Here is a 52,245-nt window from a genome sequence, read left to right as displayed (position 1 = left end):
GAACCTCTATAGGCTATCTACGCTTTAGCTCCGAGATGAGGTTCCGAGAAAAGCTATCCCTGCGCTGGTAAAAATTGAGTCTATAGTCGAGCCCGTCGATAAGTAGCAGATTAAACCCCTTTCGCAGTATTTATTTCAAAAAGTAAAGGTATCAGAATTCAGAACCAAGATACAGTATAAACTTAACATAGGCACCTAACATTTTAACTGAGGCATGAAACAGCCAGTACGATTTGTTTTCCCCGGTTTTCCCAATGCAATCTTACGGAAGCAGTACTGCGCATGCCAAAGGGGGTTGACTGGACTACATTTGTATTTAAGCCTGATTTAAGCGGTTGTTTGATGCCTCAGTTAACTTAGAATGTTAGGTGCCTATGTTATGTTTATCAACTGTATCTTGGTTCTGATACCTTTACTTTTTGAAATAAATACTGCAAAAGGGGTTTAATCCACTATACTTGTCGATGGGCTCGACCCAGCTAGAATCCATATACCAGCGCAGGGATAGCTTTCCTCGGAAACCTCATCTTGGAGCTAAAGCGTAGCACCGTAGATATAGAGGTTCCAAACGGGGCTACCACTCTATAGTGTATACAGTATGCATTGTTTCATAGATATTCCACTGTTAGGAGTATGAAAAAGTATAAAAAGGTTGAAAACATATTTTTTATTTCAGGTGATCTTAAATGTCTTAGTAAGCTAATTAATTTGTGAAAACCTTTTGATATTAGCTTAATAAATTGTGTATGAAAATGTATTAAATGTAGACCACAGTTGACATGACTCCACACGGACCACACCTAGCCTAACCCAACTAAATTTAGGAACAAAGGATGGTTTCTTTACTGTTCAAAGTTGGAACACCTGTGAGCATGCAGTTCACCACTCCCATCATTTGAGTCCGTTCAGCCGGGTGTCACAGTAGACCTGCAGCACAAAAGTTAAACATGAAGTCTCCTGCAAAGGCAGCACCACTCATCTTGGCAACATGCGCATGGTTTCTTTCTGCCACTGCAAACCTGGAAGGTAAGTAGGCTATAAGCAATAATAATTTTTGCTTTGATTTTCTTGTCATCTTGAAAATTATTAACTACTTAAACCCTATAGTAAACAGCACTTGGACAGCTTTTCCAGTCAACAGTAACACCAGTGTTATGATGTGTTATGATCTCTCATTTTCTTGCCCCTGAACTTTGTAATGGTGCCATTAATGAACTATGCATGGCGAGAGTAGAGACTGGGCTTATACAGTAGCATCACATGATGTGACCTGCTAATGTCCTCACTCTCACTTATGTGAACCCCAAGTACCTGAATCTGCTCTTTTTCTAGCCGCAATTTGCAACACTAGATTATTTTTTATAATGGCTCCTGAGTCTGAAGAGGTGGGTTTTCAGCCTACGGCGGAAGATTGGGAGTGAGTCTGCAGTTCTGATTGCAATGAGAAGTGCATTCCATAGTTTTGGAGCCAGAAGGGCGACGAGTTTGGGACGTGTGGAGCGTTGTAGGCTACCAGCGTTTTTAGTGAAGGTACTTCCAGCTTCCCTGTGTTGGCTGATCTAAGGGTATGGTTCGATCAGACTTGCAAAATGCAAGATATGGGGGTGCCAATGTGCCATAGTATGGCACATTGTAGAGTCTGTGGCCCACAGACTCTACGTCGTTGTGCCATACCTTTGGTTGCTTTGAATGCCAGCATCAAAGTTTTGTAACACTAGAGCTCAAACAGTTTTATGACAGTTTTTTATGAAAATGTGTATAATTATTTTGGCCACAGCATTAAACGGTGGGCCATGCTGACTGGCATAATTTCCACAGACATTCATCTCACCCAGGCATCACGTTGAAGCAATTATGAACTACCTCAAGCTTCACACTCCAATACAAATGAAACTATTTGAATAAAGGTTGTACACATGCATATAGGCTGCATTGCTAACAGGGCTTGGGCACTACCCTACCATCTCTCTATATCATTTGATAATGGCATATTAAAAACATGACTTGTACACCCAATCGGTTGAAGATTATCTGAATATCGCACAAGTAAAATCTCAACTTCTTTGCGGGCCATTGCGCTGAGCAGTGGCAGTGTTTTACCTATAGGCCTACTTGTGAGGACCTCTGCTTGGATTCATGGTGAGTGGGGCACCGACGATCTGCAAGCTCACAAAGCGCTGAATGTGTACGCAACACTTGGAGCTTGTAGATCCACGCCGTGTATATCTACGGATATCCCAAGCTGTGTATAGCCGTGTATATCCACGGCTTCCCAAGCCGTGGGGCGAGCCGTCTCGAGACAGAGATTTTTACCTGTAACTATACTTACAGCGTGCAAAAACACAAAAGAGTCTGTATCTCGGTGAATCTTGGGCAGAAATGGGAAAAAAATTGTCTGCGAGGCTTTAGGGGCTGTGGAATCGAATGACGTCGCCGGAAATACGCGACGAAAAAGTGTTGCATGGTATCCACTATCCACTATCCAGTCCGAGGTGAAACAGTCCTACCGCACCAACTGACCTGGCTCTCCCCTACTCGAGTTCGGGCAGCGACCGGGAGCCAATGGAGGGAGGGGAGAAGGGGGTATTCATGTGAAATTTCTGGCTGGTTGAAGACCAAGCGAGCGGTGGCATTTTGGATTAATTGGAGAGGCTTAAGTGCGCTTCCTGAGCCCCCACACGGCCGGCCTCCGGTCAACTTGTGTTGCTGTGTGCTAATAGAAGCTTAATTATTATTAACAAATAGCTGTTTACATGCACATCAGTCTGTCCTTACCTGCAGTAGGCAGTCTAATAGTGACTATAAGTAATGTATTTTAATGACTACAAATCAGATGGAAAATGCAAGAAGGGCTACAAAAACGTTCTGTTCTCACATTTATCTAAATCTGTGTCATTGTTCTAACAGCTGCAACAGCACCAGTGGTCCACACAAAACTAGGGAGCGTGAGAGGCACGTATGTGGGCGTTAAGGGGAAAGATACAGTCCATGCCTACCTGGGAGTGCCCTTTGCCAAGCCACCTGTTGGACCTCTAAGACTGACCCCACCCCAGCCTGCACAGAGATGGGAAGGAGTGAGGAATGCCACCAAACAACCATTCATGTAAGAAGCAAAACATTACTGTAAGTTACATTTTGACAATGTAAGCCGCGTGTAAACTAAGAAAAAGAGAATCAATGTGGCATAAGACCTCACACTTAATTTCATGCAACCAAAATGCATATTTTACAGGTGTGTTCAAGTGACTGATTTTTTAAAAATGATGGCGGCCAATCTATCCATGGAAGTCAAATTCCCGAACATATCGGAGGATTGCCTTTATCTCAACATTTACACCTCTTCCAAACCATCTGAGAATCAAAAAATGCCTGTAAGTATTGAACTCTCAACTCAGATGAAGAAACATTTATTTTTAAGCCTTAAAGCTATAATCTGTAATGCCCTATTCTACCCGGGGTCTGAACCAGGGTCCCCCATGCAGACGCAAAAATGTCTACTGCTGAGCTATAGAAATCCCATTTGGGCAGAGGATAATTCACGTTTTGACCTTCATGACTAATAGATAAAAATAAATTATATCTATTTTGTAATGATAATTAGAAAGGACTGTAAATATATTCCTTCAATAAACCCAGCAGGGAGACCCAAATACCGTGCTGTCTTTACCTTAAAAATGAGTGAGTAGCCCTTTAAATCTTGAATGACAGCCATAAACCTTAAAAAATGATTTGGAGGCAGATGAAAGTTGAGGCAGATGAAAGTTCTGAGAAAAGTTTCAGGTTTTAAGGTTTTTTAGTAGGTATAAAGTAAATTTACATGTGTACTACATGGTTCAGATAATAGTATAATTTACATCATATATAATTTAGAATAATCAATGGTTCCAAGATGGAATCCGAACTGAAGTCAACCGAACTGAACTACTCTTCACTCATGTCCCACAGGCATTAATAGTGCAGATCACGTCAGATTTGTTGATATAAAGTTCATTGGCTGGTAAATAGTTCATTTCCGTAATATCCCACGGTGGCGCTGGTTGTCGAGCACTCATTGGTCCAGCACATGGATGATGAGACGTGGAATTCATCTCCTCTGTTCCGCACATCGATGCCCATTAAAGCCTGGAGAGCGCCTAGGCAGGCGTTGCCAGGCAACTTGTTGATAACTTTCCCTGCACTGTGAACTTTCGGCAGAGAAAAACAGTCCCTGACTCCCAGTGAGCAGCTATCTCTTTTCTCACTAGGCCAAGGTCAAGTACATGTAGTAGACCTCTCATTGCAACCCTGTGTAAACAGGCAGTAGACTAAGGGTAAAATGATGATATGGGAGAATAAGGTGACACTATGAATGACCTATATGGCATGGGCCAAAGTTCAGGAGGATATGGGACATTGACCACTGGGCATTAGTTTGTAAACAGATAAGACATACATTATCTAACAATGACCCAACCACAGAATTCATTTCTCAATAGAAGAACAGGGAGACTGACTACTGCAGTGTACAATCACATTTTTGTTAGTTATATTGCCATTGCCTGACAAAACAAAGTTATTGATTGCAGCTTTAAAGGTATATTCAGTGATTTCACTCAAAAAACCTTAGGTTTCGTTTTTGGCTGTGGGACCCAGCCTTTCGTCCAATCAGGATAGAGAGTCAAAAACGAAACCTAAGGTTTTTTGACCCCCAGGGGTTAACTGGGGACAGGGAGGAACTCCTTATATGGTCAGCACACTCTATAGTAGAGAGGATTATCACAACAAAACAAAAAAATAAGTGATATTTGAATTAAGTGAAATCACTGAATATACCTTTAATGTGTATGCACTTGTAATATGAAATGTTATACATTTTACATTACTAGACGTTTTTTCCGTCATTAAGGTCATGGTGTGGATCCATGGAGGAGGATTTATCATGGGTTCTGCATCAGGATATGATGGATCTGCTCTGGCTGCCTACCAGGATATGGTTGTTGTTCTGATACAATATCGTGTTGGAATACTGGGATTCCTTAGGTAAGTAAGACTGGGTCCTCCCCTGAATCATGTAGCCTAATGATCATGTGCCATTGTGTCAAACTGTATGTATTTAACATCTGCAAACATCTATGTTCCTAAAGCACAGGAGACAAGCGTTTACCAGGAAACTTTGGATTACTGGACCAGGTGGAAGCCCTGCGATGGGTCCAAGAGCACATCCACAACTTTGGAGGAGATCCAGGTTCTGTCACCATATTTGGGGATTCTTCTGGTGGAGTGAGCGTATCTGCATTAGTAAGAACACATTATACACAGAACATGAACAAAATTATATCTAATTTATATACATTTATAAATCTACAAAAGTCTGTTCTCTGTTTTTCACCTGATAGTAACTAGCATACCATTTTAATTCATGTTTAACCCATAGCAAATAGTATGAATCCAATTGGTGTCAATATCTTGAATAATAATAATAATAATCTTGAATATGTTTTCCTCTCTTTATTGGCAGCTCCTTTCTCCATTGTCTGCTGGCTTGTTTCATGGTGCAATAGCACAGAGTGGTTCTGCAGCAAATTATCATCTCTATTCCTTCAACCCTTTGGTTGTAGCCCAGGTTAGTTTTGCAATTGCAAACAGTTAGATGAGAAGCAGGATATCATCACTGTTGGGTGGAAACCTCGTCCATAGTTAGATCAATGCTATTTGTTACACTTGATTTCTCTCTGTGGGTTTGACAAAAATATTCAACCAACGAAAAGCATTAGAGCTTGTGACTAAAATCTCATAACTCCATTTCATAAAAAGTGTTTTGGACATACAAGGTTACCACTTGACAACAATGATATACAAGTGGCTTGAATGTCCATAACGAGACCCATTGTTGTGCTTTGTAGACTGTAGCAAACATTTCGGGCTGTGACTTTTCTACATCAAAGAAGGTTGCTGAATGTGTGATGAAGCTGACCATAGATGACATAGTGAAGATTCAGAAAGAGGTGAGATTTCCTGGATCCTGGGGATAAAAAGAAAACTGAGAATACATAGAAAACAAACAGCATTTCTTCTCATTAGAGACATGAAATCATTATTGATAATATAACTGTAAATGGTATCTAAAAAGACATTACACGGATCATTGAATCTTGACATTTCATACGGTGTGTGTTGGGATGCCAATGCAATTCCCCCACCCCCCCACCCCCTTGCATTTTTAAACAGTAATTGCTATTCAATTTGTCTGTTACAGAATGAAATGCTACAATATGGAATAACTGTTGATGGACAGTTCCTTCTCAAGTTTGGAATGGAGGCTTTACAAAATCATGAGATGCACAAAGTACCTCTCTTGACTGGGTTCAATAATGATGAAGGCGGTTGGCTCATCGCAAACGTAAGTTAATTATCCATATTCAGACCACAGCCATCTTGCCAGCAAGGTGATACCTAGGTGACACTTCCCATAGATAGCCCATTCATCCAAAAAGAAAAGTCCTCTCTAATTATATTAATCAACGTCAAAATCACCAACATTGCAGCTGTAGGGAAAGTTTGAATTATCCTCTTTCAATCTGTAAAGTGTTTGTTTCATAAAAATACACCGTAGACATTTTATGAGCTACTTCCTGTCAAGTGCTGGAGTTTGGAAGTGCTCGTTGACTATCACTCAACGGCCCATGCATACCGCCTGTTTTGAATGCACAGGCAGCAGGAGGTTGCTTTACCGATAATGAGCGTTTCCATACTTAGAAAATAATCATCTGCAGGGAATTTCTTGACAGGAAGTAGCTCATAAAATGTCTATGGTGGATTTTTATTAAACACTGATTATTTCAAAATGTGATATACATTGATTATTAAATATTGCTCCATTTATAATCTATGATTCCACCATGTTGTGTATATATCTGTGTAATAGGTATTTTGTCATCACAGATAATGGCTCCTACAGGTTGGGTGTATGGAATGGACCGGCAAGTAGCTACATCCATAATGAGCATGTTTACATCCCCCGCTGTAAGTAATATCATGCCAAAATGTTCAGAAATTAAAACAATATTTGATTTCATAACTTACTACAAAACATCGTGATTCGTGAGTATGCCTTTCTATTCTTGCAGGCATTTCTGTTATTGTACAAAAATATTCAGAAAATTAAGAAATACCTGTGTGTGTGTGTGTGTGTGTGTGTGTGTGTGTGTGTGTGTGTGTGTGTGTGTGTGTGTGTGTGTGTGTGTGTGTGTGTGTGTGTGTGTGTGTGTGTGTGTGTGTGTGTGTGTGTGTGTGTGTGTGTGTGTGTGTGTGTGACTCGCTCTGTCTAAGTCTAAGTCTAAGTCATGAACATTTATCATTCAGATTTTTCATATTCTATTTGGATTGGCTGTAATTGCCTACCAAAATTTGCAGGAGGAGCCAATTTGACAAAAGATGCCAAAAACCATGAACACATTGTCCGATCAATCCCAAACACATTGAGGGGCCAACACAGAGCCAAAAGTGATTTTGCTTAAAACCATAGCACCAAATGCTACAATTGCCAGTTTGTTGCAGAAACATTTATTTCACCATATTATGATATTATGTACAAATGATGGGAGTCATCACAGGACAATGTTGGTCAAACTGGAGTTTATATTCCATACTGTTTGCCTGTAATTAGCTTTGGAGTGCTCGCTTTCTTCGAGTTCACCTCCCAAACAAAATGCCTCAAGTCATGAATGCAGCGTCCGATTGCCGTGAAACTTTCTAAATTTTTCTACTACATTTTTCTAATTCTACTGCCACATGGTGCTACTGTATAACAGACCAATTCACGTTTTGTCTTATATAACTCTTGAAACTTAAGTCAAACAATCAAAATTATATAAACATGTGCTGTGCAAGTATACCCAAATGCACACAGAATGTTCCATCATACAGGAAGGAGAATACTGGTAGGGATAGGGCATGTATAGTAGCACATTAAACAGAATTGTACAATAGATGGTTCTGATCAAGCGATCTATTTTGGTGAGAGCCCAATAATATAATGGCTGGTAATTGCTTGGAAGAACCTGCCATATAAAATATAATACTGTACTGTATGGATCAAAATAAAAGGGATAAAACCAGATGCCTGTTGGTACAAATAATTAGCTGAAATTAGTGTGTCGCACAGTGGATTAGTAGTATGAGGCTGGACGTTCACCAAACCAGCCATACTGTAGCTACAGTAGTGACCAGCATTGTCCAGGATGGAGCTCATTACACATCCTCCCCCCCATTCACCCATTCCAATGTGTGTCAAGGCCTTATACGTAAAGGCCTTGGCCTTATACTGTACGTGACTGTTCTGTCTATATGATCTAGCCTGAAGACCGGTGGATAACAGAGCTGTTGGCAGATGAATACATGGGAACGTCAGGGGATCGTGTGAAAGTTAGAGATGGGTTTACTGAGGTGATTGGAGATGTGATGTTTAACATTCCTGCCATTAAAACTGCAAATTTCCACAGAGGTAAGACTGAAGGTGATAATGTTGATCAACATAATTTAGCTGTAATCCTTGACCTCTATGTCCTACCTCTAAGTTTGAACCCCATATCCCTGTGTGAGTGGCATGCATGCCAACATTTCGTTGCTGTCGGGAGGAAACCACCTAACTCAATTTTTAAGGATGTTTGCATAAATCAGTGCTATTGGACAACCTTTAGATCTATCTGTGTGTTGATTCGAAAATATTGAACCAATGAAAAGTAGTAAAAAACACTTAACCTTAACTCCATTCCACTCCACTCAAACTCCACCACCTCGCTCCTTCTCATGCAAGTAATGACAATATATAAAGTCACAACATCAACTTTGAGGTCGTTCGTAAATAAGGCACACTAAACACACTCTGTGACGTCACCGCCCACCACACTCAATAAACTGACCACATTCCCGGTGCGCATTTCCGAACGCACCCAAAAACTGCCCGGGGTGTTCACATAAACCTGGGTAGATGATGAAAATTAATGACCAAACGTTTTTTTGAAAGTGAAATATCCCTTTAAGTGGTTTCTTCCCGACAGCAGAGATTTATTCTGCTGGCTAATACGGAAAGTCCATTTAACCCTAGAACACTAAACGTAACTTTTGTCAATCCATCACTAAACATGGGTATATTGTACCCAATGTAATATGGTCCAGAATGGTCCAGTAAAAAAAAAAAAAAAAACCATTGTGGGTTTATGGAACTTTTCTCTATCACTAAACACGAGTGAAATTCACCTCCCTGTAGAAAAAAATAGGGATGTGGGCAGGGAAACAAACCTATCTTCTCTGATGTCACTGAGCATCAAGAAGGTACTCAAAGACCCACCCAGACACAGCAACATGAACATTACAAAAATATAATTGTCCGGGTAAAAAGTTCTAGGACTGTTAAGCAAAGGAAGAACAGGGGTTTGAGCTCTATGCACCTGTTGACATTGTCAACCAGTAGTGGTCCTACCCAACCACATCCACATTAATAACAATGTCTCAATAAAATAACAGGTAGACCAAAGACAACCACCAGAATTCTAATAGTTATCTATCTATAAATGCACTGAAAAATATCTGTCTGTCAGTCAGTCATTCTGTCTGTCCTTCTGTCTGTAGCCTACACTTCCTTAACCTGACTCCTCCAGATGGGGCAGTAGAGAGTACTCTCTACTGCCCCATCTGACGAACATCATTTGCTGTTCATATATTCAGTACTGGTTTTGTATTAACACAATACAATTTGGTCAAAGTAACGTTTTATTCACAAACAAATGTCACAGATTGCATTATTTAAAATACAACATGTGGTTTGTACATGCTAATATACATTTGTGTGTGTGTGTGTGGGGGGGGGGGGGGGGGGGGCTTTATTTGTCCAGTGAAGTGTTGGGTGTTGCACACCTCCATTTCATGGGAAACCCAAGTTTCAGGGCAAATTATAAATCATAACAGAAAATCAGAAATAACCCAATATGGCAGCCCGCAGTTACACAATGGATCATAAAAAAGAAGACGACACCAAAGACGGTAAAGACCAGATGATGCATGACATGACATGAACAAACCTGCCATTTCTTTCACCTTCCAAACAGATGCAGGACTTCCAGTGTACTTCTATGAGTTAGAGGAGTCACCCAGCATGGTCAAGAAGAAGAGGCCCAGCTTCATTGGCTCTGATCATGGGGATGAAGTAATCTTCGTTTTGGGAATATGTTTCACACAAGATCAAGTCATAGTGCAAGGTAAAACAAGACCAAGTTTTGCAGCTCATGATGTCTATTAGACACTGTCTAGTGTCTAATCAAATTATTTCTCTCCCAGAATCATGTACAAAGGAAGATGAAAAGCTAAGCAGAATTATTATGAAATACTGGAGCAACTTTGCTCGTACAAGGTAAGAGATTCTACAATGTGCAGAAGTGGTTATTGATTCATTCTGTGTGGCTACCAACAGCCATAAAGCCTTGTGAATCCCTTGACTCCTTCAAAACTGGTCTCAAAGGGCACCTATGGGCGGCTACAATTAGAAACTGGCCACCATAAAGTCTGAGTCCCACCCTTTTCCCCCTACTGTATATGTTTATCCCTTTTTACTTCCTTCATATGATGATCTCCTGTTTTTTGTATAGAAGTGTAGATTTGTAGTCTCTAAATGTTCTAATGAATTGAAAATGGTGGACCCTGTTGTAAACAACTGTATGCTTATGGTGCCATCCACAGTAACAGTTTGTGCTTTCTTCTGCATACTGTTAATAAATAGGCCTACTTCAATCAATCAAACAATCAATCAATCAAGACCATGTGTTGCAATTGCACGTAAGCGCTATAGTCTATTTCATTATCTCTGAAGGTTATTTGCAGTAACAGTTTCATTTGGATGTCCATCTTCTCTCCCAGATACATTTAATTTGGATTATTTTAGCTGCCCAAAAAAATAGTTTTATTTTAATTGCCTTGCAACTGCTGTATGTTTTATTGAAAGTTCAGTCAGATTTAAACCTTCAAAAGAAATAAAGAACATTGCCACCAGAGGACAATTTTCAAGCTTCCCAGTCCAATTTGTTACACTGTTGTAATTATATCACAGCCCTTCGCCTCTGTACTGTGTTTGTGTGTGTTTGTAGATCACCTAATGGAGCTGGCCTGGTACACTGGCCACAGTATGGAGCAGAGGGAGACTACCTCTCAATTGGGATGGAGCAGGAACCTGGTCAGAACCTGAAGAAGGACCGTTACACCTTCATGACTGAAACCCTTCCTGAGATGGTCAGACAACATGTAGAAAAGATGAAGAATAGGTATGATCCTACTTATACACTATACATCTCTTGTTGTCTGGATAAATATCACTATACATGTTATATATAACTACTGTAGATAAAATGCCCCTCTGGGCACAAGTCTCCACCAGGGCAGGTCAGGTTGTGGCCTCCTGGTGGCGCTATAATAGGCCAATGTGAAAAGTGTGCCATTTCTTCTTATGGCTTGGATGGCAATGGATGATTTCTGACATTTTGTTCCAAAAATGTGTTTTGCAAAAATCCACTGTTGGTCACTGTTGGTGTCGCTATAACAGGCCAATGTGAAAATGGTGGGATATATTCCTCAGTCTAGTAGGAAAGTCTGTGAAAGATTCACGTAAATTGGATGCTGCATTCATGATTTGAGGCATTTTGTTCAAAAAATGTGTTTTGCAAAACTCCACCTGTTGGTGGCGCTATAACAGGCCAATGTGAAAAGGGTGGGATATATTCCTCAGCCTTCACGTAAATTGCATGCTGCATTCATGATTTGAGGCTTTTTGTTCAAAACGGGCCAATCCTGCAAACTTTGAAAGCATGTTAGCCAATTACGATGGAATATGAAATATCGGAGAGATCTGGCTTGAACACAAGACTATAGAGATAGTGTGTAACGATTTGCGGGATTTTTGGACAGAATCTGTAGGAGTAATATCAAATAATGTGTTTTTCAAAAGTCGGCCTCCAGGCCGTTCTGGAAAATTTGGGGCAGAGGTTCATCGTTGGCATCCAGGAAGTGTGTGTGCAAAATGTGCCTATCATACAGTTGCATCACTGTAGATACTTTTCTCACAGACCAAAGACGGGGCCTGTAGTCCACACAAAACTGGGAAGTCTGAGAGGAGAGCATTTGAGTGTAAAGGGGAAGGATACGGGGGTCCATGTCTACCTGGGAGTTCCGTTTGCAAAGCCTCCTGTAGGACCTCTGAGACTGGCCCCACCCCAGCCTGCAGAGGGATGGGAAGGAGTGAGAGATGCCACCCAACAACCATTCATGTAAGTCATTAATGCAGTCCAGTTTATTGGATAGAGTTTTACTGTGTGTGTGTGTGTGTGTGTGTGTGTGTGTGTGTGTGTGTGTGTGTGTGTGTGTGTGTGTGTGTGTGTGTGTGTGTGTGTGTGTGTGTGTGTGTGTGTGTGTGTGTGTGTGTGTGTGTGTGTGTGTGTGTGTGTGTGTGTGTGTGTGTGTGTGTGTGTGTGTGTGTGTGAATGTGCGCGCGTGTGCGCGTGCATGCAAAAAGCTGTATATCAGCTTTTTGTTTTGTTTTCACAGCTGCGTCCAACATAAACCGTTTCTTCTGCATGTGATGAGTATGTTATTTAAGATGACGGATATCTCTGATATCCCTGATATCTCAGAAGACTGTCTTTACCTCAACATTTACACTCCAGCAATAACGTCTCAACATGACAAACTCCCAGTAAGATTTATTCATATTTTGTATATTGTTTTAACTGGTGCAATTAGAAAGTAAAATACAAATATTTTCAAATATATGTGTTCCCTAGGTCATGGTCTGGATCCATGGTGGAGGGCTAGAACATGGCTCAGCCTCATTTTATGATGGTTCTGCCCTGGCTGCTTACCAGGATGTAGTTGTGGTTTTCATCCAGTATCGCTTAGGAGGACTGGGTTTTCTCAGGTGAGGATGCTGTAGTATGATGAGCATATGATGCTGTCCTGGAATGTTTGAGGAAGAACTATGGATTTTATTTAGCGATTCCTGATCGTGTGCTCTTTTCAGTACCGGAGATGAACAGATGTCAGGAAACTTTGGTTTACTGGACCAGGTGGCAGCTCTGCGATGGGTCCAGGAGCACATCCACAACTTTGGAGGAGATCCAGGTTCTGTCACCATATTTGGGGAGTCTGCTGGTGGAGTGAGCGTGTCTCTCCTGGTACAGTAGTCTACAATCCACAGACAAAGACAAAATGACTAAGAATAAATAAATACCGGTACATAGAGGAAGAATTCATATTGCATGTTTTGTGTTGCTTTTATTATCAGGCTCTGTCTCCATTATCTTATGGCCTGTTTCACCGTGGAATCGCTCAAAGTGGCACTGCAGCGATGGATTCACTATACTTGCCACAAGATCCTTTGCCCATCGCACAGGTTATTTCATATATTACATTGTTGTGTATTAGAAATGAGTAAATACACAATGTAATGTATTGTATTATAATTATGTAGTATAATGTATTATAATGTAAATTATAATGTATAATGTATTATAATGTATAGTAATGTATGCTAAAAATCTATTTTTCTACCAGCTTTTAGCCAAAGTATCAGGCTGTGACATCACAAGCACAAAAATGATTGCTGACTGCCTGAGATCCATGGACATTGATGCAATGCTGACTATTGAAAAGGTGTGTGTATAACTGATGAGTTAAATATCATCTGATGATATATGACATGCAAGTTGAAGATATATTATAACATCTTTGATTTAGATCTCAGAGAAATATTTTTGTTGTGCTGGATGTTTGACAATCATATTCATCGTATACATTTTTATACCTTTCTATCCAGGACAACAAGATAAGATACCCTGTCAATGTTGATGGACACTTCCTGACAAAACCTGTGAATGAACTGTACCAAAACCACAAACTTCTTAAAATACCATTCGTACCATTCATAACAGGCATTAATAATCATGAAGCGAGCTGGCTACTACCTTGGGTAAGTACCAATGTGACAGTGGCTCGGGAGATAGTGTGGCCACTTGGTGTCAGAAGGTTTCCGGTTCGACCTCCAGGCAGCAGCTCCCCCTGGGTTATTGTCAAAGTGTTCTTGAGCAATACACACTGATCCCCTAACTGCCCCTGATTAGCAGGATGATACTATGATGCATGGTTTCCTCCGCTGTCTGTGTGAATGTGTGCATGAATGGGTGAATGTAATGCACATTGTAAAGTGGTTTGGATAAAGGTGCTACACGGCTACAGTATATAAAAGCAGCATTCACGGTATCACTGATATTGTTGCATCAGAACATTGATTAACTTGTATTAATTTAATCCATCATTTAATTTTAGTTATCTTACTTTACTCATAATCATTTAAAATATAGTGTTTTGCTTATGTCCTCATTCTACAAACAAACTGATTGCTCTTCTCTCAATAGTTCTATGCTCCTCCAAACTGGGCAGAGGGAATGGACCGGGAACATGTCATGGATGTTCTAGCTATGTTCTATCCCCATGTAAGAGAAACGGCCTCACAATCATTTCATGGCCTGATTCTATGTTTTTGTTATGCTGCCGCCTTAACCACTTAAACCCTACTGTTTTGTTAGTATGACAAAAATAGTAGATCTACAAGATCATGATGCAACACATTGTGAGCTTGTAGATCTGCTATTTCTGAAACACATTGTGAGCTTGTAGATCTGCTATTTCTGTTGTTTTTATAATGAGTAATGACATGCCAAAAATAGGGACACCAGGTTGGAAATGGTTTATGTTGTTTCTTTCCTTTAAGCTGAAAGATGGCTCAGTGAAAGAGCTTGTGGCAGATGAATATCTTGGAACCTCTGGAGATCCACTGAAAATTAGAGATGGATTTACAGAGCTGCTTGGGGACATTCTTTTTACCATTCCAGCCATTAAGACTGCAAATTCCCATAGAGGTAACTGTAGAATAAATGCAATACGAACGGTAATTCTTATCCTGTTTGCCTCATACATTTGTGTTGAACCTTATAAATCAAATTGTGTCTACAACCAGATGCAGGTGCTCCTATATACCTGTATGAGTACCAGCATCCACCCAAATTCCTGCAGGAGAGAAGGCCAAGCTTTGTTAGAACTCACCATACTGATGAAATCGTCACTGTATTGGGATCCTGTTTCATCACTTCTCATGCCAAATTAGGGAGTAAGCGTTTACTAAAGAAATTATAAATGTAACATCAGATACCTGACCTGTATACCTTGAAAGTGTACGTCAGAAGCCTCACTAAACCATTTTTCTTAATCACTCTACAGTATTATGTACAGAAGAAGAGGAACAGCTTAGCAAAACCATGATGAGCTACTGGGGCAACTTTGCTCGGACGGGGTAGGATTACACTCACATATCTTATTATAATTAGATGTTGTGAGTGTAGTTTCCATACTCTCATTACTTTTCATATTAAGCATTTTAGTTTAAAAAATGAAAGTTTTTGCGTATGATGACATATCCAAAATTCAAAACATTTCGAACATTCTTTTCAACAACAATGTGTATGTACTGTAGGTCACCTAATGGAGCCGGCCTGGTACATTGGCAGCAGTACGGTGCTGATGAACACTACCTGTCCATTGGGTTGGAACAGATGTCTGCTCAGCACCTGAAGAATGACCGCTACACCTTGCTGACTCAAACTGTTCACCAGAGTCAAGAGAATGTAGAGCACACTGAACTGTAGTACGGACAGCACTCCTCTTCCCATTCCACTCGCCTAATAGTGTCCTGCATACTTGTGTCAACAGAATCAGAATATGAATGCCAGTGTGGCACACTAGCAAATGCAAACGGACACTGAACATAGCACTTTGAGATTTTTTTCAAATGTAAATTTTTAAAGAAAATTGTTATTAATTATGTAACCCAGCTGATGAATAGTTTGCATTTGTTTTTCAATGTTGGGTTTGCTGCATAAATACTGCATTAAAACTGAGAATATGTGTAATTATTTGTTTTGAAAAAGTATAAAATGAACAGACAATTTTACAAAATCCAGAATGTAATGTTGTATATTAATAATTTATAGGGCTGTATATTGAACGAAAAATACTGAGTGTAACTGTCCCAGAACGAGAGAAAGTGGTTTCAGGTATAAACTTGAATTATATTAAATATGGGTTTGGTTGTGCAACATTTATGAACATACTTGGATAAAAAGGTTGATTTCATTATGAATAAATATAATTAAAAATGGCAATAATAGTTCAAAGTTACATCACAAGGTAAAAATGCACCCTATGCCAAGGGAGTCACATGATTAGAGTGTCACGTCACTCACATGACGTCACCTGTCAGTGAGGGTCAGAGGTTGAACTGAGTTCCTGTATTTTTGGGAACGTCAGAGAGACAAATATTAAGGAATCTGCACATGGTTCAAAGGCGCACACGGTACATATCCTTTATTGTGTTCTTTTGAGTGTAATGTGTTTGTTGTGAATTGCCTAATGTTGCTGTAATGTAGAACTATGGACTTTGTTTGATCTTTTGAAAGCACATGTGTGGACTCTAATTACTGTTTACATAGCCCTCCAAGCAGAACCCAATGGTACTGAAGTTTCTGACTTTGACGACACAGACCATTGGGTCCTGTTCCAGCAGTATCCTGCCACCTGGTATGCGGACATACATAAAACAACGTGGATAACGCCTGTCTGCGCTCTTTGACGACATTTTTTCGTGTGAGGGCTTCTGAATATGTGAACTATAAGTACCCATACATGCCGCTGCGAATATCTCCTGTGGCGTGGAAGCCGTTAAGTATTTTTTTGACCGATTTGGTCGCTTTGATTCTTCTCTTCCTTCCTTGTTTATTGACACCTCATTGTACCGCCTATCTGGCTAGCTAGTGGCGCTATAGCTATGACAGAGCAGATCAGAGGCAGGGACGTAGCCGCACAAGCCAACCGCACACCGGGAGGCGGTACAATAAACGGTAAACAAACAAGAAGAAATAAAGCGACCAAATCGGTCAAACAAAGATTAAAAATACTTAACGGCTTCCGCGCCACAGGAGATATTCGCAGCGGTTTGTATAGGTACTTCTAGTTCACGAATTCAGAATAACTTAAACTAAAAAAAGCCGTCAAACGCCGCAGATACGATCTTCGAGAGAATATTTATGTCCGCGTTCCAGAATTCCCATACGAAAATATAGTTATGAGCAGGGACCCTACATAAAACTCATCCAAATTTCAGAAAAGCTTTATGGAGGGTCCCGAAAGGGGCTACTGTTTACAATGCGTATGGACTCAAAAACTGAACAAAATGTCATTTTTTCTTATTATTATAGTTTTCACGGTGTCTTGGTGACTGGAGGAGTTGAAAGTCGCATGACAAATAAAACCAATATCAGACATCTGTATGATGCGTGGACATTCTTGAACCTGTACAGCTACACTGAGTGAAGAGGGCCCTGAGTTAGATGATCTATGCCTGGTCCAATGTACCGCATGGTCTAAAATACTGAGTGAAGAGGGCCCTGAGTTAGATGATCTATGCCTGGTCCAATGTACCACATGGTCTAAAATACTGAGTGAAGAGGGCCCTGAGTTCAGATGGTCTTTAATGTCATAGTTTAGCTTACAAATAAATCAATTTAGTTTTGTAGTGAAGTTTGTGGAATGTGTACAGTATACAGGCCTAGACCGCCATTGACAAACATGACTCCACACCTATGTCTTCTGTCCTGCATGCCGCCCAACCCAATGGACCCATATCCTTCGGGAGAACTGCACTTTAGTTTCTTAACTGTACAAAGGTGAAACACCTGCGAGAATATTCTTCTCCCCACTTCCGTCATTTCCACTCTCACAGTGAGCAGTAGAGTCAGCGGGGGTGTTCCAGACCTGCAGCACAAAAGTAAACAATGAAGTCACCTACAAATGCAGCCCTCTTCCTCTTGTCAGCATGCTCATGGTTTCTATGTGCCACTGCAGACCTGGATGGTAAGTAGATGATATTTAATCATTATTGCTGTAATTTTTCACCCATGAAAGTCAATTCAACATAGCCCACTTTTGCCTAATGATTAACTGATTGATGTTCATAGACAAAAATGCATATATGAACGTATAGCCTATTTGTACATAAGCCTGTCTGCTAATATGATGAACACACAAAAACCTAGAGAGTTTTGTATTGTGTTGTTGTTTTGTTGATACTCAATATTCAGAATGTGCTTGTGTCCTCAGTTGACGCTGATATTTTCAGTAGGCTTTCTGGTTTGAGTTCGCTGTGCACTCATTGAACAACATTTATTACCTAGCTGTTACCTCAACTAGAGGTCTAGAGTTCGGGCCTCACACCTATACTTTACACGGATATGCCCATGGGCGTATCAGAGGCACCCAGGGCAGGACACATGCGCAAATCAGTGTTGTTCATTGTCATTCATCATCATCATCATGATCATCATCATCATCATCATCATCATTGTTTTGCATGAATCAAAAAACACATCTAATAATGGGCTACATGGTTCTTTTCTCTTGCGTAGGTGTGAGTGCATGTTGACCTCCATAAGTGCATTTGATATGTGACATCCGTGCAGTGCATGTTAATCTCAATTTATGTGCATTTGATGGGGGCGATGCATATGACGTTTGTGATTTCATGACATCTAGGGTTGACCATGTTAGATTACCATTACTTACTGGTGTACTTACTTACACTTACACCAATCCAGAAAGTACCCATTTAGCATGCTTCATTATTATTTAGTAACTAGAGAAGTGTGCAAACTGACTGTGAGAAGTGTACTTGGCAATCAATGCTGCCCACTGGCAGAGACTGATTGGTTAAGCCTCAATTGGCTGAGGCAGAGGCTGGAAATTGCACAGGTGTGACCAGAGCCTTTTGTGGTGGTTCTGGAGAACTGTGGGTCCGACCGACTCTATACCACGCACTGCGTGGGTGTGGAACAAGTGTGTCGAATGTGAAGTCGGTGGGTCAAACGGTTCTCGAGTTACATGCATTACACACATGCACGCAGACAAAGACGTGGCGCATTTATAGTAGGATTTAGTGTTCCAGTTCCAATTTTGTCTGCTCATCTACAGTACTTCCAATTAAACTTGTTTAATCTTTTTCCTAACTGAGGTCTCTATCCTGATGGGATATAAATTGGTATACATTTTCTATTTTTTTATACATTTCTTAATAGTGACATGGAGTCACCTGTCTCTTATTCTAGGATATACTGTAGAATAACGTTTCTTTTACTATATAGTGTGGTACGAGGTGTATTTCCGTAGGATATTTTTGCTAAAAGTGATTTTTTTGCTTTTTTGGCTTTCATAGGGACCAAACGAAACGACCAAAAGAAAATGATGGGGTTCAAATTTTCCCGACCCCCACCCCCTATTTGGGGGGTCATATATTTTGGGACCTCCCATAATAGTACGCCAGACAATAATGTCCGATTTTCATAATATTAGGGTTGTTTTATAGGTTTTTAAATATTCTGAGTTGATTTCTTACACTTTGAAAGTAGCCAGAATAATCTTTTCAGACTTTTGGTTGGGGTCTTTCTTCACCCGGGCCCCCCCGGACTCATCTCAGTACTCATTACATTCCTCGCTCTGCTCCTGTTCCAGAACAATGTCAAATTAGACAATAATTTAAACATTAAAAGTTTTTGTAGCTGGGCACTGATTACAAAAATGAGTAGTAGTTAATACCAGGGGTCTTCCACAGGGGGCCGGGACTAGTTTTGCCCTATTCTTGCACCCATATATGTGATTTGCAAGTATTTCGAATAGTATTAGAATATCTTGTGTTTATGTAAAGTACTTTGATAGTTTATTAATATTCTACCATTATTGTTGACAGATGTTACTGCAGGGAATAAAGGTATTGCAACTTCTCACTTTGGGTACGCAGAACGTGTCCATTTATTTCACACACTGCACTCACACTAACAACACAACACACACACTTATCTTCTTAAAGAGCCCATGGTCAATTATGCCTACAATACATTATTTGCAGGATCTATTCATCTTCGTCATCATCATCTTGAATGTCCTCCCTAATAGTGTTGACACCATAGCATTTGCAGAGAGTGCAAGGCAGGTTATTGTTTGAGCAGCTGCACCGTCCCTTGCAACCTGCTTTGCAACCACAAGTACTGCCTTTGGAGCAGGGAGGGCAAGACACCTGACTGGAACATACCCTCCACTATCTGAATTCCATCCATTTTGTTCGATTGGTGGAAGCTCAGGGCAATTTGTCAGGTATGATGAATGACTTATCCCGCATTGTGACGTAGTTGGCACAGAGGATATGTGGTAGCAGTGCAGCACGAGTTGGAGGTAGCATCTCACCCTCCAAGTTCTTTGACCGAAATAGTTCCCATCTAGTAATAGCAAGGTTGTTGGACCTTTTGGACTGTAAACACTGCATGCAAAATGTTCCAATGGTGAGGGAAGCTTGCCGTTAACAAGCTCAGGAGGAATGGAACCCATTCCAAGGTCCTTGAAGCAGTTAATGGCATGATCATCATCATCAAGCCTCAAGTAGGCATTGACCCATGTCTTCTTGGAGATTCCAACTAAATTTCCTCCCCAGTCAGCACCAGAAAAATTGTGCAGGCCCAGGAAGCTTGTGTAGGCCCAGGAAGAATGTAATGTTTTGCCCCATCTGACACAAGCGCTGATGAAACCAGACTCTTCAATGGTGTGTTCTCTTTGAACAGATTGCCTCCACAGTGCAACTCAATCAATTTACATTGCTTGAGAGCATTTTCTCTTGACCTCAATGCAATCTCTCCTGAGAGCTGATAATGTTCTTTCCTTGAAGACCTGGAAGCTTTTGGGAAGCTGTTGAGGTACTGATTACCAGCTCAGTGGCCTTATGGTTAGAGTGTCCGCCCTGAGACTGGGAGGTCGGGGTTCGATCCCCGGCCGGGTCATACCAAAGACTCCCTGCTTGACACTCAGCATCAAGGGTTGGATTGGGGGTAAGTCCCTGCGACATACTAGCATCATGTCCAGGGGGTGTACATCAAGCTGCCTCACGCTACAGAAACAGGAGATAGGCTCCTGCCCTATGGGCCTCATGGCTCGGCAAGGCTACTTGAGGTACTGATTCACTAGACCAGAAAGATGAGGTGTGGTAGTGACTAGTTGGTCCAGAGCTGCTTCATATCTACTGAGTCCAACCATCCCACCATGTCCCTTTAGCTTCTTGATTTCCTTGACTTTGCCACCACAAATTCACCTGACTTCAGTGCGTTCCATGTTTCTGGGTCATCCTGTTCAAGAGCGTTCATTTGGGCAAGATAGACTGGCATCAGTCGAGCATATTTAAGGAGATCACGAGCAAAGAAATACTTGATGATGACAAGTAGCCATCCCAGTCACCTGACCGACAACAGAAAGACAAAGAGAAAAGAGAAAGGCAGCAGCAGCCTGTCTGATCTTGACTGATCTTTATTTAGAAGAAATATTTGCTACACTTGGGTCTGAGGCACCTTACTTTGAAAATATCTACAAGCTCAAAATTACAACCTTGTAGATCAGCTGGTATTGGCTACTGCTATTCTTTTTCTGATTTTATATCAGAGCCCAGCTACAAATACTTTTATGCTTCATTTATAATCTAATTTGACAATATTCTGGAGCAGAGCAAGGAATGTAATGAGAACTGGGATAGGCCCAGGGGCCAAAAAGATTCTTCTGACCACTTTAAAAGTTTAAGAAATCAACTGTTTTAAAACATACAAGACTATTCTAATATTATGAAAATCGGACATTAACTGGCTGGCATACTGTTCTGGGAGGTCACAAATAGATGACCCCCCCCAGAAACGGGGTGGGGGTCGGGAAAATTTGAACCCCATCATTTTCTCATAGTTTGGACTCTATAGAACCAAGATCTGCAAAAAAAACAATTTTAGCACAAAGATCCTACGGGAGCTGTTTTTTTTACGCCTCGTACCACACTAATATGTTTTCTAAGCGCCCGAGAGGTCATTGTTGACAAGTAGGGTTACAAAAAAGCAGCTTGTGAACTTCAGTGTAACTTTCTGTTTGTCTAATGTCTCACATGCATCTAAATCTAAATCTGCTTCACTGTCTAAATAGCACCAGTAGTCCACACAAAACTGGGAAGTCTGAGAGGAGAGCATTTTAGTGTAAAGGGGAAAGATACAGGAGTCCATGCCTACCTGGGAGTTCCGTTTGCAAAGCCTCCTGTAGGACCTCTGAGACTGGCCCCACCCCAGCCTGCAGAGGGATGGGAAGGAGTGAGAGATGCCACCCAACAACCATTCATGTAAGTCATTCATGCAGTCCAGTAGGTATTTATTGGATAGATTTATATCAATATATCAGCTGTAATTCATTTTTGGTTTGTTTTCACAGCTGTGTCCAAAATAAACCATTTCTTCTGCATGTGATAAATATGTTATTCGTGATGACTGATATCTCTGATATCCCTGATATCTCAGAAGACTGTCTTTACCTCAACATTTACACACCAACAGTAGATGCTCAAGATCTCAAACTCCCAGTAAGATCCATGTTTTCCCTCATAGAATTGTAGTGAATACAATTGGTAACCCAAATAAAAAGATTACATTTTTATTTCTGTATTTCGTTCCCTAGGTCATGGTCTGGATCCATGGTGGAGGGCTAGAACATGGCTCAGCCTCATTGTACGATGGTTCTGCCCTGGCTGCTTACCAGGATGTAGTTGTGGTTCTCATCCAGTATCGCTTAGGAGGACTGGGTTTTCTCAGGTGAGGAAGGTGTCCTAGCACTTTTGAGGAAGAATTTTGGTGCATTTTCTCACTTGTTTTAGCGATTCCTGATCGTGTGCTCTTTTCAGTACCGGAGATGAACAGATGTCAGGAAACTTTGGTTTACTGGACCAGGTGGCAGCTCTGCGATGGGTCCAGGAGCACATCCACAACTTTGGAGGAGATCCAGGTTCTGTCACCATATTTGGGGAGTCTGCTGGTGGAGTGAGCGTGTCCCTCCTGGTACAGCTAGTCCCCACAAAAATATTCTCTGAAACTCTACAGACAAAATGGCTAAGTATGAATACACAGAGGAATATATTTAAATTAGTTTAAAGGCATATATTGCATGTTTTGTGTTCCTTGAATTATCAGGCTCTGTCTCCATTGTCTGATGGCCTGTTTCACCGTGGAATCGCTCAAAGTGGCACTGCTGCGATGGACTCACTATACTTGCCGCAACATCCTATGCCCATAGCAAAGGTTATTTATCAGGATACTGCACTTATTTTTTGTATAAACAGTTAGTAAATTGTAAATATACAGTACACAATATGTAGTACATTGTGCCAAAGAGTTATAGTCTTTCTTCTTTAAAATAATATATTTCTGTGATCTTTATTGCCAGCTCTTAGCCAACGTATCAGGCTGTGACACCACAAGCACAACAATGATTGCTGACTGCCTGAGGTCCATGGACATTGATGCAATGCTGACTATTGAAAAGGTTTGAGACAAATATTACAGTAGATATCTGCTGACATGATAAGTATTCTGATTCTGATATAACTGATATATTTGATTAAATCTGTGTTAATGTGTTTTTAATGAAATACTTGTTGTGCTGAATGTTTCATAAATATTATGCTATTTTAAATCTATGCATATGCTTTTCTCTCAAGGACAACAAGATAAGATACCCTGTCAATGTTGATGGACACTTCTTGACAAAACCTGTGGATGAACTGTACCAAAACCACAAACTTCTCAAAATACCATTCATAACAGGCATTAATAATCATGAAGGGGGCTGGCTACTACCTTGGGTAAGTACCAATGTGGCTTTGGGATCGACAGGTCCCCGGTTCGACCTCCAGCTCCCCCTGGATTTGTGTTGAAGCGTCCTTGAGAAATACACTGTACCCCTAACTGGCTGCTCCCGTTGAGCAGGTGGATAGTACTTTCATGGTTTCCTCTGCTGTCAGTGTGTGAATGTGTGCATGAATGGGTGAATTAAATGCAATATTTTCATTATCGCTCATATTGTTGTATTAGAACATTCAATGGATTCAATGGAGTTTTCTTATGTTACTCATAATCTTTGGCAAAACTGTTTTTCTTTAATGGTTGTTCTCCAAAACAAACAAAAAGTAAACCTGATTGCTCTTCACTTAGTTCTATGCTCCTCCAAACTGGACAGAGGGAATGGACCGGGAACATGTCATGGATGTTCTAGCCATGTTCTATCCCCATGTAAGAGAAACACTGCCTCGCATTCATTTCATGGCCTGATTCTGCCATACGTTGTTGTACGATGAATAGCGAAAATAGTGATCTACAAGCTTGCATTGCATCACAGCACAATGCATTTTGTGTGCTTGTAAATCTGCTATTCTTATTTCCAGAATAAAATAAATGTTTAAACTTTTTGAAACTTTTTGCCTACATGCCCAAAATATGGATGCCGGGTTGAAAGCTGTTAATGTTTTCTCTTTCCTCAAGCTGAAAGATAGCCAATTGAAAGAGTGGGTGGCAGATGAATATCTTGAAACCTCTGGAGATCCATTGAAAATTAGAGACAGATTTACAGAGCTGCTTGGGGACATTCTTTTTACCATTCCAGCCATTAAGACTGCAAATTCCCACAGAGGTACAATAAAGTAATGTAATCTTATGAATCATCATTCTTAGCCCGTTTTGCATTGAACATTGGAGTTGAAACTCGCATACCTCATTTTGTCTACAACCAGATGCAGGTGCTCCTGTATACCTGTATGAGTACCATTATCCGCCCAAATTCCTGCAGGAGAGAAGGCCAAGCTTTGTTAGAACTCACCATACTGATGACATTGTAACTATATTGGGATCCTGCTTCATCACTTCGCATGCCAAATTAGGGAGTAAGTGTTTATTCTGAATCTAAATATAAAATAAATAGAATGTCAGATAAATACCTGCATATCTTGAAAGTGTAATTCACAAGGTTTCCTAAACTACTCTTAATCACTATTACAGTATTATGTACAGAAGAAGAGGAACAGCTTAGCAAAACCATGATGAGCTATTGGGGCAACTTTGCTCGGACACGGTACGATTTAACTGACTACTAGATGATGTGATGTGCAAGTCTAGTGTCATTAGTATACTCTTCATTTCTGTTCACAGTTAACCACTTAAACCCACTTTTATACTTCAAAAACTATCACAATGTTTTGAACATGTCCAAATAGGGACGCCTGTTCAAAGTGGTTAACAAAAACAAATAACTGTTTACTGTAGGTCACCTAATGGAGCCGGCCTGGTACACTGGCACCAGTACGGTGCTGATGAACACTACCTGTCCATTGGGTTGGAACAGATGTCTGCTCAGCACCTGAAGAAGGACCGCTACACCTTGCTGACTCAAACTGTTCATGACAAGATTCACCAAGGTCAAGAGAATAAGGTGAACAGTGAACTGTAGCATGGACAATTGGACATTGACACCTTTCAATTGTGCTGGGTTTGCTGTATATCTTTAAAACTGAGAATGTCTTAATATTTACAATGAAATAGTATTAACATAAACTTTTGCAAAATGTAGAATGATGTATTGTTTGATTAAATATTTGTTATATCAAGTAGGCCTACATATGTTGAACACAAATATCCTGACTGAAGATATTTTAAATATGCCGCAATATGCCACATGGTGTCAAATGTCGTGGCCAACTCCAATTTCTCTCACTCGACCCTCACCGCTCTCCTTGTCTGAGCTCTTCTATAGGCCTATGCATCTTTGCATGGAGGCAAATATACAAATATACAATATAGATAATAATAAATATAGATATATAGATCTTTATATTGTCTTTGCTTGCACGAAACAACGACATTCAGTTCAGAACTTCACCAGCATAAAATAATAATAATACAACTTGCACAAAATTGCATTACAAAGTGCTTTACACTTGTTCATTCAAAACAGGAAAATAAGCAGCAGAAAACATTTAAATAAACAGCTATATAAACAGCAGCGTATGTACATTTTCAGAAGGGATTTAAAAGAGGACACTGATTTAGCACACTTGATTTCCAAGGACTGTGTTCCAAAGTGTTGGCGCTATGGTGTTGAAACTTGAAAGCCAGATCACCTTTGTTGGACTTTAGACCAACTCAACACACCCATGTAGGCCCAAGGGAGGTCAGTCATTCAGGAGCACTAAAAGGTATTACTTAACTTGTGTACAAAGGTGAGAAGTTCACCACTCATTTGAGTCATTTGAGTCCGCTCAGCGCCGTGGTGTGTTGTAGCAGACTGCCAGACTCACAGTTGGCAGCACACACGTGAAGCATGATGTCTCCTGCAAAGGCAGCAGTCCCACTCCTCTTGGCAGTATGCACATGGTTTCTATGTGCCACTGCAGACCTGGATGGTAAGTAGACAATATTTCATATCTTTTTCTGTGATTTTCTTTGTGACTGGTAATTTGAGCCTTCACATTATTCATCTAAAGTTAACTAACTGTTGCTGCCCAATGCCTATCAAACTAGTTGTGAAAGGTTTTTGGTTTGAGTTCGCTGTGGGCTTGTTCAAGCACATCTGCGACCTTTTACCTCAATAACGTGCTTATCATACATACTGTATGTAAGGCCAGAGGTGAGGTTGTTTGTAGGGTGGCTAATGGCTATCACGCAAAAACTAGTTCCAGCCATGCATTTTTTCGAACCCTTGTATCAATTGTAAAATTATCTCCACAGATACACTGTGGACAGTTAGTGGCATTAACTTGCCCCCTAGTGGCAAAAATAACTTTTTTCTCATAGATATTTCAAAAAGTATTTCTTTAAAGACCTTTTAAGCTTCGTACAAAGCCAACTCGAGTTGTGACAAATCTTTAGTTGTGACTAAATATTTTGGGCCGAACAAATCGCCGAACAAAAACGCTTTTTTGTTGTTGTTTTTCTTCTTTGTAATTATTTGTTTGGTCCAAAATATTGTGTTTGTCTTCATGATTTGTCACAACTCGAGTTGGCTTTGTATGACGCTTAAAAGGTCTTTAAATAAATACTTTTTGAAATGTCTATGGGAAAAATGCATTGGGAATGATTTCCTGGGCCTGGCGTCGTCATGAAAGGGGGCGGGACTGCAACGCTCTATAGCGACGGTAAACATTAGCTTAGCAGGCAGGCTCAACTCAAATTAGCGGCCTACACGACTAACCAATATTTCCAAAGAACAATTAACAACAGTGCACTGCTATTGTTTTAAAAGTGGTTGTATAAAGTGGTTGTTGACAATTGACAGCGATGTGCAGAAAATACTCCCCCATGTGTCTTCATTTCGCGTACAACTCAACAAATCCAATTATCCAATGAAAATAATGATTTTATAGTACTGATACCCCTGTCAGCGAGGGAGACTGGGGGCTATGGATAGACCCATGAAACTCAATAGCCTCCGCACATGGTCTGCCTGCTAGAGGACAAACTGATATGTCTTACTTTTATCACACTTTGTCATATTATTTTTAGCCAGGTATGGTTGGGAGCAATTCTAATGCTGTTATAATTGACCCTGACATCATCAAAATTATTTGGGGTTTTTTGTGTTCAGTTTAATATGCTCTACAATTGTTTCAAATATATACATTCTATACATTGGTAGTTTATTGTGGTCCGGTTTCTATATGAAAGCTACATGTGTTTGCATGTATTAAATTGCCCTCATATGCTATTGCAATCGCTCCTGCACATGCGGGAAAATGTCAATTTTGACTTGGCTCTAATATTGCTCGTAAAAACATGGTGAGACTTTTTGCAAGTACAACACAGATAGGCCTACAAGTTACCTACAGTACGTAAAATTACATCCAAAATAGTCTTGATTAATTCAATCAGAATATAGCCTAAAAATGTCTCAATAATGTGCTATAGCTCCAGTAGTCCACACAAAACTGGGGAGTGTGAAAGGCAAGTATGTGGGTGTAAAAGGGAAAGATACACAAGTCCAGTCCTACCTGGGAGTGCCCTTTGCCAAGCCACCTGTTGGACCTCTGAGACTGACCCCACCCCAGCCTGCACAGAGATGGGATGGTGTGAGGGATGCTACGCAACAACCATTCATGTAAGAGGCAAAACATTACTGTAAAATACCTTTCGACAGCTACATGTATATACAAATAATTCATAAAAATAAGACCTCACACGTAATTTCATGCAACTTAAGATGTAATATACGGTATATTACAGGTGTGTTCAAGATGCCAGCATTTCAACTATGCTATATGCCAATGCATCCATGGAAGTAACATTTCCGGACATATCTGAGGATTGTCTATATCTCAACATTTACACCCCTTCCGAGAATCGTAAACTGCCTGTGAGTATTGAACTCAATACTCACTACTCAGATGAATGAACATTTATTTTTAAGCATTAAAAACCAGCTGAAATAAAAAAGAGTAGCCTATGTGCTTTAATCTATATTCTATATCATTACAAACAAAAACAAAATTATGAATCATTCAGATAACCGAACAGTAACTATACATGAGCACAGTTGATTTGATTTCAACCACATACATGTAGGAGTCCTCTGTTAAACACATTACCACCTGTCTCTAGTTTTAGAACTGTAGGCAAAGAATTCCAAAGGTTTGCCCCCTTTTCTGAGAAGGAAGACTCCTGCAATGCCTGCCCATAGCCCAATGGGATGGGACGATTCAGTCATCGAACAACACACGCCAACACTGTGATTGGCTGAGACGCACTACAGTAGCCACTGTTATACAGTACATATACAATTAATATGTGTGTACGTGCTCGGACACAGCCAGTGACACAGGCAGCCAGGGACACACATATAGCTGTCTATAGGAGTGGTTAAAAATGCTGCAATATGGGCACAAAAAGCCCTTTCAGATTTCGTCTTTTATTTAATTCTTGCAAAACTGTAGTGTTCATATCCTTAGACAGGGAACATCTATATGTGTATCAACAGATGAAATATCACAAGTAATTAAGTATTACATACATACAAAATGTACATTGTACATCATGTCTCATCAATGTTTTTGATTTGGGCATTAAGGTCATGGTGTGGATCCATGGAGGAGGATTCATGATGGGTTCTGCATCAGGATATGATGGATCTGCTCTGGCTGCCTACCAGGATGTGGTTGTTGTTCTGATACAATATCGTGTTGGGATACTGGGATTCCTTAGGTAAGTAAGACTGGGTCCTCCCCTGAACCATGCTGTGTCAAACTGTATGTATTTAAGCAACAGTGCCTTTCTTCCTCTCTCTCTTCTAATCGATTTTTTCTCTGCAAACGTCTATGCTCATAAAGCACAGGAGACAAGCATCTACCAGGAAACTTTGGATTACTGGACCAGGTGGAAGCCCTGCGATGGGTCCAAGAGCACATCCACAACTTTGGAGGAGATCCAGGTTCCGTCACCATATTTGGGGAGTCTGCTGGTGGAGTGAGCGTATCTGTATTAGTAAGAACACATGAACAAATTATATCTATTGATTTATTAACAATATGAATCATCGCTAGTCAATAGGACGTTCTAGGTCTAGGAAATATTTTCCATACTTAGCTATGCATAGCACACACACTTAGAGTATACACACACACACACACACACACACACACACACACACACACACACACACACACACACACATTCCCTCAATATTTCTCTCAGATAACATAACCTTGGTGTTGAATCATGACACCCATCACTGATGCCAAACAAAATTGACCAATATATGATTTTATTTAAGTTTATACCATGTTGGTACTGTATGTACTGACGCTGAAAGACTATAGTAATAATAAGGGTTATAATAAGTTTTTTACTTCATTTCATGTATTGTTATTAGAGCTTTTATCCTTAACTCCCCAAAAAGTGTCCTTCGGGCATGCCCCACCGCCTGCACAGAAGAATAATCAGAAGAATCGTTCACTTTGTGTGATGCAAGCATGACATTCGGCACAAATACTCTCTAAGGGCCACTGTTATGGAAAAAGGCGCTGGCCACTCAAAAATGACAACCATTATCCACCCCACCCCAGCACAATACCGGCCCCATCTTCCTGGCAGTTCGTACCTGTAAGCTCTCTAAAACTCTCTTTTATTGGCAGCTTGTTTCTCCATTGTCTGCTGGCTTGTTTCATGGTGCAATAGCACAGAGTGGCTCTGCAGCAATGGAACTTATCTATTCCTCCGACCCTCTGCCTGTAGCCCAGGTTAGTTCTGCTATTACAAACAGATGAATGTAATGTATGTACAAATGTTTAAATTGTCCATTAAAAATCCCTTTATTGTGCTTGGTAGACTGTAGCAAACTTTTCTGGCTGTGACAGTTCTACCACAGAGAAAATTGCTGAATGTATGATGAAGCTGACCATGGATAACATATTGAATATTCAGAAAGAGGTAACATTTCCTAGATCCTGGGCATAAAAGTAAACAAGTAATGTTAGTCCTTTTCATTAAGTCATACATCATACAATACAATACAAACAAACAATATTATACAATAATACAAACCATACCATTTGTCTGTTACAGAATCCAATGCTACATCCTGCATTGACTGTTGATGGGAAATTCCTGCTCAAGTCTGGAATGGAGGCTATAGAAAATCATGAGATGCACAATGTGCCTCTCATGATTGGGTTCAATAGTGATGAAGCAGGGTGGCTCTTCATGAACGTACGTTTATAGTCTACTATCATATTTGAAATTTGGAAGGACACACACACACACACACGCATGCACACACCACACCACACGCACGCACGCATGCACACACACACACACACACACACACACACTGGCTGAAACAATTTTGATCGTGATTCATTAGAAGGATTCTTCTGGTTTAGGGTTTGTGAAGGAGTCCTGTTTTTGTCGTTCATGTTTCTTCGCTACTACACGTCACTATACACACACATGGTGCTCTTAAGCCGGGGCATGCTCATCTTATCAGTAACTCAGAGTGAGAGCTAGTTTAATACAGGAAATTATAAGTTTGAGGGGTAATTAGCTCATTTATTATCTCCTATATAATATTTATTTTCTCCTGAGATAAAGATGTACAGTATAATTCAGTGTTCTGTCATCACAGTACATGGCTCCTAAAGGTTGGGTGGATGGGATGGACCGGCATGAAGCTCTACCTATTGTGACCGTATTTACATACCCCGATGTAAGTAATAACACCACAGTTCTTGCATCAATGTCTGGTATCGTGCCAACATTTTCTGAAACATAAAACATACCTGCCCTAGATTTGATTTAACAAAAACATGTTTTACCAACAATTTGCTAGAAGACCAGAAATCAGTTCAAACGATTTACAATAACATGAACAGAACAGTAACATTTTAATAATTGTACACAATTTAATCGCTATTCTTGGATTTGTCTCCCTATTACAGCTAGTAGTTGCTTAATAACACATATATCAATGGCAGAATGAAATCTTCATCATACTGTATCTCAGTGTTTTCAATTCACATCTGATAATAGATCACCCTGAGGTTATGTTATGAAAAATATCATCACAGCTGAGCTGTGCTGTTATTTGCCTTAACCCATTTTGGGCATGAACCCCTTTTGGTGTTTTAAACATTATGTTATAATTTAGCGATTGAAAAATAGCAGATCTACATAACTTGTAGGTCTGCTATTTTGAAAAATCGTGGGAAAGCCTAGGGACTAGGGAAAGCCAGATGGCTTTTGGTACAAATGATTTGCTGAAATGCTTGTGTGGCACTATACGGTGGGTTAGCACCGTAGTGCAGGAGCCTGAAGGTTCACCAAACCAGCTACGGTATGAAGCTAAAGGCCTTACTGAATGCTCTGTCTATGATCTAGCCTGAAGACCAATGGATAACAGAGCTGTTGGCGGATGAATACATGGGAACGTCAGGGGATCGGACAAAAGTCAGGGATGGGTCAACTGGGGTGACTGGAGATGTGATCTTTGCCATTCCTGCCATAAAGGTTGCAAACTTCCACAGAGGTAACTGTTTTTCAACATAATTGATTTTGCACCAAAATCCTGTTTTAATGACATTGAGGACTTAACAAACATGAGTCTGTTTTATGATTTTTTGTATTTATTTTGGACGTGATTCCCAAATATAGACTGTGACATCACAGACTTCAATCTCAGTTCTTCCTGAGTTAACATTACTCCAATAGACCCCCAGGTGTTGTTATAATATTCAAATGTCGTCCCTGTGTATTTTGGGTTTCTCCCTGAAAGCTGAAAGCCTTTGAGTCAAAAGACCCAATCGAAATACACCACTTTAGTGACTTCATGATAACCCTAACACCTCCCCTAATCCCTCCTCCATTATCATACAACAGCTGTGGGCGAGGCTTAAATTCAGGTGGGTGGTGCTACAAAGCAGGTATGTAACTGGTGGCTAGCTGTGGTCACATAAAAACTGCATTTTACCATGTTCTGTACACTTTTGGGGGAGACAAATAGTATAAGCATAGTAGGCCTACCTGATGATCATGTTTTAGTGGGGGGGAAATCATGGCACTCCATCTTAATGTACCACACGTTATAAAGCAGTCCATTTACTACTTTATCCTGTATGCTAATGTTTGGCTGTTAATCAAACTCATTGACTGTCTGTCTCCCCACCTGCATGACTTGAATATTCTAACTTGTTGCCTGGGAAAACACCAGAAGAGAAAGAGCAGGTATAAATGAAGGACTTTCTTTAATCCTCCAAACAGATGCAGGAGTTCCAGTTTACTTCTATGAGTTAGAGGAGACACCCAGCATGCTCAAGAAGAAGAGGCCCAGCTTTGTTGGCTCTGATCATGGGGATGATATAATTTTTGTTTTTGGAACGTGTTTCACAAAAGATCAAGTCATGTTAACAGGTAAAACAAGCAGTGTTTTGTAGTTCATCATTGGTCATTGTGGTTTTTGAACACTATTTCCATCATCTTTTTCTCTTCCAGAGTCATGTACAGAGGAAGACGAACAATTAAGCAGAATTATGATGAAATATTGGAGCAACTTTGCTCGTACAAGGTATGTCTACTCTTCAATGTGTAGAAGTTTTGTTTGTTCTATTCTGTGGCCTTCATAATCATAACTCTTTACTCACCTTGGGGAGACTAATTTGGGGAGAAAAAGGGGGTAAAAAACTATTGGCTACTAAATAAAAAAAAGGAAAGAAAAGAAAGAAAATGACTGATGTGTGTGTGTGTGTGTGTGTGTGTGTGTATATATATAATATATATATATATATATACACACAAAAAAAAGAGAAAAACCTTCCAAGGAAGGGACTGCACACTCCAGGGAACAGAGACGGACAACTTACTGCATCAAACTTATTTATTAGCACGACGCGTTTCGCCGTGAGCTTCGTCCGGTGCTATAAGTAAGTTGTCCGTCTCTGTTCCCTGGAGTGTGCAGTTCCTTCCTTGGAAGGTTTTTGTCTTTTTTGATGTCTATGCCTGCTAACTAGACTTGCACCTCCTACGGGTATTTTTGGATGTGCAGGAGTCCCTTTTTTGTCTCATATATATATATATATATATATATATATTATATATATATATATATATTTTTTTTACACAAACCTTCAAAGGACAAGCATAATATTCTCGTCATCATACAATATCTATGATCTTGGAAACAACACTCAAGTCCTCAGTTTATTTGGTTACCTCATATAGAAGGGAAGCACACAACCTTCGTATGTGAGCCAAACTATTTTAGTGCTTTCAAAGTCTCAACTGTGTTCTTAATCTTAACAACGTTTTTTTTGTCTCTCTTAAATTATTTCTTTTGGTTTTTCTTTCATGCTGCTCTTATGGGCTGCCATGAAATACCAATTCATTCTAAAATGTAAAATTTAATTATATTAATACAGCCAATGAATGAAAGGGAAACAAAGTCCATCTATTAACAGATTCTGTTCAATGGAACTAAATCTAAATATCTATATTAAATATTCTGCGCTCTGTTCCCATTGAAGTATTGGCAGAATCCACCCTATCATAGGTAGAATTCAAATTAAAAAAAAAATAGCAGACCTACAAGCTCATAGCGCGCCACTAAATAGCTAAATTACAACATAATGTTTAAAACACCAAAAGGGGTTCCCGCCCAGAATGGGTTAACAGGGAGAGGGAGTCTTGCCACAAATTAATCTAGTCTGATAAGTTCTAGGAGGGATGAAAGTGATTGAGCCAGAGTCTTCACAAGTGTAAACTACTATATATTCTGAGTATAGTCCGGTGATTAAATGCCACAGTAATGACAGGTGCTTTGATGGCGAATGTGAATGTGAATTTGATGTGAATAACAGTGGAGAAAGAGGAAACCTTGGTGTGTAGGATGATGAAGAATGATCTATATTAAAAATATATAATATAATTTTAACAAGCTTCCCAATGCAATGGCTTATAATTATGTTAAACTGTTTGCTTGTTTGTTTGTTTGTAGATCACCTAATGGAGCTGGCCTGGTACACTGGCCACAGTATGGAGCAGAGAGAGACTACCTCTCAATTGGGATGGAGCAGGAACCTGGTCAGCACCCAAGGAAGGACAGTTACACTTTCATGACTGAAACCCTTCCTGAGAAGATCAGACAACATAGAGAGAAGATGGAGAACAGTGAACTGTATGATTCTGTACTTACAGTATACAATTTACTCTTAATCCAGAGCGATTTATAAATATACCTAACCCTACTAACCCATAAAAAGTAGGTTTTGTCCGGAACAAAACTCACTATAGAATTAATATATGATACTGTACTTGTCTCACAGACCAAAGACAGGGCCTGTAGTCCACACAAAACTGGGGAGCGTGAAAGGCAAGTATGTGAGCGTAAAGGGGAAAGATACAGCAGTCCAGTCCTACCTGGGAGTGCCCTTTGCCAAGCCACCTGTTGGACCTCTGAGACTGACCCCACCACAGCCTGCAGAAAGATGGGAAGGTGTGAGGGATGCTACGCAACAACCATTCATGTAAGAGGCAAAACATTTGTGTAAAATTACATTTTGAAAGTTTATAAATAAGCTGCATGTATTGAAAAAGATACTCCATGTGGCATAACACCTCACACTTAATTTCATGCAACTTAAATGCATATTTTACAGGTGTGTTCAAGATACCAGCTATATGCCAATCTATGCCAATCTATCCATGGAAATAACATTTCCGGATATATCTGAGGATTGCCTTTATCTTAACATTTACACCCCTTCCGAGAGTCGTAAACTGCCTGTGAGTACTCAGAATGCACATTTATTTTAAGCATTAGTCAGGGACAGGGTACATCTAATTAACATAGATTTATGTATTTACATCATGTTTTTGATTCTGTCATTAAGGTCATGGTGTGGATCCATGGAGGAGGATTCATGATGGGTTCTGCATCAGGATATGATGGATCTGCTCTGGCTGCCTACCAGGATGTGGTTGTTGTTCTGATACAATATCGAGTTGGAATACTGGGACTTCTTAGGTAAGACTAAGTCCTCCCCAGAACCGTGTGTGTGTGTGTGTGTGTGTGTGTGTGTGTGTGTGTGTGTGCGGTACTGTAGGTACGCTTCAAGGTAGGTATAAGGTAAAATATAAGTGGTATGTCTATGTATGGTACGCATGTCCCTAATTGGCTATTGATGGTGATGTACTGATGATGGTGGCCTACTTGTGTGCAACACGCAAGTTGGCACCTCGACAGAGTGCATTTCTATAGTTAAACTCTGCAAACGTCTGTGTCTGTGTTCATAAAGCACAGGAGACAAGCATCTACCAGGAAACTTTGGATTACTGGACCAGGTGGAAGCCCTGCGATGGGTCCAAGAGCACATCCACAACTTTGGAGGAGATCCAGGTTCCGTCACCATATTTGGGGAGTCTGCTGGTGGAATGAGCGTATCTGTATTAGTAAGAAGTCTAAGAACACACATACAGAACATGAACTAATTATATCTAATGATTTGTTAACAATATAAATCTCAGTAGAATGGTCAAGGAAATATTTTCTACTTACGTAGTTAATGGAAACATATGCACAAATGTATATATGATTGCATTCGCACATGTGTGTGTGTGCACACACGCACGGCACGCACTCGCACACACACGCACACACAGTTCCTTATTGATAGCTGCCCAACCCTCTCACCCCGCCCCACCCCACCCACAACCCCCATCTTCCTTGCAGTTCCTATAACCTCCCCATAACACCATACTCTCGCAATGACCCACCCCACCAGGCCCACCCCCCATAACCACCCCTGCGCCCCATCTTCCAAGCAGTTCATACCTGTAAGCTCACTAAAACTCTCTCTTTAATTGGCAGCTTCTTTCTCCATTGTCTGCTGGCTTGTTTCATGGTGCGATAGCACAGAGTGGCTCTGCAGCAATAGAACTTATCTATTCCTCCAACCCTCTGCCTGTTGCCCAGGTTAGTTATGCTATTACAAATAGATTAATCAATACAAGATATAATAAAGGTTTTATAATACAATTTTAATTTAAACAAAATCCCTTTGTTGTGCTTTGAAGACTGTAGCAAACATGTCTGGCTGTGACAGTTCTACCACAGAGAAGGTTGCTGAATGTGTGATGAAGCTGACCATAGATGACATAGTGAAGATTCAGAAAGAGGTGAGATTTCCTGGATCCTAGCTGGGCCTTAAAGTAAACGGGTACTGTGAATCCTTTTCATTAAGTCATACAATACAAACAAACAAACAATATTGAGCAATAATACAAACAATACATTTGTCTGTTACAGAATCAAATGCTACAATTTGTATTGACTGTTGATGGGAAATTCCTGCTCAAGTCCGGAATGGAAGTTTTGGAAAATCATGAGATGCACAATGTGCCTCTCATGATTGGGTACAATAGTGATGAAGCAGGGTGGTTGCTCATGGAGGTAAGTTCAGTTGATATAGGCGAGGGGCATTTTCAATGATCATTATTGATTAGCCCATTTATTATGTCCTATTGTATTTATTTTCCCCAGAGATAAAGCCATGTTCTACATCTATACAAGTAAGACGCGCAAACGCGGGAAGCGAACGCAGCTGTGTGTGTGTGTGTGTGTGTGTGTGCTACTGCTACGCCCTCTGGTGGCGGGCGGGTGGTGTCACAGCGGGACAGACAGACAGACAGACAGACAGACAGACACACAGACACACAGACAGACACGATCTGCAGGGTCTCATAGTTAGTGCTCATTGCGTTCGCAATCACTGCGTTCGCAATAATTCAATGTTCTGTCATCACAGATGTCTGCTCCTAAAGGTTGGGTGGATGGGATGGACCAGCATGAAGCTCTAGCTATTATGACCATGTTTACAGACTTTACATACCCCAATGTAAGTAATAACACCACAGTTCTTGTCTGGTATTGTGCCGAAATGTTCAGCAACGAAAACATACTTGCCCTGATTTAACAACCAGTATGGTTACTCTTACTGAAATTTAGAAACAACCAGAAATGTTACTGTGTCTGCAGTCTGTATCATGTGAAAAGAGCCACACCATCCTCTTAATTGACTGAGAGTAGTGAAAGCATGTTGGTACAAATGAGCTTGAAATGCTTGTGTGGCACTACAGTGGATTAGCAGGAGCCTGAATCCATGTTCACCAAACCAGCCATGTAGCTACTGTACCTGAAAGTGAGCAGCATTGCACAGGATTGAGCATCAATTTGGATCACATCCTCCCTGCATTCACCACTTCCAATGTCCTGAATATACTGAATGTTGTGTCTATGATCTAGCCTGAAGACCAGTGGATAACAGAGCTGTTGGCTGATGAATACATGGGAACGTCAGGGGATCGTGTCAAAGTTAGAGATGGGCTTACTGAGGTGGTTGGAGATGTGATGTTTACCATTCCTGCAATTAAGGTTGCAAACTTCCACAGAGGTAAGAGACCAAAGGTGATAATGTTTAGCAACACAATTGAAATTGACATAACAAACATGATTTTAGGGTGTTTTATGATTAAAAATATAATTACATGATTTCCTTAACTACACTGGACAAGTCTGTGTTTCAAGTAGTTCCAGTCAGACTCTAATAATAATAATAATAACTAGAACTGCACTCTGTCGAGTGCATACTTGCTTGTTGCGCACTAGTAGGCCATAAATGGCCTACTAGTGCACAAGCAGAGTGCGCAAGTACTTTCGACCGCTACAAACTGTCAAATCTCAGTTTCTCTGTGAAGGAAAGTTTGAAATGTTGAATTGGTACAAGTTTCTATCTATAAATGAAATACAGTTTTATCGATTTAGAACTATTCTGGATCCCTTTTTAGTTTCTCAAAGAAAAATAAATCATCGATATCCGATGAAAAAAGAAAGGTATATAAACTGAAATAAAATGTTATCACGTATACAGTATAATTATTTAATTATTTATTGTAAATTGTCTCTCATACTCATGCGTAATACGTGACGGCTTTCGATGGTGATGTACAGTATATGTCGTCAGTGCTGGGTGGATTAAAGGAAATGCCTCTATGTATATTGTATATGTAATTTGTAAGTTGATTAGCGGTATACTGTGGTTACTTTGCGCCACTTTTGATGCGTATGCACCGTCCCAGCATATTCGATGTGTATGCACCGTCCCAGCAAATGACGTAATGACTACTTGTGCCTGTTATGGCAGTGGTGCCAGATTACATACATGTATACATAGGAGCATTACCTTTAATCCTCCCAACACTAAAACATAATTTATCGTCATTACATCACCATTGAAAACCAATTACACTCTGGCATTGGGTCCTTTAATCCACATCTGTATTACGTCATCATTGAGAGCTAGTTATACCAGTTAGTTATACCAGTGCCGGGTGGATTAAAGGAACTGCCTCTATGTATATGTATGTAATTTGTAAGTTGATTAGCGGTATACTGTGGTTACTTTGCGCCGTATGCATCGTCCCAGCATTTTCCATGCGTATGCACCGTCCCGGCTTTTTCGATGCGTATGCACCGTCCTAGCTTTTTCGACACGTATGCACCGTCCCAGCAAATGACGTAATGACTAGTTGTGCCTGATAAAACCAATGGTTTTCGATGGTGGTGACGTAATGACGATATGTTTTAGTGTCGGGAGGATTAAAGGTAATGCTCCTATGTATACATGTATGTAATCTGGCACCACTGCCGTATCAGGCACAAGTCATTAAGCCATTTGCTGGGACGGTGCATACGCATCGAAAATGCTGGGACGGTGCATACGGGCCCGGGCGAAACTAGTACTTGCGCGCTCTGCTTGCGCAAGTAATAATAATAATAATCCTACTATAAATGTGCCACATCTCTTTCTGCGTGCGCGCGTGTGTGTGTGTGTGTACGGTTGTAATGCACGTAACTTTGCCCCACCGACACACGTTCCACACACCCCCAGGGTGTTCTCAAGTAGGCAGATGGCCGACGGGCACGTACACGTCTAGTAATAATAATGTGTGTTAACGGAAGACACATTATGAATACTAAATGTAGACCTTTTACTACTTTATCCTACTGTATATGCTGATTGTTTTTTCAAACTCGTCCCTGGGAAAACACTATAGAAGAGACCAAAGACCAGATAAATGAATTACTTTCTTTAATCCTCCAAACAGATGCAGGAGTTCCAGTGTACTTCTATGAGTTAGAGGAGACACCCAGCATGCTCAAGAAGAAGAGGCCCAGCTTTGTTGGCTCTGATCATGGGGATGATCTTTATTTTGTTTTTGGAATGTGTTTCACAGAAGATCAAGTCATGTTAACAGGTAAATCAACCAGTTTAATAGTTCATCATATTGTACCCATGTCTATATTAGTCGTATTAGTTGTGTTTTTTTAACACTATTTCTATAATACATTTTCTTCCAGAGTCATGTACAGAGGAAGACGAACAGTTAAGCAGAATTATGATGAAATACTGGAGCAACTTTGCTCGTACAAGGTAAATGTCTAGTTCTACTTTTCAATGTGCAGAATTCTTTGGGGGTTCATACGTTTGTTTTGTAGACATACCACCAGTCCTACAGTCATTAGTCAGACACACCTGTGCTGCAGGTTAAAAGGTTAAAAATCACCCGTGGCTTCCTGTGAGGTTAGGTTTCTGGTTTAAGGACTTATTTATCTATGTTGGTTTAGTCTATCTTCTATTGTGTTTCTAGTTTCACCAACATATTGTAGGTCGCACTTGTTACATGTAATTAGATAAACACAGTTACTAGTACCAGTAAGACGCCTGAGGGCGAGAAGCACCTCCAGCTCCATATAATATATGGAGCACAACTATAGCTGGCCACTGGATGGCAGTGTTTGGGGGGGGGAGCAAGACTCTGAACCCCTAATTTCTCCCTAGAATAATAATAATAATAATAATAATGAATTGCATTTTTATGGCGCTTTTCTATGCACTACGTGCCTACTCAAAGAGCTTACAATGGTTAATTCATTCATACATTGGGAGGTGAAGCGGCGAACAGTCGACGCCAGCGTCCTCACTTCCCACCCCCAATCCAACCCTTGATGCTGAGTGTCAAGCAGGGAGGCACTGGGTCCCATTTTTAGAGTCACTAAAGGCCACTGAGCTGCCCTATGTGCAGGTTGGTGCCTTGCATGGCTTCCTCCGCCATCAGTGTATGAATGTGTGTGTAATGCACAATCTGTGTAAAGCACCTTGGATAAAGGCGCTATTTAAATGCTACATTTACCATTTAGATCTGTATAGTAGTTGAGAGAGTACTGCCGTAGCAGACAACCCGCAGCACTCCAGGTTCAAACAAAATCCTTAAAGGTGCAAGGCTCGAAAATATATGAGCCAGCACTCAATTATATGTCCTTTTACATGACTAAATTTACCTCTGAGACTGAAAAAGTACGCGTTTCGGCCTGTCTGGTCTTCCTCAGCGTTTGTGAGTGCTGGAATTTTCTTCATCTCAATCTGTATGGTAGTTAAAAAGAAAATTATTTGATGGATTTTTTTTTTTACACAAACAAAGGACAGAAGCCTATAATTCTCATCATACATATCATTCAATGATCATGAAAACAACCGTGTATGGCCATGATTTGAACCCCAGTTACCTCATATGGGGGGGAAGTTGGGGTACACATTAATTTCGTATGCTTGCCAAAGTATTTCAGTGCTTTTAAACTATAAACTGTGTTCTGTTTTCTTTTAACTTCTTCTGGTTTTCTTTCATTTGGAAACCAGAACATTTCTGCTCTTATGGCCTGCCATGAAATACCAATCCTTTATTTTTTTGTTTTTCTTCTCTTTTTTGGGGCAAAATGAGGAGGGATTTCAAGGGCAAAAATTTAAAATAAATAATGTTAATTTTAATTATATTAATAGAGCCAATGAATGATAAGGGAAACAACGTGCATCTATTAATATTCTGTAAATTATAACTCAGGTGACGAGAGGTGTTAACTGGGAGTGTGAGTCTCGCTCGATTTTTTGCACTATTCCGCTATAAAAGGCAGATTTGAAAAATGCAGTCCAGATGTTTTTCCTTGGCCTCTAGCTGGGAGTGTGCATACTACCTTTTTCGCAGATCGGTGCAGTTATAGGTAAAGACGTGACTGGGCCTCTATTGTTCTCTCTGTACATACTGCAGCTGGGAGAACTTATTATCACCTTTGGGGTGAATTTTTACTTCTATGCAGACGATACCAAGCTATATCTCTCTGTAGCTCCTGACGACCATTGATGACTGATGACCCACTGTTGTCCTGTCTGTCCAGCATTAAATACTGGATGAGTGAGAACTTTCTCAAACTATGGGATAAGACAGAAGTTCTCATAATTGGTTCTAGTGAGCAAAAATAATCGATAAGAGACAGAATCAGTAACCTGACTGTAGGAAGTAACTCTACAGTAAAGAACCTGGGGGTTATTATTGATTCAGAAATGAAATTCAATGCGCACATTATCCTACAAGCTCGTAGTGTGCCAGCTATTTTTGAAAAATCGACCGACTGACATAGAAACATAGCTTTTTCAGAAAACTATCAGGATGTAGAAGACATTTTTAGAATCTGATCTCAGGTCGAAATGGGTTAATGTTCTTTGCACTGTTCAAATTGTATGACCACCCTTCCCTTCTGTACTGTGTGTTTGTGTGTTTGAAGATCACCTAATGGAGCCGGCCTGGTACACTGGCCACAGTATGGAGCAGAGGGAGACTACCTCTCAATTGGGATGGAGCAGGAACCTGGTCAGCACCCAAGGAAGGACCGTTACACTTTCATGACTGAAACCCTTCCTGAGAAGATCAGACAACATAGAGAAAAGATGAAGAACAGTGAACTGTATGATTCTGTATAGAAATATTCCTATAAAAAGCAGGTTTTGTTCATGTTGAAACTCCATAGAGCATCACTATATATTATACTTGTCTCACAGACCAAAGACGGGGCCTGTAGTCCACACAAAACTGGGAAGTCTGAGAGGAGAGCATTTGAGTGTAAAGGGGAAGGATACGGGGGTCCATGTCTACCTGGGAGTTCCGTTTGCAAAGCCTCCTGTAGGACCTCTTAGACTGGCCCCACCCCAGCCTGCAGAGGGATGGGAAGGAGTGAGAGATGCCACCCAACAACCATTCATGTAAGTCGTTAATGCAGTCCAACTACTGTAGGTGTTTATTAGATTCCATATATTAACTTGATTGTTTTCACAGCTGTGTCCAAAATAGACAGTTTCTTCTGGATATGATATATATGTTATACACGGAGACAGCAGATATTCCTGACATCTCAGAAGACTGTCTTTACCTCAACATTTTCACTCCTGCAACTGCTGCTCAAGATGTCAAACTCCCAGTAAGATTCCTGTTTTACCTCATAGAATTGGTGAGTGCAATTAGTCAAATTAAAAAATAAAAATAAAATCAACCACTTCCTAGGTAATGGTCTGGATCCATGGCGGAGGGCTAATAGGTGGCTCAGCCTCATTGTACGATGGTTCTGCCCTGGCTGCTTACCAGGATGTAGTTGTGGTTCTGGTCCAATATCGCTTAGGAGCACTGGGTTTTCTCAGGTGAGGACGGTGTGCATATGATGAGATCCTGTGGAAAGTTATGCCTCGGTTTGATTTGTTTTAGCGATTCCTCATTGTTGGCCTTTTTCCAGTACCGGAGATGAACAGATGTCAGGAAACTTTGGTTTACTGGACCAGGTGGCAGCTCTGCGATGGGTCCAGGAGCACATCCACAACTTTGGAGGAGATCCAGGTTCCGTCACCATATTTGGGGAGTCTGCTGGTGGAGTGAGCGTGTCCCTCCTGGTACGATACAGTCCGCACAAAAATGTTCTCTGAAAGTCAATGACTGAAGAAAGATGTCTAAGAATGAATACAGGAATACTTTTGAATTAGTTTAGCATTTATTCCATGTTTTGTGTTGCTTGAATTATCAGGCTCTGTCTCCATTGTCTGATGGCCTGTTTCACAGAGGAATCGCGGAGAGTGGCACTGCTGCATTGGACTTCATATTCTTTCCACAAGATCCTTTGCCCACCGCCCAGGTAATTTAGCAGCTTATTTAATTTTCACAGCATGGCTCTGCAGAAGTCTAGCCGTCTATAACTCTTTAACTATAACTCTGTCTGTCCATAGCTATAATCTTGTAAACTGCTGGAGCCATCAGCTACAGATTTCTTGTGCACACTGTCAGTAGGCCATAGAAGTACCTCCACTCATTGTTCTGTATTTGAAATATTACCCTGATCGGGCAATAACCTTACCCAAATGTGTTGTCATATGTCATAGATAATGTAATAATACCCTGTAGATGACTGATGACACAGGCTGGCCAAGTCCGAGATCCCCAGACACGTCAATCCCATATCGATCCTGAGTTTACATTTTAGTGTATAAAATAAGTAAATACATAATATGTAGAAAATTATACAAACAAGATTTATATATTTTCTTCTTCTACAATTATATATTTCTATGATCTTTATTGCCAGCTATTAGCCAATGTATCAGGCTGTGACATCACAAGCACAACAATGATTGCTGACTGCCTGAGATCCATGGACATTGATGCAATGCTGACTATTGAAAAGGTTAGACACATGTCACATGTGATGTATTATATATCACATCTGCTGACATAACAAATTGATCAAATAGTTTATAATTTCTCATTTCTAATCTCCAATGTTTGACAATGATTCTCATATCAATAACTCTTAAATCTCTTACACATTGGTATGCTTTTCCCTCAAGGACTTTTCCCTCAAGGACAACATGTTAAAATACCCTGTTAATGTTGATGGACACTTCCTGACCAAACCTGTGAATGAACTGTACCAAAACCACGAACTTCTTAAAATACCATTTATAACAGGCGTTAATAATCATGAAGGGGGCTGGCTACTGCCTATGGTAAGTATACATGTGACATTATCTTTGATACTGTTGCATTTTATTTTGGGTTTAATTACTTTACTAATATGTCTTTATAAAACATTGTATTGCTCATGTTTGTTTGTTATTCTACGAAACAAACAAAAATAAAAACATGCTTGCTCTCGTAGATCTTTGCTCCTCCAAACTGGACAGAGGGAATGGACCGGGAACATGTCATGGATGTTCTAGCCATGTTCTATCCCCATGTAAGAGAAACACTGCCTCGCATACATTTCTGGCCTGATTCTGTTTTCTATCTAACCTTAAATGTTTTTTCGGTCTTCCTCAAGCTGCCAGAGCTTGTGGCAAATGAATATCTTGGAAGCTCTGGAGATCGACTGAAAATTAGAGATGGATTTACAGAGATGCTTGGGGACATTCTTTTTACCATTCCAGCCATTAAGACTTCAAATTTCCACAGAGGTAACTGTGAAATAAAATATTTTAATCTTGAGAATGGTTCTTCTTAGCCCGGTTTGCCTCAAACAAACACACCTCATTTTGTCTACAACCAGATGCAGGTGCTCCTGTATATCTGTATGAGTACCAGCATCCACCCAAATTCCTGCAGGAGAGAAGGCCAAGCTTTGTTGGATCAGACCATGGTGATGAAATCATCACTGTATTGGGATACTGCTTTATAACTTCCTTTGCCGAATTTGGGAGTAAGTGCAATATTGTAGGCATTAATTTGTCTCTGACTTTCCAAGAATGAATACTTTTTGAAAGTGTACGTCAGAAGCCTCACTAAACCATTTTTCTTAATCACTCTACAGTATCATGTACAGAAGAAGAGGAACAGCTCAGCAAAACTATGATGAGCTACTGGGGCAACTTTGCTCGGACAGGGTAGGATTACACTCATATACACAGTGGCCGTCATTTATGTGTACAACCCAGTTAACATTTTAGACCAGGAATGAGTTTAAGCCAAAGTCCAGTATCTTATAATTAGATGAGTGCAAGTCTATCAACATACTCTCATTACTATTTGTACTTAAAAACAAACTTTGTATGTATACTAGGTCGCCTAATGGAGCCGGCCTGGTACATTGGCACCAGTATGGTGCTGATGAACACTACCTGTCCATTGGGTTGAAACAGATGTCTGCTCAGTACCTGAAGAAGGACCGCTACACCTTGCTGACTCAAACTGTTCCTGAGAACATTCACCAGAGTCAAGAGAATGTAGCTCACAGTGAACTGTAGTATCAACAGCATTGTGTTCACCTGTAGCACACAGCTTTATAAAGAAAACGCAATGCAATATATATTTCCCCTCATTAGTTTTACACCAACATACCATTCATGTGAAATAGCCATTGAAATTATGAGCGCCTGGATGTCCGGCCGGGGGATAAGGCATGTCAAGCCAGGGAGATCAAACATGAGGTGGATGCTGGCAAATACTGCGGCATGGTCATGCTGGACCTCCAAAAGGCTCTTTTTTTAACACTTTATTTTTATTTTTATTGATGAATAAATGAAAAAACATATGTGTACATTTTGTTGTATCCGACATGTAAATATCCCCCCCTACCCCCCAATCAAGGTCAGAACAAGAAAAATAAATCAAAGACAAACAGTACAAGACAGTAAAAGTAATTAGTAAACTAGTTTTGAAAGTACTAATGAACATAGTAAGAAGAGAACAAAATAATAATAAAATAAAATAAACAGCATTTTCCATCAGGGTATGGTATCTAGGTTACATACATTGTATCCATCTTTCAGTTTAGATAGTAAATTGCTCTATATCCAACTGTCTACTTACTGACTCCAAAAGGCTTTTGACACCGTGAACCACTCCATACTGGTTAACAAGCTAAAAGCAATTGGTTTCGATAGCACATCAGTGAGCTGGTTCTTATTGCTCTTTTTTGTAGAATCACTAGTGACTGAAATGAAAATTTTAAAGTTATTTCCCCAAACCTCAGCACAATAATGAAAATATGGCAAGACTAATGAACAGTAGAGTGTGAAGTGACTTAGGATCGAGAACCTGCTTTGCTTTATTTATGACTGCTATACTTCTAGCCACTTTGTACTTTAGACCCGATCAATAGCAATCCCATCATTATTTATATGTACCTGTGTGTTTGTCCTGTGATTACCAAATAGCATAAACTTCGTTACTCGTTACTTTTTGGCCAGAAAGGGATTTTTTTTTCACCGGAGGAAAGATATTCTCTATGAGGCAGTTCTCTGGGCAATATCGGTAGATGGCGCAGCGGAGTAACTAAAAGTATTTTTTTTTCGGTGGAAACAAAATCCCTTTTATCCAAAAAGTACCGTTTATATGTGTGGTGGGGGGCTCAGAGTGCGTCCACTAAGGAAAGTAGTCTTTCTATTGACACAACCCATCTTGGTATTGGTGAGTAGGTCAAACGTTTGTGAGATTTCCACAAAAGAGGAGAGGCTGGTCTGATTTCGATTTGAGATTTAAAACTGATAGTCCCATAGCCTTACTGCAGGGCAGAATCGAAGCAGTAGAAGGCTATGGACCAGAGCTAGGTCCCACTCTGCTCGCTCCATGTCACATGTCTGTCCTTGGTCCAAATAAGTCCAGGTGCAGAAGGCTGATTTTTGGCTGAACGTGGTTTCGTCAGTAAAAGCTTTTTTCTCAACTGATTCTTGTAGTTTGGGTTCACCTCTTAAGAATTAAAGAGGGTGCCCGGTGATATCCCTTGGACATTTTTAGTTATTAACCCCTAAATGTCCTAAACACAAAAAATCCACCCAAAATAGAGTTTTATGTCATTTCATGCAAAATACTTGGTCTAAATGCATCAAATTTACTTTCTACAGTGTTTATGAAAGTGGATATGCACAACATATTTGATTTATGATTAATGCATTATTAATGAATGCTTATTAACCCCTTAATGCCCGAAAATCCCTAAATTCCATCAAATATATCTTTTGCGATTGTATGCACAATAAGCATGTCAAATGTATCAACTTTGCTTTCTACAATCTGTATTAGTGAAACTGTAGCATATTTATTTTCAGGTAGTGGCATATTAACACTTTCAGGCCATCTATCGAGCATCTTGCACCAAACATTGACAAAAATCTACTATTTAATAAAATAAAGACCAGTATCCATCATGTTCAATGTTTTGAATTGACAGAGTACTTTAACCCCATTAAATAATACAGGTCTATAGAACACAAATATTAAAGCTGAAGAGAGTAGCATTTTGTAAATCATTAAAGCTATGAATATGATCACTTCATTGCGGTAGGCTACAGATTACAAATTTACAACCACAATTTACACAATGTGTAGCTTTTTATGCTATGCCTTGATGATTTTATTATACAGTATATAGGCCTAGTAGGTTCACTATTAGCTGAAAGTGGGCTTTCTGGTGTTTTGTCAGATGTTTAATGAGAAAAGTTCCTTCAGAATGTGTTTGCGTGCCCTGCAGTTGATGGCTGAGCAGAGCTAGTGCTACAGAATGGGATCGTAGATGGACCAGAGGCAGAGGACCTGATGAGAGCCTTGAGTCAGATTGCAATAGCTGATGTCATACATCTAGTCTTGTGTGTACAAAGAGGCTCTACGCACACCAAAGTCCTTGTGGCGGTGCCGACACACAGGAGAAAACTGTAAAGGAGATCTTGAGTAAACAAGAAGGTGGCTGCACACACCAATAGCCAGAGTACCAATATTTATTAGGACAGCAGGTAAGACAGGAATATCCAACGTTTCGGCGGTTAAGGATTCCCTGATGAAGGCTTAACTGCCACCTTCTTGTTTACTCAAGATCTCCTATACATCTAGTCTTAACATCTAGTACTACCTGAAAAGCTACCTCCACATGTTCAAAGTTATTTTTATGTGACACCACCCGTTGCTGGAGGATGGAATGGTCGGTGGACCAACCAGTTCATATAACCTTCATGAGGTACGGCCACAGTGCAGGATGGAATATTTGAATAACATTGAAGCAAGAGACCCTGAAGACCTTGGCCCTGAGTTGTCACATCTGCTCCAAGATTGAGTCAGACATGAAAGATATGGAAGTGGGAAGAGGAGGACGTCTGCAAAGTAGATCTCCACACTCTCCTCATCTTGTGCTATAGGCATTCCAAGTGCCATTTGGACCTTCAGGTCCTGTTCCGTTAAGGAAACTATGGAGGAAACTAGACTACCTTTCTGGGAGAAAATAACCTACAGGTAGCTGCTCTACCACCAACACATCAATCATTAATTGAGAATGTTAAGAGCCCACTTTTAAGCAGCTTTGTGGCAAAATGTCAATGGGTATCTTCCACCAGCATGGGACCCAGAGTAGTTTGGATGGAAAAAATAGATCTATCAGGCCACTGAGCCCTATACCAATCTACCTAAAGATTACAAACCTACCCCAGATGACATTTGTGCAATTAAAAAGTGTGGCTGGCTGTAAGTAAGAGTGAAAACCTGTATATGGTTTGTCATGCACATAATGTTCTGTTGATGTTTTAGTGTAGAATGTTCACGGATAAGCCTGAAAGAGTTAATTCATAGGAAAGGGGATGTGGTGGACATGACCACTTCCAAATAACAATTTATTTTGCAATGCAAATGTGTTGCATTTGCATTGATTATTGTATTTTCCTGTTTTGCATGATTGCTAATATAAAAAAAATAATCCTGTTCTGAAATCAAATATTGTACATATCCACATTCATGAATAAACACTCTAGAAAGCAAATTTGATGCATTTAGATTTAGACACCAAAGATATATGTTATGGGATTTGGGGGTTTTCAGGCATGAAGGGGTTAATATGCATTAATTAATACATTCATCATCAATCAAATACAATGTGCATATACACATTCATAAACACTGTAGAAAGCAAATTTGATGCACTTAGACAAGGTTTTTTGCATGAAATGCCATAAAACTCTATTTTGGGTGGATTTTTAGTGTTTATGGAATTAAGGAGTTAATTAAAAAAATGCCCAAGGGATATCACTGGGCATTGAATTCTTAAGAGGTGACCCCAAGCTAATCTGTTGAGAAAAAAAGCTTTTACTGACGAAACCACGTACGTTCACCCCCACGGCTCCCAGACTAAAAGCACACTGCTTTTAAAGGAATGCAGGCACCACACCCACAAACACCAAACAGTTAGTTGGGTGTCAATGACACAGACATCACATGACACTGAAAACTCCACCTGGTTACATGATGGATAATGTCAAAAGCTGTTTTGAGGTCAATGAATATTCCCAATTGCATACTGCTGATTATCAATTGCGTCATGTGATTCTTTCTATGGATTCCATCAATGCCTGAGATGTTGATCTGTTCTTTCTGAAACCATATATATTGAGTTGACTCTCTGAGAGTACATAAAATCTGTCCAAGAATGAATCTAGTCTTCTAAAAAGTTTCTCCAATATCTTTGAGAATTGTGGCAGTAATATGAGACAGGTCTGTAGTTTGTGAAGTGGTGTTTGCTCCCATTTTTATACAGTGGAATGACCTTTGCTATTTTAATTTGGTCTGGAAATGAACCGGTTTGGAATGATAAATGACATGTGTAAATGGCCTAGAAATCCCCCCAATGACCTGTTTGACCAGTGACATGTCAATATCATTATAGTCAGTAGATGTTTTGTTTTTACTGTTTTTATGTCCAAAATTTAAATTTCCTTCACTTCACTCAAGAACATTGAGCAGGGATTTCTATCAACCATTCCCCCTGCGTCCACTTATCTTTCTCTGATCGAACTCATCCTGTTAACAATTACCTGGGAAGACTTTACAGGCCATGACCTCTTAACCCTTTTTTCTGGAGTTTATCCAGTTTCATCCAGTTAAAACAATTAATCCTGCATTTGCTAATTAATTTACTTTAATGTGTCCAGTTTGAGCTTTGAAGTAACAAAATCTTAACTGGAGACGAACAGGTAGGCTATTTAAAATCACAGACTGTTTGTGATTTGGAGTTTGAACCTGCTTTATTGTTTGTGAATATAGTATACTGTGAATCTTCTTCTAAAACATGAAGTTTCAGCCTACCGGTATATATCATTTCATCACACCGTCTTTACTAAAGACATCCCTAGGGAATTAGGAACCGTGACTTAAATTATTTTTATATAAACGTTCGTAAATTGGTAAAACAGTTAATACAATACAAATTGTATTTCATTGACAGCATGGGACTAGTTAAGTTCTGGACAGCGAAGGTGGAGGTCGTATAGGCCCAACCCATATTGCTCAATACTGTATGCTCAGTATTTGACTGCAGTAGTAGAAAGAAGAGAAGTGGTCCGTGCGGTTGTGCTCAATATTTTTCAATATATGCCACAGGGCAAGTGAGTTTAGTTCATCGTCTTTTAAATTATCTGAGCGCTCCACTTCGCTCACCTGGGTTGCCCCTGCAGGCTCGCAGCTCAGTAGCCTAAACATGAAGTCTCTTGCAAAGGCAGCCACACTCCTAGCAACGTGCACATGGTTTATATGTGCCACTGCGGAAGGTAAGTTTACGATAGTTCATATTTTTGGCTGTGGTTTTCTTTGCGACCATGGAAATTTGAGCCTTCACATTATTAAAGGTAGGGTAGGCCCTAAGTGATATTTTCTTGCTTAAAACAAAAGGTTTTTTGTTAAAAGGTTAAATCACAATATTCTGATTGTGATAATCTGATGGTAATCATTGCTATAGTGTTTGTTCAGTAACGGGTCTCTCTCTCCAGCTCTTTAATAAACAGAAAATTCACTTTCAGGTAGATGACAACATTTCAGACAATCAGGAGTGAGTAGCCATTTATCAGCATACCGGCCGGTACATTTTTATTGCGACCATACAGTAGGTCGCAGTTGCTATGAGAACCTGCATTTCCCGTCAGTCGTGTCATGTCACATCACGCCTCCATCACGGCTGTCTGGAGAAGACTGGATCATCACCTACATCTGCATATATGGAGCCGGCCAGCAAATCTACATCTAACCTCACTGACACCAGATTAATAGTTTAACTCATATGCTTCTCAACTGAGCAATGAGCATTATAGTCTTTTTTCTACGTTGTCCGTTTTAACAGTTTGTCTCAGCACCAGGAATGTAGGATGTGCATTACATATCTTATTCTGAATGTCAGTATATGGCCATATTTTGACAGTCTCTTGATAACCAGTGTGGTTGCTGCGACTCAAGTCACACTTGCTTGCAAATTGAGTTGGTACAACACATGGATCTAATTGTCAAACATTCAGAACAACAAATACATTTCACTGAAATCGAATCAAATATCCTATATGATCAACTTGTTATGTCAGAAGATGATATCTAATACATGTCTATACCATTTCGAAAGTCAGCATAGCATCAATGTCCATGGATCTCAGGCAGTCAGCAATTGTTGTGCTTGTGATGTCACATCCTGATACATTGGCTAAAAGCTGGCAATAACAATCAGAGAAATGTACGATTTTAACTGACTATCATCACCTGGATCTCCATATGAAGATCACGACACTGACCTCGTCAAACCCTGGATAGTCATACATGGTTTGACATACTAGATCTGCATATATGGAGCCGGCCAGATCTACATCTGACCTCACTGACACCAGATTAGTTTAACTCCTGCTTCTCAACTGTGCCCTATTGTTTCACCGCAGCGCTTCTCACCCTCATAGGGTACTGTTCCAGTTCCAATTTTGTCTGCTCATTTCTTTGTGTCATCACATACAATTCCACTTGTTTAATCTGTATTCTGACTGCTTCTCTATCCTGATTGAATAAAATTGGTATCCTGACCTGAAAATGCATTTTCTGTTTAATAAAAAGC

The 52,245-nt window shown here is 40.1% G+C and overlaps 4 protein-coding genes across 4 annotated transcripts; all 4 read left to right on the top strand.

Annotated features, from left to right (window-relative positions):
* Nucleotides 1-906: 906 nt before the first annotated feature.
* On the top strand, nt 907-15,719 carry LOC310857124 (carboxylesterase 3B-like; the record flags this gene model as incomplete). The annotated part of the gene is made up of 25 exons (XM_083762737.1): nt 907-1,026; nt 2,917-3,103; nt 3,233-3,371; nt 4,886-5,019; nt 5,124-5,277; nt 5,498-5,602; nt 5,883-5,984; nt 6,236-6,379; nt 6,922-7,002; nt 8,335-8,482; nt 10,086-10,235; nt 10,315-10,387; nt 11,118-11,291; nt 12,090-12,290; nt 12,568-12,715; nt 12,804-12,937; nt 13,040-13,193; nt 13,304-13,411; nt 13,573-13,671; nt 13,835-13,987; nt 14,433-14,510; nt 14,789-14,936; nt 15,035-15,184; nt 15,295-15,367; nt 15,548-15,719. Exons 1-25 carry the CDS (start codon nt 948-950, stop codon nt 15,717-15,719), a joined length of 3,288 nt encoding a protein of 1,095 aa, XP_083618863.1. The 5' UTR covers nt 907-947.
* A 2,138-nt stretch (nt 15,720-17,857) lies between these two features.
* LOC310857596 (cocaine esterase-like) lies at nt 17,858-25,643 on the top strand. Its single transcript, XM_083763324.1, has 13 exons — nt 17,858-17,982; nt 22,123-22,312; nt 22,402-22,549; nt 22,645-22,778; nt 22,868-23,021; nt 23,154-23,261; nt 23,407-23,505; nt 23,681-23,824; nt 24,174-24,251; nt 24,501-24,648; nt 24,749-24,898; nt 25,014-25,086; nt 25,278-25,643. Exons 1-13 carry the CDS (start codon nt 17,904-17,906, stop codon nt 25,459-25,461), a joined length of 1,689 nt encoding a protein of 562 aa, XP_083619450.1. The 5' UTR covers nt 17,858-17,903; the 3' UTR covers nt 25,462-25,643.
* A 691-nt stretch (nt 25,644-26,334) lies between these two features.
* Nucleotides 26,335-33,014, top strand: LOC310857123 (cocaine esterase-like; the record flags this gene model as incomplete). Its single annotated transcript, XM_083762736.1, has 11 exons — nt 26,335-26,413; nt 27,915-28,104; nt 28,230-28,359; nt 29,071-29,204; nt 29,330-29,483; nt 30,134-30,238; nt 30,327-30,428; nt 31,123-31,203; nt 31,875-32,022; nt 32,754-32,890; nt 32,985-33,014. 11 exons carry the CDS (start codon nt 26,335-26,337, stop codon nt 33,012-33,014), a joined length of 1,290 nt encoding a protein of 429 aa, XP_083618862.1.
* Nucleotides 33,015-34,576: 1,562 nt separating this feature from the next.
* LOC310857122 (fatty acyl-CoA hydrolase precursor, medium chain-like) lies at nt 34,577-45,656 on the top strand. Its single transcript, XM_083762735.1, has 13 exons — nt 34,577-34,662; nt 42,434-42,634; nt 42,708-42,849; nt 42,933-43,066; nt 43,159-43,312; nt 43,444-43,551; nt 43,999-44,097; nt 44,261-44,419; nt 44,572-44,649; nt 44,734-44,866; nt 44,959-45,108; nt 45,220-45,292; nt 45,469-45,656. Exons 1-13 carry the CDS (start codon nt 34,601-34,603, stop codon nt 45,650-45,652), a joined length of 1,677 nt encoding a protein of 558 aa, XP_083618861.1. The 5' UTR covers nt 34,577-34,600; the 3' UTR covers nt 45,653-45,656.
* The last annotated feature ends 6,589 nt before the right edge of the window (nt 45,657-52,245 follow it).

The sequence above is a fragment of the Protomyctophum parallelum genome (assembly GCF_964188405.1).
Source record: "Protomyctophum parallelum genome assembly, chromosome: 4".
Lineage (NCBI taxonomy): Eukaryota > Metazoa > Chordata > Actinopteri > Myctophiformes > Myctophidae > Protomyctophum > Protomyctophum parallelum.
This window is presented reverse-complemented; position numbering and strand designations above follow the sequence as displayed.

Bases quoted from the DNA above. Each gene is read 5' to 3' on its own strand.
- LOC310857596 (XM_083763324.1), top strand. From the start codon at position 17,904: ATGAAGTCACCTACAAATGCAGCCCTCTTCCTCTTGTCAGCATGCTCA. The intron at 22,779-22,867 runs GTGAGGAAGGTG...TGCTCTTTTCAG, and splicing joins GGAGGACTGGGTTTTCTCAG to TACCGGAGATGAACAGATGT. The intron at 23,022-23,153 runs GTACAGCTAGTC...TTGAATTATCAG, and splicing joins GAGTGAGCGTGTCCCTCCTG to GCTCTGTCTCCATTGTCTGA.
- LOC310857122 (XM_083762735.1), top strand. From the start codon at position 34,601: ATGACTGAAACCCTTCCTGAGAAGATCAGACAACATAGAGAGAAGATG. The intron at 43,067-43,158 runs GTGAGGACGGTG...GCCTTTTTCCAG, and splicing joins GGAGCACTGGGTTTTCTCAG to TACCGGAGATGAACAGATGT. The intron at 43,552-43,998 runs GTAATTTAGCAG...CTTTATTGCCAG, and splicing joins ATCCTTTGCCCACCGCCCAG to CTATTAGCCAATGTATCAGG.